This window comes from Biomphalaria glabrata, chromosome 13 (assembly GCF_947242115.1).
Source record: "Biomphalaria glabrata chromosome 13, xgBioGlab47.1, whole genome shotgun sequence".
Classification (NCBI taxonomy): domain Eukaryota; kingdom Metazoa; phylum Mollusca; class Gastropoda; family Planorbidae; genus Biomphalaria; species Biomphalaria glabrata.
In genome coordinates, this window is record NC_074723.1 from 7,462,319 (window position 1) to 7,525,012 (window position 62,694).

At 36.6% G+C, this 62,694-nt stretch overlaps 1 protein-coding gene across 1 annotated transcript; it reads left to right on the forward strand.

Moving 5' to 3' along the window:
* The first annotated feature begins 533 nt into the window (after positions 1 to 533).
* On the forward strand, positions 534 to 42,837 carry LOC106059333 (neuralized-like protein 4). Its single transcript, XM_056008255.1, has 27 exons — positions 534 to 719; positions 2,381 to 2,572; positions 3,279 to 3,450; positions 4,520 to 4,800; positions 5,314 to 5,437; positions 5,778 to 5,866; positions 7,338 to 7,635; positions 8,346 to 8,439; positions 12,275 to 12,542; positions 13,216 to 13,378; positions 13,672 to 13,914; positions 14,242 to 14,320; positions 14,768 to 14,937; positions 15,075 to 15,218; positions 16,251 to 16,390; positions 17,175 to 17,387; positions 19,007 to 19,105; positions 20,407 to 20,529; positions 21,043 to 21,213; positions 21,321 to 21,479; positions 22,017 to 22,196; positions 24,130 to 24,211; positions 24,637 to 24,741; positions 25,108 to 25,243; positions 25,931 to 26,046; positions 26,405 to 26,552; positions 38,004 to 42,837. Exons 1-27 carry the CDS (start codon positions 540 to 542, stop codon positions 38,206 to 38,208), a joined length of 4,374 nt encoding a protein of 1,457 aa, XP_055864230.1. The 5' UTR covers positions 534 to 539; the 3' UTR covers positions 38,209 to 42,837.
* The last annotated feature ends 19,857 nt before the right edge of the window (positions 42,838 to 62,694 follow it).

Sequence of the window (62,694 nt, forward strand, 5' to 3'; positions counted from 1 at the left end):
AATATTAGTCTAAAGTCTAATGTGTGGAATACATGCAACATGATCACTTATTTACATAACAACATGAAGAGCAAGATAACTTGGCAGTGGCCTAACACTTAATGCAAAAAAAAAATTTGGACACTTATTTGGTGGCCCTCTTCAAGTGGGGGCCCAGGGAAATCTTCAAATTTGGAGTCCCACCCTAGCTACGCCAATACAACTTCTCTTATTAAAGCCCGACCCTCCACTCCAGTATTTTTCACCTCCCGGAATGATTCTCTTATTGTCAGTCATATACTGATGTAGGTCAGTGCAGACAATTTTTGATTGTCGTAAGGCTATATCTAATAATCTCTTGTTCTTTCTTTTTCCTTTTTTATGCAAAAAAAAGTTGTTTTGTTGCAAAACACACAATTTGGCTTGTGAATTTAATGGTTTATAGATCTAGATCTAGAGTCTACAAATTATATGATAAAAAATAGCATCAGCAGTAATAAAAATTATTTTGTTTACGACAAACACTGCATTTGCATTATGAACTTAAAATAAAAACAAACATGGCGACGTCGTTGCCTTTACCGACGTTTCATATCAGGACTGGTTCACTGGTTGGATTAAGTAATAATAACAGGACAGCTCAAAGAAACCATCCAACCCAAGAATTTAATAATGGAGTTGTCCTAAGCTCCGAGCCTTTGCGAGATAACCAGTTGTTCGAAGTTAGAATAGACAAAAAGGTAGCAATCTAGATCTAAAAAAAAATCTAAATCTGAGACGTCTGACTCTCTGAGTACTCTGCTGAGTCTCACTAGTCTCAGTCTGAGAGTCTCAGACTCAGTCTAGACTCCTAGACTTTATGTAGTTTATAATTTATTAGTTTATAGTTTATACTATAAATAATAGATCTAGTTATAAATAAATAATAATATTATATCTCTAGTAATCATTAATGTTATTAAACTTAGTGAAGCTAGTCAACTTAGACTGACTTAGTAGACTAAAAGTTAGACAAAGATAAAGGCACATTCTTTGTTCCATTTGCTAGGACAAATGTGTAAAAATGCTCCTTCTTCCCTAGTGTTATTAGAGAATGGAATAGGTTGCCTGAATCAGTCAGGAAAACCAATGACTTGGGCAGAATTAAGTTATTGATTAACATGCATGACTAGATTGACCTAGGAACATGCATAAGATGTAATCATCTTTTTTTGAAGTAACAGAGACTGTATTTTATAAGATAAGGTAAGCATGCCACTGGAATATCTGCAGCGATTTTTGACAAACCAAGCTGCAGAGGTCAACTCTATAATAATTCTGCAATCCGTAAAGACACATAAGGCTCTCTAAAAATAAGTAACACTGTCAGGTTCTATTTTACTAACACTTTAATATAGATAATAATAATAATAATAATCATCTTTATTATCCGTAAGAAAATTAGTCTTACAATTTGTGCATTACACCAAACAAAAAACATTATAACTATAAGAAACCAAAATGTACATTCACACTTTGTTCATGTCAATATTTTTCCTGCTTCCTTCTTTCTGACATCACTTCCTTTCCATACCTACATTTGCACCATTCTAAATTTGCACCACTCTGCACACTGACCATAACAATTATTCAATTATTAAGTACAACACATTGACTGCTTGAACTTAACAGGTATTTAGGCTGCTGATGCTGAGGTCAGATTTTTGTTTTTATCCTGGACCATTTACTTACCTTTTTCTCATCTTCAACATACAATTGGGACACCCTTATTAAAATATAACTGAAATTAGCCTCTCATGTGCAAATGTCAAGGTGGTCAAAGATAAGTTATTGAAACTCTGGAGAAACTGACTCGTATTAATTAGTGAAAGTTTTTTAACCAGATCTGAAGCAGGTGGATTATTAATGGATTATTAGTGGCTTTGCAGTTTTTAAAGTTTCTATCTTGGGTTTCGGAGAAAAGTATCAACAGTAATAAATGTCATGCTAATTTGAAGCGAAAAATGTGAATTTTTGTTCCCAGAATGAAAACTTGTCTTTATAATGTTTCTATTAACATTGACCTTTAAATGAACTATTTAGGAAATGAAAGAGATTTCAGCAAGTTGTTGCATTTTTTCTGATGCCTCCAAACTTCATATAAGGAACTTTTTGAGCTTTTAAGTTTCATCAAAAAATATTAGCTAGATGGTCCAAATAATCTATATCGCTCTAGAATAATATGACTTCTAATTATTATTGAAATTTTTATCTTCTTATTTAATAAATTACTAATAATTATGTTCCTATTCTCTTAAAAATTCTTGAGGTATTTAATTGTTCTGAACCCGATTCTCTGCAACATCAAAATCAGCCTATTACCTGATGTGTGAAGTTATCTTTTTCTTTTAAATATTTGTAGGTGAATTCCTGGAGTGGCTCTATTGAGATTGGAGTCACAATATGTGAACCTAGCAACATGAATTTTCCATTTAGTGCTACAGGCTTTCGTGATGGCACCTGGGTAATGTCTGGAATGTCTATACTTTGTGATGGTCACTCATTAGTAGAAGATTATGGCTGTGATCTAGACCAACTTTCAGAAGGTGATAAGGTAGGCAATATTTCCAATAAAAGCTTCTATTTAGTAAATTGCAACGTTTCTAACTATTCAGGCTCTCTGCAAACTGCTCCACACAACACCTTCAACTTAAAGAACTTGACAACTCAGGGCTCCAAAATAACGTAACAGTTAAATGTCCAATAAATGACAGCCAATACTGTACAATCGGCAACATGTAACACTGACTGTACAGAAACTTCTCCGTTAACAACTATACTACTGTATCAAATCTATACTCGTCTATCCGTCTTTTCCTGGACTTGTACTCAATTCTTTGTTCCTGACCAAACTCACATTGTGCTGGATCTTGACTCTGACTTTGACTCCTAATTGTGAGGTAACATGAAGTGACACCTTCGCTCTTATATAAGGTCCCTATAGACCTTCTATAACCCGTTGGAACATGGCTTGACCATTCTGGTTGATTACATAACTACATTCGACATTGACTTGCTTGAGTACTATTCACAACACAGATCCTTACTGAGCTGTCATGGCTGACCGCCGCAACTTATCACGGTTGACCGCTCGTCAATGGCTTGGGGCGATTTGTGTGGGCTGTGTACACACATACCAATACCCTCTATCTGTGTCACCACCAGGTTTATAACAATATATACATAGAGTTAAATTAATATGCAGTCTAGTAACTAGGTCCTACTAGTAAATTCATCAGGTGATTAACATATTTATACAGGTAGGAGTGATGAGAACTTCTGAAGGAGAACTACACTTTTATGTCAATGGAATGGATCAAGGGGTAGCAGCCACTGGCATTCCATCAACTGTTTTTGCTGTTGTTGATTTGTATGGAAAGTGTGCTCAAGTATCAATATCTGAACCTACACCAATGACTACTAGAGAAAATAGTGAGACACTTTATTTTTTGTCATACTTGATTGTTTTGAAGTGATTTTTTTTGTTCTCTTACTAAACTTTCTGGTAAAAAGTTTGTACATGTTATGTCTCCCACACCCAATTTTGGATCAAGTTAAAATTTTGCACAATTATTTCTTGTACCTGTCAAAACAAGAATCAATAAAAAAAAACAACAATTAGTTAATTAACTATTTATAATTAATTATTTTGTTTGGTATCGAACAAGGGAGGAGGCTTGAACCCTAAGTGAACAAGTTTTTTTATGCATTTAAAAAGCAATCACAGTAACATTTACCCTCATACCACCTAGATTTATTATTGTTAGTCTAGATCTATTCCAAATTTAAGTACATGGTTGATCCAAATTAATTGATACAGTTACACTTAATGTAAGCTTTTTTTTTTTTTAAATATTTTTATGTTTTTCTTTGTTTTTTTGTTTTAATTCTAATGTCTTTAGAGTCACATTTGAACAATATTTTAATTAATGCTATTAATAGGAGCTAAATATTTTTTTTGCTTGTTACTACCTTTTGTTACAGAGTTGTTTAAAATTTACCCTAGATGTTATCACAAAAGTTTCTGATTTAAATTTTTTTTTACCAAAACTTTTGACTTTCTCCTAGAATATGTATTACTACACATCAACATCCTTACAGTAGCAGTTAATATCTTGCTCATAGTCTCACAAACTCTCTTTCAGCATTATCACAGTCAACACCAGTCGACTGTAAATCTGTGCTGAATGGTTCTCTATATGACTGGTTCTCTGTCTCTTTGTGACATTTTTTGTGGGTATGCAGTTGATCGACTTTTCCACCTAAACTGTTTCTTTTGTCGAAAAAGTCAACAATGTACAGTTGGTCACAGTGCTGCATTAGAATCTTTTCCTAATATAGTTAGAGTGAATGATTTCTTAAAACTTTTTCATTTTCCTCTATGATGGCACTGAAAATATTTTTTTCCAATTAATATTGTTAAGTTTCTAACAAAATATTAGCATCCCTGCAAATGATTTAAATTAAAAGTATAATGATGTGTACATTGTCTCCTCTACAGCTGTGTTAAATACAAATAATGACTTCACCAATGATATAGCCCACGACTTCCTGGCTGAAATATCTAACCAGATAGTTAATGACTTAGCCATAGAGCAGGAGACTAGTGTCTCGGAAGAAGATGGACTCCCACGCGACTGTTTGCGGTTTCATGAAAAATGTGGCAACCTTGTGAAGCTCAGCAACAACAGAAGATCTGCAGAAAGAAGGAGGCCATTGGATGAGTTTAACAATGGGGTTGTCATGACCAGCAGACCTTTGAAAGACAATGAAGTTTTTGAAGTAAAAGGATTTATTTGTCAATAGTAGTGCTTAGTATAGAAGTTATAAAGTTGCGCTCAAATACAATATTGCCACAGTAAATGCAGGAAGTGGCTAAAAAGTGTTACACTTGCAATGTAGTGTGGTGTGAAGCTTGGGCAATGTAAAAGGCTCTGTTAATAGTAATGACGTTAGTGGAAGAAAGAAAGCTAAGTTTGTTGACATGAAGATATTAATATTCTGTACATCTTTAAATGGGATTAAAATTCTTTCATATTATTAATTAATTATTAATAAGGAAAACCAGAGATTTCAGAGGAGCAACTTTTTTTGTCAGTTATAATTGTTCTCTAAAGCAAAAATTTTCTAACAGAAAGTTTCTCAAGATCTTTGTTTAATATTTATGTAATCAATCATTGAATCTGTTTTCTGAAGAAAAGAAAGAGCTATCTTATGAAGAAATGATCAGGCAATATTACAAGAACTATCAGAAAAATTGAAAGCTATAAATTTTTCTTTATTGACCTATTTCAGATCCTCCTTGACAGACTTGTGGATAAATGGTCCGGCTCTATTGAGGTGGGCATCACAACACACAATCCAAATACTTTAGACTTTCCTGCTACAATGACCAATATGAGAAATGCGAATTCTAGTCGTAAGTATGATCTTATCTTCTAATTTGCAGTTGATCCTTTAAAGAAGATAACTGTGTCTTCAATGCTTAGAGTTATTATCTTTTAATGAATTAAAGATTATTTCAATAATGTTTTAAACGGGTCAGTAATGATCATATTGATGAGGTTGAGATGTACATTTTTCTATAAAGGACATCAAATGTAGTTTTTATTTTCATTTCTTTTTTCAAAGTTCTCATTTTAGTTGTAGAAAAAGGGAGAGAAGGGAGGCAAAATATTTCCCTCACATGATTCATCTAGACAAGATTCCAGACGTTACAATTCTTATTTGATTACTGATCACCTATGATTTTTTGTCAGGTACAATTATGATGAGTGGCTGTGGCATATTGACCAATGGTAAAGGCACAAGACGAGAGTATGGACAATTTAACTTGGATGAACTAAGTGTAAGTCTGTATTCTTGAACAAAGATGTTCAGTTTACATTACCTGATCATAGATGTTCAGTTTACATTACCTGATCAAAGATGTTCAGTTTACATTACCTGATCAAAGATGTTCAGTTTACATTACCTGATCATAGATGTTCAGTTTACATTACCTGATCATAGATGTTCAGTTTACATTACCTGATCAAAGATGTTCAGTTTACATTACCATATCATAGATGTTCAGTTTACATTACCTGATAAAGATGTTCAGTTTACATTACCTGATCACAGATGTTCAGTTTACATTACCTGATCAAAGATGTTCAGTTTACATTACCTGATCAAAGATGTTCAGTTTACATTACCTGATCAAAGATGTTCAGTTTACATTACCATATCATAGATGTTCAGTTTACATTACCTGATCATAGATGTTCAGTTTACATTACCTGATCAAAGATGTTCAGTTTACATTACCATATCATAGATGTTCAGTTTACATTACCTGATCAAAGATGTTCAGTTTACATTACCTGATCATAGATGTTCAGTTTACATTACCTGATCAAAGATGTTCAGTTTACATTACCATATCATAGATGTTCAGTTTACATTACCTGATCAAAGATGTTCAGTTTACATTACCTGATCAAAGATGTTCAGTTTACATTACCTGATCATAGATGTTCAGTTAACATTACCTGATCATAGATGTTCAGTTTACATTACCTGATCAAAGATGTTCAGTTTACATTACCTGATCAAAGATGTTCAGTTTACATTACCTGATCAAAGATGTTCAGTTTACATTACCTGATCAAAGATGTTCAGTTTACATTACCTGATCAAAGATGTTCAGTTTACATTATAAAATTGTTCAGTATACATTGTTTCCATGTCAGCCTATGTGTTTCTCTGTCAGCCTTTCACATCCTGTTGTCAATCATCATTAGATTAATGTGAAATTCTTATAACTTGATATGCCAAAACACATTTCTAAGGTGATCTCCAACTGAGAGATTATTTTAATGTGGTTCTCAAGTCTCAAAACATTGTAAATGTGTCAAAGTAACTTAACTGCTTTGGTATTATTTACTGCAATTTTTTAGTGTGCCTAATATTAACAACACAGACATTCGTGTAATCTGTTTTATAGAAACAATAAATGAAAGCCCATAGAATGATTTCAAATGAAAAAAAAAATGATACAGAGCTATGCTTAATTTCTGAAAGAGATTTTTTAAAAATTAATTTGACAAAAACAAATAAATATCATGCAATTTTTATAATCTAGTTATATCTAGACAGTGGTCTTTGAATTACATCTTGGCATAAAAAACATTTTATATTAATTTCTAATAAGTATCTCATTTTGAATAGTTAATTCAGTAGGTTTTTTAAGATATTCTACATTATTATGTAGCTAGTTATCAGCTTTACAGATTTCCTTACTTAGGCCATCGTAACGTCATTTTCTTATCTCACAGGAAGGGGACAGAATCGGGTTGGTTCGAAAACCCAATGGCCACCTTCATTATTTTATCAATGGTTTGGACCAAGGAATGGCTTCAGCCAATGCACCATCACCAGTTTGGGGCGTCGTTGATCTCTATGGTATGGCTGTAAAAGTGACGATTGTTGACAGCAACACCGCAGAACCTGAGCTTCCTATTCCCAGCCTTATGGCCCCGCTGCAGGCTGCAGAACACAGCCTTGTCAATACACTCCGACAGTTTTTAGATTCATGCGATGGAAGTGAGCGAGTGGATTCCAGAGTCATTACAGGTTTGTTTTTTCCACTAGTCATTGTTGAATGGTCTCAGAATAACATTTTAAAGCAACTCTCAGCATCTAAACTTTCAGGTCCAACTGTAATTCACATATTATTCCTGTATGAGAACATCACTGACATTTTTTATTCCATTTCTGAAATTCAAATATAAAACTAACTAATGACAAATATTCTTCAGTTGTTTCTGATGCCCAAGTTTGGAATTTATAATGATGCAGTTTTCCCTCAACATTATCTATATACATAATTCTGGTTCTCAATTTAGTGCACTTGATCATCATCTTGCAATGTTAAGAAATGCCTCGTTATCAATAACCTTTACCTCATGTTGTTGTCCTCCGTCAAATATTGCTTAACACACATGCATATTCTTATAGCTGCTTAGCATTCAAGGTCCTCTAAAAAATTTAATAAGACTTTAAAAAAATGTCTGCTATCTTGAATGTCCCAAATGTCATACTATTTCATCTTCTCTTAAACTTGTCATCATTTCCTGTCTAATCCTAGAGGTTTGAAATCCAAGATTTCTACTCAGGAAATTAGAGATTTCTACTATTTCTTAGTTGTATTAAAATAAATCCTAGAGATGTACAACTTATTTTGGTTAAAGGCTAATATGAAAGCTTGAGACTTTGGCAAGTGATGATTAACTTACTTGATAACAATGTAAACAAAAATAACCTGAGAGTGTTTCTATTGACAGAGACAACTGAAGATGTGGAGAAGTTGTTGTTTAGTCCTCTGTGTGGTGTACATGCTGCTGTCATCAATGGGAATAGGTCAGCTCATAGACCTAAGTAAGTGTTTGCACAGTCTCAGTTGTATCAGTTACATTCACAGATTAAAAAATGTATGTACAATAAGAATTAAATGAGGTAATAGTGATTTTCTATTTTTAGAACAATGCAAACATAATTTTAATCAGACTGCTAAATGTCCACCTAAATCATTTGAAGTATTTAAATAGTCTATCAATATTTCATGAGAACAGTTCCAGTGGACTCAATATCTGAACCAGACGTGAAGGCCAGGAATTGGTCAGGTTGTCAGATACTATTTGAGACGCATGCCATTAGGAAGCATTTTATAGGTAGTGGAGTGCTTACATCCATTACAACAGGAGAAGGGCAAAGGCGAGTAACTGGTGTCTTAACCAGTAAGCTTCGGGCAGGAGGGGCATGTTCGCCATGGCTAGCTATCCATCTAGGACAGGGGTCGGCAACCTTTTGAGTCGGAAGAGCCAAAAATGACAATTTACAAAATTTCGAAGTTTTTAAAGAGCCACAAAGTTTTTTTTTGCCAGCTATAAATAGTTCTCACACAATGAATTTTTTAAAATGAAAAAAAAAACTAATTCATATAAGTAGTGTTTTTCACAACAAATTAGATAAGATATATATGGCATTATTAGATAATTATTTTTTAATTCGGTAACAACTAAATAAGTTAGACATTTACTTGCAACACTAACATGTACTTCAATAACAAACAATTGAAGAAACAAATTCAATGGGAGCGATGGCTTTGGTTTTAGAAAGGAATACATTTTGGCTCATAACTTGTTGCTTTTAGTTTCAAACACGGCCCCTATTTTCATTTGTTAGTGGGCTTCTTACTTTACTTTTAATTATATTCATGCAAGAGAACAAAGGCTTGCACGAATATGTCGATTCATAGATAGTCATCACTCCCAATGCCAACTTCTTCACCTCACTGTAGCAATCTGGAAGGTTATTCCATGTGCCGAATTAACTCGTGGCATTCCTTAGAAAGCTGTCCACTTTTGTTGCGTTACGTACATACATTTCTGGACCTCAAACACTTCCAACTTGCTTTTCAACTCTGTAAATTTTCCACCAACAAAGCTTTTTAAATCGATCAATTGCATTTCTAGAGATCCAGTATCAATTCCAAATGGATCAATGTGGATTTCGTAACTATTTGTGTTGAGAAGGTGTACTAGGAATGCTAGAATAGTTTTATAGGTTTTGAGTTGCTCAAATCTATCAAGAAATTCATCTTTGATTTTTGTTATAACTGTGCTGAAGTAATTTGTGTCTAAAGTGGTGCTGATTTTATCGCTTTAGACATTCAAAATGAAATAATTGACGGCTCTGATTATCTTCGGCTAAAAGAATTAATTGTCCTTCAAAACAAACCAATTCTTCGACCAAAACATAGGCTGGGTTTCCCTTTCCTTGCAGCTTTAGATTCAGCTCATTTAATTACTCTGTTAAATCAACAATAAAGTAAAAGTTTTGCAACTATATGTCGTTCTCTAATTCGGTGTGATCAATGTCTTTTTCATTTAGAAATAAATGTATTTATTTCATTCAAGCACAAAGCTACGTTTCAACACCTTACCTTTGGAAAGTCATAGCACTTTTTGGGAAGAAGGAAGTCGGAATATTGAGTCTCCATTTTGTTTAAGTGGTAGAGTGCTTTGGACAAGATGCTGTTAACAATTATTTATTACCAAATTCATGACCTCACCTATTTCGGTCGGAATTTGTTTGCGCTCACAGCGCTTCTTGGTGCATTATTCAGTGAAACGTAAGAATTTCTTGGTTTATTTTGCTCCGACGAATCGTTGTTGGCCCTTTTTTCCTGTCATACTTCTGGCTCTTTGTTGCTATTTAAATGATTTTATCTAAATCGATCTTATTGTCTTCAAGGTATTTTCGCTTAACTTTCGCTCTATCGTCCCCTCTAGTTTGTCATGAGAGCGGTAGAAATCCTAGAAGTTCTTCTTTTGGACTTTGGGAAGACATATACCTGACAAAATGGGCAACTTGTGCCGTGTCTTTATGTTGCAAGAATAATCTATAGCAAGTGATAAGTGTTTTTGAAATCACGAAACAGTTCTTCAGATGCACGTAGGAAGCAGTCTTTGACATACTCATCTGTAGATGGTATGCCTTTTTGTGCAATTTCTAGTGGTACCGCAAAGTTTGCCAGACTAGCATTACTTGTAGATTGTTTCTACCTTTGAGGAGATCATTCGCTTCTAATCATTTACTTGAAACAACAAACTATACGTCACAGCCAAAGCATGTGGTTAAGATGCCAATTCGTCTTGCGTCAAAACGAATTAAAACCATTTGACGACGGCGTCATTCGAGAGCTTCTGACGGACTGACAGCAGTGACGACGCGTGCAATGGGGGAGGGGTGTGGCGAAAAGCGAGTACAAGTGGCTGAGAGATTGAATCGGCGCCTAATCTTTGTTAAAAGATTCAAAACTATTTTCAAAAAAATGTTTCCTTAAAATAAATAATATTTGCGCATGGAACCAAAGAGCCGCAGCTTTACATTCAAAGAGCCGCATGTGGCTCGCGAGCCGCAGGTTGCCGACCCCGGATCTAGGAGAAGGAATACTCTGAATTCAAACCTCTGTTGCCTTGCAGCTATACTCAATCATTGGAAACGCTTTAGGAGTCAACCCTGAGGAAAAATCAGGAGCTGGTGACTAAGGCAGTTTGCAGCACCCAGTGCTACATCCTGTCAGAACCTGCGACGTCGCTGACCCCAAACTGTATCGGCACTTCTGTTCTTTTGGATACATCAGCTGCGTGGAAAGGGGAGAACTGATGTGTGGGCAACATCATTCCGACCACAGCTAATGCCCAGACAGTCATCTCATTTCCATGAGATGATCCATAGTCGCTTTGCGACTGAAGGAAGCCATAAAATATTTCAAAATACAGTTAGTTTAAATTAAAAACTTAGATTTATAAAGATATAGTTTGCAAAGGAGCAAGTAAGTAAAACAATCTAGTAATTATTATTCAATTATGGATCTAACTGCAGAATTAGAGAGGAGGATCCAAGCTATGCTATAAAAGGATTCTAGATATCTCCTATAAAGACCAATCTCAAATGAAAATTGAAACAGGATCACAACAATGATTGGGCCTCATGATGTCTTTCTAACCATTATCAGAAAATGAAAGCTTAGACTGTATGGCCATATTATAAGATCCATATGGCTTGCAAAAATCTTTATGTAGGGAACAGGTTCAGGGAAAGTGAGAGGCAAAAGACAGAAGTTATGGGAAGAAAATATCAATAAAAGGACATGCCTGTCATTGAAAGAAACTCTACTTCTGGCAAAGAGAGCAGTGGGAGAGGTGGTCAATAGATCATGTGTGGTGTCCAAAATGTCAGACTAAGGGACAACTGAATGTGTTGAATGTCTTCTTGACTTATTCCTGTTTTAAATAGATGTTTCCTAATGTAAAGGAAGGGATTTGAAAGGGAGATAATATTGGCCTTTGTATTTCAATAAAAGATCTACTTTGTTCATAGCCTTTAATTGTTCATAGCCTTTTATTTCCTCTTCATCCAGTTTGCTATCTCAAATGACTGTCACATTTGTTTCTTAAAAAGCTGTTTACAAATGGTTAGTAATGATCATGAAAATGAGGCTAAGATTTATAATTTCCTGTATAGCACATCACTGAGACATTTGTTTTTATTTTCATTTTCATTATATTTGTAGAAAAAAGAACCAAACACAACAGAATTCATGGAAAAGTTAAACAAAAAGATCCATAATGATGACATATTCAGATTGGAGCTATAAATCATTATATATCATAATAATGTCATTAAACCTTTGCCTTTTTTCCAGTGCCACTGAAGACTTCAACAACGGAGTCATTTTAACCAACCGCATGCTACGTCCAAATGAGATTTTTGAAGTTCGGTTGGATAAACTAGTGGACAAGTGGGCAGGCTCCATAGAAATTGGCCTGACCACTCATAAACCTACCGAACTAGACTTTCCTTCAACCATGACCAACATTAGATCGGGGACATGGATGATGACTGGCAATGGAGTCATGCACAATGGTTCTACTATCATTGAGGATTACGGCCAGAATCTGGATCGTCTAAAGGTAGTCAAAACAGATAAAAGAATTATAAAATTTGTACAAAAATTTTTGAAATTTATGGTTCATTCCATAACTATCTTTTTCTGTGATGTTTTAAATTTGAAAAAATGATTTGCATTGAAAACTTACAAAAAAAAAGTAAGCCATCTCATTTCATTCTCTTTTAGTTACATAATTTGATTAGCTCAGTCCTTTTTTTTTTATTTAGATTCAAACCTTATGTCTCAAAGCTCAAAACCCAGTTAGATTTATTTTCAGAGTTTCAAAATGATATCTTAATATCAGACATTGTTTATTTGGAAATGTTGAAAACTAAATATTATATTATCTTAAGTAAGTAATAAGTAAAATTCCCCTTTCAGACCATGTGGTCTATAGGGCAAATGGCTGCCTGGTCATGTAGTATGCATGCTGGACTGTCATTCGGTTGTCTCAATGATTCCGGCTTCATACCCTGCCCACTGCCATCCCCCGTCGTCCTGCAGGAGGTTTGGGCTAGGATGTAGATTATCTTCAACTCTGAAGGAACATCCAAAATATGTCAAACATTTTATAAACAAAACAGATGATGTATAGGTCACGGTTAAATCTACTCTTAGTGATAGTTTTTAATTTTGTCCTCTTTCACTATCTTAATCTCAATTCTATTAGCTGATCTTGTTTTTTGGTCCCATAGGTTGGTGACCGTGTAGGCGTAGTTAGAAAAAGTGATGGCACTGTTCACTTCTTTGTGAATGGAGTGGACCAAGGAGCCTCTGCTAGTAATGTTCCTGCTAATGTCTATGGAGTTATTGACCTGTATGGCATGGCTGCTCAGGCCACCATTGTGGACTTGTCAGGTTGTTGTTTTTTTTAACTTATGCACCAACACAAACTTACACTTAGCCTCAGAAACTGGTGAACTGCAGAGCTTAAAACTATGAAACAAATCAAATTAATTTAAACATTAACATATGATGTCATTTACTTTACATATGAATATCTGTTTTCAAAGACATAAAAGATTAATCCAATTGGTAATTAAAAAAAAAACTAATAATATAGGAATTGATTTATATGTTAAGATATTAACAAATCAGTTTGATTTTCTTCATAGAGAAATGTCATGAACATTTTAAAATGATTTTCACAGATACACTGACTTCTCCTGACACAGATTCCAGTGTATTCACAGATCCTGATCAGTTAAAGTTCCATCACCTGCATGGGCACAACGCTACAGTCCTCCACAATGGTTTGACTGCTTCAAGACCCAATGCTACTGGTGAATTCAATGATGCAATAGTCATGAGCAACCGGCCACTTCGAGATGGGGAACTGTTTGAGGTGGTAATTGAGAAAATGGTGGACAGGTGGTCAGGCTCACTAGAAGCAGGTAGTTACTACTTACCTGGCAACTTCTTTTCTTTAAATAAATGTATCTTTTAATTCCATGTAAAATATGTTATTCCATTTTGGGGGTTTATTTATAAAAAAAAAAAAAAAAAACTTTTAAAAAAGAGTCTGCAATTAATCTCCAACTATCATTGAAAATATTTTTAAAAAGTAATAGCTACTGTTAATAATTTTAAGAGAGGAGTCATTAATTCAGTGTTTACAGTAAAGGAGTTGTGTATTTGAATACTTATGTTACAACATAATTAAATTAGAACATCTAAATGGAAATACTTAAAGACAGTCTCTATTTAAATCTCATGCTCAGGTGTGACATTGGTGAAACCAGAGGAGATTGACTTCCCAAACACCATGACAGATATAGAACATGACACATGGATGCTGAGGTAGCTTATTCTACACACTGTTAACATAATTACTGTTCATTTCCTGAGTCATATACAAAAAAAAAAACAACAAAGTTAAAAAAAAAATGAATTAATGACTGTTGAGAAATAGCAACTTTTATAAGAAGTTTTAACAAAATATATATGACTAAATTCAAAAAGATAAATCTGACCATCGTAAAATATTACCACAGACGTGCTTTTTAAAATATTTGACTTAATTTTAGTAGCAAAATCTTTGAAAGGAATTATTGATACTGTTAGAAAGTATTAATAGTTTTAAAAATGTATTTTCATAAATGTTCTGCATGACATTTGCCAATTACTGCTACACTAAATATATTTTATTTAGCAATCCATTCTATTTGATTTAAAATGATTGAACAGGTAAACATTTTATTTTGTTTTTAGTTGAAAAAATTCCAATGTATCAATGTTTTTTAACAGTGGTTCAGCAATAATGCAGGATGGTGCAACTATCAGAAATGGTTATCCACTGGATTTAGATTCTTTGACTGTGGGATCAAGAATCGGCATGATGAGATGTTCTGATGGGACACTGCATTATTACCTGGATGGAGTAGATCAAGGTGTAGCCAGTACTGACATCGCTCCAGGTAGTAACATATTTCTTGATTCATTCAATGTTGGAATATCATACTTGTTCTTTACTAGATATATGACTTAATAATAACACTAACAATGAGTTTTGGAAATGTCAATCGTTCTCAACACTACATATTATCACTTGCAGGTGTTTATGCTGTTATAGACCTGTATGGTCAGTGTGCCCAAGTGAGTATGTCCTCTGGTACTGTGGTTTTACCACAGACTGAAATTGTACAGCATTCTAGTGTTCAAACAGAACAAGTGTCCACTCCTTCAGTAGCTAACACAGGTCAGTTTAGTTTTTGTAATCTGCTTTCATTGTTGTTTTTTTCTTAGTCAACTGTTTATACAAGAAATACATTTAATGGGGAAAGATTGTCTCTAGAGACATAAAATGCCACATGGCCAGGATTTAGTTTACTCTGTCAGACTGTATCAGCACCACATGTTGACTAGGAAAAGATCAGGACTTCACAAGACATCTGTCTGTAGTCACTCGAGAAACTTCCCTATGTGTGTCTCTTCTCTATTGTGGATTTGTTAATGTTGTTTTTAATTTAAAATGAAGAGTCCTTTTTGACACAACAACCAATAAGAATTAATAAAGCAGTCTTAGTCTTATACAAGTGAGCTTTAGCAACTGTGATTTATGTTTTGTAAATTTAAGTTTGAATTCATCAACTTATTCAACATTCCAGCTGTGGGGATGTGTTAAAAAATTTCCTGTAAGTTTATTTCTATGTCACTCTAGATATTTTGTTAATACACTGTGTAATTCAACATCTTATTGTTCAATAGTATTAGTTTCATTGTCGCATAACACTACTATTGACAATAGTTTGGTGCTACATAAACCCCTACATATCACAATGAAAAAAATCTCTGATTTATAAACTCTAAATTGTGTAATAGATTCTATTAAATTACTAATAATAATATTCATAGTGAAGTATTATCTAAAGTTTAAGGAAGAGTGTATTATTTAACTATACAAAACGAAATGCAAACCTACTATGTCAGAATTGCTTGTTTGACATTTGCTTTTTAATGCCTAAAAATAAAAGAGAAATTTATCTCAGCAAGTTAAAAGCCAGTGTGAAAAATACAAATGTATTTAAGAGTGTAAGGTACAAAAAGAATAATTTCTGCATTGAAATTCTTGTTATGTAAAAAAGAAACAAATTTGGGTACATGCTTTCATTTTAGTTTAGGACTAATGCTGAGAGTTCTTCTGTAAATAACAATCAAAGTAAAAAATGTCTTGTTATCTTGTTTTTAAGCTTCCATCATTTTTCTAAATTTTGTTTTTTATTGCCGCTAGATGTGACTCACAGGTTTAGCAAATGTTGTGGTAAAAATATCAACTTGACCAACTACTACTGGGCAGCTAATCGTGTTCAAAGCTATAACCATGGAATCATTTTCAGTTCAGAGCCTCTCAAATATGATGAGAGTTTTGAGGTAGGCTTCATATCAGACTGCCGTTGATGTGTTTATTTATTTTTAAATTTATACTGTTGAGTTTGTTGTAAGAGTTTACAAAGATATATCCAGTATTTGTTAGTTACTAATTAAACACTTATACTAGAAAGCCTATATATAGTTCGTCCATCGTGGTTCGATGATTAGCCCTTTGTCATCCAGAGGGCTGAGGGCTTTGCACTGGGGATATATGCCTCCCTCATGTGGCTGGTGAGACCTTATGTTCAGCTGCACACTGGGCAGGTTATTCCAGCTTGAGCTAGTGTCGTGGGCCTTGCTTTTCTTCTCTGACGTTTTTCTTCTGCCAGCATGGTTCTCTTTTTCTCAGCAACCTGTGCGCCAGTTTTCACAGCCCGACGCCATGATGCTCTGTCATGTGCCTCTGTCTCCCAGGTGGCTGGGTCTATGCTGAACGCCTTCAGAGAAAAGCCTTTATAATGAAATATGTACAATTATGAACTTTGCCTGTTATCTTAATTTGAATTTGATTTGCTCACTTTTATGAAAAATCTAAAATTTTCAATTTCTTGCCAAAGACAAACATTTGATCTTCTTATTAACATATGTATATGAACCTTGATGACTTTTTTTTGTGTGTGTATTTTTCATATTTTTTTTCATGTTTGTGATTGTCATCTTGTTGACTTTTGTAATTGTCATATGATTGACATTTCTTCATGGTTTCTTACATTTGTTTTTCCTTTTTTTTATGCTTGTAATAAAATGGAATGTTTTTTTATAATATTTTTTGTTTAATTTTCAGGTGGAAGTTACTGAAGTGTCCAACCAGTGGTCAGGGTCTCTTAAAATTGGATTGACCACTATGGCTATCTCTGATACCACACCAACTGACAACCTGCCGTCCACAGCTGATGAAATCAGTCCCAAGGTCACTTGGGTTGTGTCAGGGTCAGAGGTCAAGAAGTGTGGGGTGGTCATCAAAGATAATTATGCTCCTTCATTGTACAGGTTGCAGGTTGGTGTTTTTTTTTCTTTTTGCTGAATAAAACATTTCTTAAGGCAATCACTCAAGTTTCAGTTCATAGATTTTCAAATGCATATTATAGGTTATTGGAAGGAGAAAAGTTCTGTAACTATACATAAATGACTTAATTAGCTCCCTTATTTAACTTTATCCTGCTGCTTTTAAAAGACTTGTATCATGGGGAAATGAAGCAGAGGATCTCTAGCCAATGTAGAGCAGGGGTTCTCAACCTGTGGGTCGTGACCAACCTTGGGGGTCGAATGACTAATCGCCATGGGTTGCCCCCGTAAATTTGGATTTTTTGTCTATTCATCATTGGAAGTTTTTTTTTGTTGTTATTTTGTCCATTCTAACATGCTGTAACAAGCTTATCTGAACTGTACTTCGTATTCAAACTATTTCCTATCCCGTTCTGTTTGAGATTGTGTTCTTCCATTTCCAAGAACAAATCTTTGCGAAATAAAGTTTTCCAGCTTGTTAGTTATGAAGTCCTAATTCAGAAGCAGACTTGATGCAGAAGATGACATTCATTGTGCTACTGAATTTCTGATCTTATATAGAACAGAAGTAAGCTCAACCTTCGCACTATTATTGGTATGTTAGTAAATGCTGTCGAAACACTATTTCAGTAATAATGTAGTTTACTGTATCAAAGACTGTTCTCCATACTTCGCCATATTTGTCAAATTGTCACTTAAGTCTTCAACATGTATATTGTGAATATGCAATAGAAAAGTAAATAAATGCAAGTCTGAATAGTTACCTTTTGTTTATTTAATTATAAGCTCAAATTTATTTATCTGTAAATGAAAAAAAAATTATGGTTTGGGGTCGACTCCTAGTTGGAAATTATATTAGGGGGTCATGGAACTAAAAAGGTTGAGAACCGCTGATCTAGAGGATTGATGAAATATAAAACTATGTTTTTCTAACACTGCTTTCCATCCATCATTTCATTTTTTTTTCTTGGCCATCTTCTCGCTTCTATCTGGCAGTGAATGCTGTCTAGGCTGGTTGAGTGGTTGACATTTTTTCTTGGTGTCTAAAATCCTTAATTAGAAAAGCACCAATCCTCATCCTGATGCAACTGTCTCAAATTTAGTTTTCTTTTCTTTTATAGCTTATGGTATTATTTCAAAATTGGCTATTTCCTATCCCAATAAAAACAAAGGTTTTTATCAAAGCTTATTTGCTCCTTACTTTTGTCACGGCTAATGTTTTACACAGCATTGGGAGCATTCTTGTCTTCAATAATCAACTTTTAATTCATCAATTGTATTTTTTAAATTATAGTTATTCATAAGTACACACAAAAAAATATACTTATTACGAATGTTTAAAAACTGTTTGCTTGTTAAGTATAAAAATGTAGACAAATAAATGCAAAAGAATAAAGTCAACTTTAATGTTTGTTTGAAAACAATAATTTGCTAAAATTTAAAGAGATTTCTAATTCACTATTTCTGTTCCCGCTAGAAATAACAGGATTCTAGAGCTGTTTCATCTATCTACCTTTTGACTTGCAACAATGTAGCCACCTGCATGTTGCTTATTTAAGAAAGTAGATCAGTTTTAAACCTGTAATTGAATGAAGTGCTACCTTGTTTCAGATTGGTGATAGAGTTGCTGTATGTAGATATTCAGATGGAACAATGCATATCTTGCTGAATGGGGATGATTTGGGGGAGGCTGCGAGTGGGATTCCAAAGGTAACATTCTGTTAATTTAAAAAAAAAATAGCTATAACTACTATATAGCTCTCTCATCTTGTCTTACTAGTGACAGTTAGTATTTATTGTTTCTTACCTAATGATTTAAATTGTATCTTAAGACTTAACTGTTAGATATAACATCCTGCACAAGCTGATCACTGTAGCTCAGTTTAGGACTTCTTATCTTATAAAATACAGACATTATTCCAAAAAGATGATTATGTCCTACGTGTGCCCCTATGTTAATCTAGTCATGCATGTTAGTCATGAATTTAACTCTGCCAAGTCACTGGTTTTCCTGGCTGACTCAGGCAACCCATAATTGCTCCCCTTGTGTATGAAAATATAGCAAAAAAAATGTGTTCAGTATAATTTATCTAAGGTCCTATCAATCTTCAATAGGATAGAAAACTAAATCAAAGACTATAACAATTTTTAGATTTGTGACAAAAAAACAATTTTAGGCTTTAAGTACAGATATGAGTAAAGATCCTCTTTCAGACCTTGTGAACTATGAGGCAGATCATGTAAAGGTCATCTGTTTCTGTGGCCCACGGTTAACAAGTGTGTCATGTGGCCATCCCAACGACCAACCACCTTTACCTTCCCCAATTTATGTCAGGTACCCATTAGAGCTGGGTGGACTTAGAGGTGCCCTAAAGTTCCTGAAAGAAAAAATCCCAGTCTTCACCAGGATTCAAACCCGGGACCCCCAGTTTGGAAGCCAAGCACTAGATCACCCAGCCACCACGCCCCAGTACACATATAAGTGATAGTTTTTTAGTTTGTTCAGCTATTCCATATCCTACATCATATTGGGCAGATAAAATGTAACATTTACACTGTACAGTATAATTAAATTGTAGTTGTTTTTTAAATTGTTTTTGTATAAAGAATCTTTAATGCTTAGCATACTCTCTGGGCTATGATCTCTTTTTGTGGACTAGTGGACAAGGGGTACCTGGGAAAAGGTTTCTGTGCCGCTCAGATGGGATTCAAATTTGAGCCCCTTGATAGGTAGCGAAGCAGATTTTGGCACTCCACCACACATCCCACACATTAGTTGATACAAAAGTTTCCCTATTAAACATTTTCATATGGATGCTTATGTTTTGGGATGACCTTTTTTTTATTGCTTATGTATACATTTTTGGATAAACAAGTATATGAGCTAGATTCAGGATTTAATTACTCTTGTAATCTGACAATTAATTGCTTCTAAATGCAACACAAGGACTAATTATCTTCCCATCTGTTTAATTGTATCCCAATACATTGTCTTTTCTGTTTTCCTGTAGAATGTGTTTGCTGTGATAGATCTTCATGGTTGTGTGGAAGGTGTAGTCATCACCAGTAAAGCCATTGTGGACACTTCCAGTATTGTGCTTTCACCTGCTTATGACATTGAACAGTCACTTCAGGTGAAACTTTCATTTTTTTAGTGTTTCATTTCCCATGAATCATAATGATTAGTTTTATTAAGAGGTAGTTACTCTTTGGTCTCCAAGTCTGAAATTTATGGATGACAGACGTATTGTATCTGACTACATAGATCCATTTACATCTGATGCTGACAAAGCTATTGTCCGCAAGGGGTTTATTTAAATTCAGTTTCATGTTCAATGAATATATTTTATACAAACTCTAGTATCTCAGACATGTGCAATTATTATGATTTCTTTGTCTAGAGAATATGAATTTTTGAATATTCACAAATAATGATTGTGAAAACCAAACTTTACTACAGTGTTACAATTTTAAAAACATTTCATTCAGCATATAAAAGTGAAGAGCATTTATTAAAAAAAACACAAAACATTAAAAAATGGAACACTTTCTTAGGCTGTAACTAATACACAGTTAGACATATTAGTTATTATCTATTTCTGATTAAGTAGAAAGGATTTGTCGCTCATTTATTCCTTTACTTTCAGGACAGAGACCAAGACAGTGACACGTCTGCCCATCTCTCCACTTGCTTCCATAGCAACCATGGTAAAAATATTTTGCTCAGAGATGGCTGCAAGATGGCAGAAAGACTAGCCAGTTTCAACCATGGTATAGTGGTGGGAAACAAACCTTTGAAAAAAAGAAAACTATTTCAGGTTTTTAGAATTTTTAAAATCCTTTTAGTTGAAATCTGTTCGTGACTTTGTTTCAGTGTGCTGAGTTAAAGGGCTTAAAAAAGTGATTATTGTCTTTTTGGTTCTAGGTTCGACTTGGCAAGTTAAGTACTAAGTGGAGTTCATCAATCATGATTGGAGTGATAGGCATACCAGTAGATAAATACACTTTTCCAGCATCTGCAATCGCCGTTAGGAAACCTTGTGTAATGATACGAGGGGAATCCGTCTTCATGTCAGGAATCAAAGTGAGTGCCTTTTAGTTTTGTTACTATTTCTTTGTTTTTTTTTTTATTTATTTAATGGAGCCATGACTATCAGCCAAGAGGTAAAGAGGACAGCCATCAGCTAGAAACAAAAGGATATTTTTAAAAAAAACAACAACAAAGGGCAAAAGCAGGCAACTCCTTAACAGATCCAGCCTACCCATGGCTTTTAAATTATAAATCAAATATTGGACTTCTTAGTCATCTTTAAGTTCATTGGAAATGAAATATCGCTCATCTTGGACGATTAAGGGGGGGCTATTATTATAACTATACTATAATAATTAAGGCTCATAATTATATAAGAAGTACTCTACTCTATTGCCCTTATTTAAACTACCATAACTAGTAGCATTTTTCTTTTTCATCTGTTCATTTAACTTGTAGTAGAGCACAAGCCCTTCCTAATTGTCCTGATTATCTTTTAGTGTCAATCCTTTCTATAAGAAACAATGTATTTCTTTTGTGTTTCCAGCTGCACAAATCCCAACCCTCTAGATTTTTGTTTTATTTTTAAAGATAAAAGATCACTATGGACCAAACCTTGACACACTGACAGAGAACAGCCGTGTAGGTGTTCTAGTAGATGAGGACTCCTACCTGCATATAATGGTCAACGGTATAGACTATGGTGTAGCAGCTAGAGATATACCACGTCCATGTTGGCCAATAGTAGATCTTTATGGTCAGTGTGAACAGGTGAGGAATCTGAAAGTTTCATTGAGTTTTTATTTTTTTATTTTATTCGTTGTAATGATAACATCTTTTAAGTTTCCTGAACAAATAAGTATTTTAAAAAAAATATTGTGATATACATTTCTTTACCTTATTGTTCCCTATGTTTGTGGACTATATTGGCTCCAGTTCTTTGTTTCCTATCATGTAAAGTGTCTAACCAAGTGTCAGTTCCAACTGTTCCACAGCCTTATTTTCTTACCTGCTTCTCATCCCTTTTTTTTTTCCTGAGATTGTACACTGGGATGAGGTTTTCACAAGTCCTAGTGACCTTACTGTACACTGGGAGGAGGTTTTCACAAGTCCAAGTGATCTCACTGTACACTGGGAGGAGGTTTTCACAAGTCCAAGTGATCTCACTGTACACTGGGATGAGGTTTTCACAAGTCCTAGTGATCTCACTGTACACTGGGAGGAGGTTTTCACAAGTCCAAGTGATCTCACTGTACACTGGGATGAGGTTTTCACAAGTCCTAGTGATCTCACTGTACACTGGGAGGAGGTTTTCACAAGTCCAAGTGACCTTACTGTACACTGGGAGGAGGTTTTCACAAGTCCAAGTGATCTCGCTGTACACTGGGATGAGGTTTTCACAAGTCTTAGTGATCTTGCTGTACACTGGGAGGAGGTTTTCACAAGTCTTAGTGATCTTGCTGTACACTGGGAGGAGGTTTTCACAAGTCCTAGTGATCTTGCTGTACACTGGGAGGAGGTTTTCACAAGTCTTAGTGATCTTGCTGTACACTGGGAGGAGGTTTTCACAAGTCCAAGTGATCTCACTGTACACTGGGAGGAGGTTTTCACAAGTCCTAGTGATCTTGCTGTACACTGGGATGAGGTTTTCACAAGTCCTAGTGATCTTGCTGTACACTGGGATGAGGTTTTCACAAGTCCTATTGATCTTGCTGTACACTGGGAGGAGGTTTTCACAAGTTCTAGTGACCTTACTGTACACTGGGATGAGGTTTTCACAAGTCCTAGTGATCTTACTGTACACTGGGAGGAGGTTTTCACAAGTCCTAGTGATCTTGCTGTACACTGGGATGAGGTTTTCACAAGTCCTAGTGATCTTGCTGTACACTGGGAGGAGGTTTTCACAAGTCCTAGTGATCTTGCTGTACACTGGGAGGAGGTTTTCACAAGTCCTAGTGATCTTGCTGTACACTGGGAGGAGGTTTTCACAAGTCCAAGTGATCTTACTGTACACTGGGAGGAGGTTTTCACAAGTCCAAGTGACCTTACTGTACACTTGGAGGAGGTTTTCACAAGTCTTAGTGATCTTACTGTACACTGGGAGGAGGTTTTCACAAGTCCAAGTGATCTTACTGTACACTGGGAGGAGGTTTTCACAAGTCCAAGTGATCTTACTGTACACTGGGATGAGGTTTTTACAAGTCCAAGTGATCTTGCTGTACACTGGGATGAGGTTTTCACAAGTCCAAGTGATCTTACTGTACACTGGGAGGAGGTTTTCACAAGTCCAAGTGATCTTACTGTACACTGGGAGGAGGTTTTCACAAGTCCAAGTGATCTTACTGTACACTGGGAGGAGGTTTTCACAAGTCCTAGTGATCTTACAATACACTATACAAGTCTTTATGATCTTATAATATACATGATTTAAGGTCCTCACAAGTCCTAATAATCTTGTACCACCTGAGGCTACATTTGTAACAGCTAGGAAGATTTCATGAAGCCCACTTTTGTTACATACTTCATTAAACTGTATTAGCTGTGCACAGACATTCATTTTTTTGATACTTAGAGGCAACATGTTAATGAAAATTCTTATTCTATAATCGAACTAAACTTGCCTAAAACTGTTTAAAATACTGTACACAAAAAATATCACTAAAAAAAATCACCTTGAAAATACTGTTCTTTTTTTTTTGAACAGATAATGATAGTGCCAGAAGAGTATGAAAATATGTCAGCGGCTGGCATCAAGGAAGAATGTGAGAAGGCTGATATTGAAAACAGTCAGTTTACTTGAGTCAATTCCTAGCATAGCTTTTACATAAGATACATTGTTATATTGCTCTTAATAAAGATGAAATAGTGTTACAGTAGAAAGTATTTATTATTTTCAATATGAATCTTACCAATAAACTCTTTCAAATCTTCCTCCTCTCCCAGAAACAAACTAGAACTAGTCTGCTTTTGTTCCATGTAAGAAATGTGATGTCTAAAAATCATTGCTTATTGAAAGTTTCCATTCTCTTTTGATAGAAAAAGAAGAGCATTTTATAAATGTCTTGGATTGTAAAAGAACATTCATTTGACTTAATTAACTATGACTTTTCAGGATTATTGTCACTGTAGTGTAATAGATGTACAATGTATATTTGTCATCATTTGTAAAGATATTTAAAACTTGAGTTTAAAATATGAGTTTCTGTTTCAGAAGGAAAAGAGAAAGCCACCGTTGGAATAGATACCAGCTTGACTCTAAGAAACTGTGAATATTTTAACCTCTGCAATAGATTGAAGAGTTCGCTGGGATTGCCAGGTAAAATGTTTAACACTTAAAATGTCTGGTAGGATGAAATAGTATTTTTGTTTTTATATAGAAATGTGCATGTGTTGGCCTTATTAGTTGTTGAATAACTATAGTTCATCTATTAGAGCACTTTTTCTTGTGACTCTAGAGCCCTATCAGGAGAGGCATTCCCATAATTTTGTGCTAAGATGATATGTTTATCTTCTCAGTTCTTATTCTTATGTATAATTCCCCCCCCCCCCCCCCACCACTTCAATAATTTTTTTAAACAAAAAATTCATATGTCTCTCATATAATTAGCTCATTCATTCCAAGTGATGTTTGTGGTTTTTGAGAATATTCGCCTCTTAAGCTCTTGACCTTTTTCCTCTGCAGATGGCTACTTTGATGGTCAGAGCTATTGCTTTTGCTCCGCCTGTCATAAAGCCAGAGGGGATGAGACACACATCAGACGCGGGGATCCACCAAAGGATATTGTTCTTCCTTTGGGCTGGTGCAGATATGTGCTGAGGTAATGAGTTTTAACTATGCTCGTTGTGACCGTCATTTTATTATATATATATATATATATATACATAGGTCATTTCCATTTTTCTTTTGATTTGGAGTTTGTATCAATAGTACATTAACATTATTAAACATTGTCAGATAGACAACGAAATTTGTGATGTTTATGTAATGCAAGAAAAGAGCGGAGTACATAGTTTGATAGTTTCAGTTGTTTCATAATACAATTTATAGTCAATGAATGTCTGATGTTTATAGACAAGGGATGTGTGATGTTTATAGTCAATGAATGTATGATGTTTAAAGTCAATGAATGTATGATGTTTATAGTCAATGAATGTATGATGTTTATAGTCAATGAATGTATGATGTTTATAGAAGTGTGATATTTATCTAAATCAAAGAAAAAAGAAGACTACATACATTACAATTGTTTAAATAAGATATGTAACTCAATATTTATTTGCCTAGGTCATTATCTAGATTGAAAAAAAACAACAGCTAAAAACTGCATACATTTTTTGGTATATTACACACAAAATTCACCAGGATTTAAACAATTGTCAAACCTTATTTGAAATAGATCTGAGTTCTAACTATTAACTATTACAATGATTGGAAAAGCTTTTGAAGGATGACTTAATATGTATTTAGATTAAAGCTTTAAAGACAAAACTGTTCTACTTTTCAGAGCACCAAACAGAACCCATAGTTTAAACGTATCAGAGAAATGGCATCTTGCCTATCATGGTGTAGCAATGTCAGATGTGAGGAGAATCCTAGACACCTTTGACTTGCTGCCTTCAGGTAGTACATGCATTTTATCTTCTTATCCAATACTGCCATCAATCCATGCTAGTTAATTATTGAGTAGTAGGGCTGTTGAGCACATAGGTGAAACAAAATTCTCCTTTGATTGTCTAGTCCATATTTTTTGTTTTAGACACATTTATGGACTTGGATTTAAAATTTAATGTTTTTTTTTTTTTGTTCCCTATTGTTATGAAACAAGATAAATTTTTAAGTCTTCAATAATTATTGCCATTTGTTATGTTATGGTCTAGATAGTATTGCTGTGCCAGGAACCATAAATATTACACTGTCTGCGTGTGTAATTTTTTTTTAATTGTTATTATTTATTTAGTACTACTTCATTGTCCTCTAGATGATGGTAGAACTGCAGCCAGTATACTGTTACCATGTCCTCTGCCCTACACTGAGAAATCCAAGCCAGAGAATTTGAGTGGCAAGCAAATTCACCTGTCGCCGACAATTCGCCATGCAGGTGCAACACAATTTTCACCAAAACACAGGTGTGTGCAATTTGGGTTTAGTTATTTCATGAGTTTCAGAATATCTCAACTACACCGTCTGTCAATTATTGCCTGCTGATTCATCTTAAAACAATTCTGTGTACAAGTTTATGTCTTTTGGCATTAAAAAAAAATGCAGAATGTTTAATCAATTAATTAAAGCATGTATCAAAGCATTGTATGCTTACGGCAGTAACTATATGTTGCTGCTCTCATTCTCATTAACCATAACTAATGAAAAATAATATAATAATAGCAATAATAATAATAATCTTTATTGTCCGCAAGGGAATTTGTCTTACAATTTGTGCATTACACCAAACAAAACATTATAACTATAAAAAAAAACAAAATGTACATTCACACCAGACTCAGTCATAATTAACATGTGAAAAGTTTATATCAGATTGTTTCTATTGAATTATTTGATTGCCAGGAGAACAAGAGTTTTTGTGTCTGTTTGTCTTTGCTGTAGCTTTACAAGTTCTTTTGGATAATGACTGTCCATCATTATGATTATTTGTACTTAGCACCAGTACTAGATCATAAGTTAACTTGCATTACAGTTTCCTTCTATTGCCCCTGCTGTTTCCACTAGGCATCTATTTAAGAGAGTAGTAAGACCAGAGTTCTTGGAAATAAAATATACCTGGAAACTGATAGGGGAGAAATTGTGAGGCGAATCTTTGTTTATAGATTAGATAAGAACAGGGGTTTTAACATATCAAATGGCTTCTGGAACAATGTAAAGAATATTTGTGCCAGGTTTTATCAAGAGTGGTCATATAGTGATTTGTATAAACACTATATAGACAGGCATACAGCTTCATATATCACAATGCACATATGCATATCAATTAGAATTTATAAATAAAAATATGCCTTAATTCTAATGGAAAATAACCAGGTATTGCCATTGCACTTTTACATTGACACTATCTCAGACATACACATTGTCTTACAATTCAACTGTTTCTAATTTAATAATATAGTTTAACAATTTCTAATGACTACAGTCAAAGTTCATGGTCAAATAAAAATAAACAGACATCACTCACACACAATCTGTCCAAACAAAATAAATTATAAGAACTTTGTAATTGTTCACCTTTTTTATAATGTTCTTGAACTCAAGAAGCAGTTCTCTCTCTACTTTACATGAAATCATTCATATTGCTCTCAGACATTAAATCAGTCAGCCATTGCCATGAAATCATTCCTATTGCAGTCAGCCATTGTCATGAAATCCTTCCTATTGCAGTCAGCCATTGTCATGAAATCATTCCTATTGCAGTCAGCCATTGTCATGAAATCATTCCTATTGCAGTCAGCCATTGTCATGAAATCATTCCTATTGCAGTCAGCCATTGTCATGAAATCATTCCTATTGCAGTCAGCCATTGTCATGAAATCATTCCTATTGCAGTCAGCCATTGTCATGAAATCATTCCTATTGCAGTCAGTCATTGTCATGAAATCATTCCTATTGCAGTCAGCCATTGTCAGGAAATCATTCCTATTGCAGTCAGTCATTGTCATGAAATCATTCCTATTGCAGTCAGTCATTGTCATGAAATCATTCCTATTGCAGTCAGCCATTGTCAGGAAATCATTCCTATTGCAGTCAGTCATTGTCATGAAATCATTCCTATTGCAGCAGGAAATCATTCCTATTGCAGTCAGCCATTGTCATGAAATCATTCCTATTGCAGTCAGCCATTGTCATGGGGGGACAGTGCCCGCCGACCTCCTCGTGGTGTCCTCTGGTAACTGGAGTAAGTCCACCCTTTGCTCTCAGGGTGGTCTGAAAAAGGCTAACGTTGCGGGAGCCCCAACTTTCCTAGCAGGCTCTCATGCTCTCCTGGTGCAGAGTTCTGCTGGTGAGGTCTGGGTAATGCTAAGATCTGATCAACATAACCCCTGCACACTCGTATTGTGTAGGGATTTGTGTCTCTCGTGGTTCTAGCTAATGCTGAACTGATCAGCCGCCGCCCTGGAGACTAGTGGAGGGTCAAGCCATCAAAATTTGTGGGCCCTAAACTGGTGGCTTTAAAAAAAAGTCTCCTGCCTCACTCCACTTTCGTGGATTAAACCCTGCCCATACGAGCGAGTGGTTGAGTTAACTGATCTTTCGATCGATTCATAGTTCAATGTTCATGTCTGGACTGTTCTTCACTGCTCGCTCTAAGGGGCAACCCAAATCTCCTCCCCCTGGAGGAACCCATACAACAATGTCGAGTAAATTTACAAAGAAAAGCGGGTCTGAGCAGACCCTAACAGGCTCCGCTGGCCAGGTAAAGGGCATTAGGCCTGGCATCGAAAAATGTGCTACTAATCGCCTCGCAACGTTGGTACATAGGGAGAACGGGCCACGTTGTGAAAAAAGAGCTACCGTTCTTCCCAACACACAAACCCTGATAACATCCTTTTTCCCCCAAACAAACACTACAATTAAAAAACCAAAAGTCTCAGAAAAAATTAACCCAACACCAACACCTCATACTGGGAAAGTAAGTATCCCCCACACTAATTTAGCTGGAAAGATAAAGCAACATGATCCCCAAATTTCCAAATCTGATGCTAAAACTTTCAAAGTCCTTCAATGTAACGTCCGAGGACTTATTCCAAAGACACTTGAAATAACTAACCTGCTCCACAAAGAGTGTGTGGATGTTGCCTTACTACAAGAATGTCTGATAGGTGAAAAAAGAAGTGTCTCAATACCCGGGTACTCTGTTTTCCGCTGCTCCTGTGGGGATTGCCGAGGCCTGGTTACATTGGTGGCTAATGCTCTGGTCGCCAAGAAAGTGTCCACAGACTTGAGTCAGGGGAGGACAGACACTTTGGTATTAGAAATTTGGAAAAATAATAGACGCTTCAAGTGCATCAATGTTTATAATCCACCAAAACAAGAACTGGCTTTAGATGTCAGAGAAACAATAACTGTAGACACTATCATAGCTGGAGATCTAAATGCCCATTCACCTTCCTGGGGCTATGATGACACTGATCAGTCTGGTAAAAAAGTTCATGACCTGTGCAATTCTACTAACCTTTTTCTTTTGCAAAATAAACACTCTCCTCCTACTCTTCTGCATGCTAGCAATGGTTCACTATCACGACCAGATCTTTCTTTAGTCTCTGCTAACTTGGAATCTGTCATAACTTATCAAGTACTAGGCGATATTGGTAGTGACCACCTTCCAATATTACTGACTGCCACTCTTTCTAAAATGAACACCAAGTCCACTAAAGAACCACGAAAGTGGTGCTATATTAAGGCTAATTGGAAAGGATACGAGACAGCTGTCGACAATGCCCTTGAAAAAATCAATGTAGAGTCTAGCTCTGTCGACCTTGTGTACCGTCAAATAACAGCAGCTATCCTGGGCATGGCTAAAAAGTTTATTCCTCGAACTTACCCTTGTAAAAAATTCAAAAACTTTTGGACGGCTGAAATCAACAAACTTGTTATGGCTCGGAGAAGGGCATACAAAAAGGTCCAAAAGAACCCAAACAATCCAACACTCAGGCAGAAATACAACAGACTCAGCCTACTAGTCAAAACGTCTGTTAACAGGGAAAAACGAGAACGTTGGACCAACACCTGTGCAAGGTTAAACCTAAGGGATAGCTCTAAGGCTTGGAGTCTTCTGAGAAATCTCGAAAATGCTGGGCGTACGAAAACAGCAACCCCATTATCTTCACCGAGTGGGGTAACCATTTCATCGAAAAAGAAAATTGCCACCTTGTTGAAAAAATATTTTGCCAAGATCAACAAGGCTGCCAAGAAGTCCCCAATGTCCAAAGCCATTGATAAATCTCGCAAAGCTGATGAAAAAAAAAGACCGAAAGGAACCACAGACCGAAAGTGCTGAGGGAACGATGAACTCCCCCTTCTCGATAGGCGAGCTTAATGCTGCCATAAGGAAATGCCAGCTTAAAAAGGCTCCCGGGCCGGATGGTATTACCCCCGAAATGCTTAAACATGTAGGGGGGAAAGGAAGGGCCGTGCTCTTGGCATTCGTAAATAGAACCTGGGCAGATGGTCATCTGCCCAGGGCCTGGAAACGTGCCACCATTATTCCTATACCAAAAAAGGGAAAAGATGCTTCCACTGCTGAGGGCTACAGGCCCATCTCACTCACATCTTGTGTGGGAAAGATGGCTGAAAAAATGGTAAATGAGCGTCTGGTTTGGTACCTTGAGAGTGCCCGTCTTATAGCTCCAGAACAGGCTGGTTTCAGGGCTGGAATGTCCGCTATAGACCAAGTCAACATCTTTGTGCAGAGCGTAGCAGATGGATTCCAAATGACCGAAAGCACATACGCAGTCTTCATTGACTTAAAACAGGCATATGATAAAGTATGGCGGCCTGGTTTGCTTCATAAGATAATAGCCGTGGGGGTGCGGGGATGGATATATTACTGGATTAGAGACTTCCTACAAGAGCGTACAATAAGAACAAGGATGTACGGAGAAGTCTCAGGGGAAATGACCCTCGAGCACGGCCTCCCCCAGGGCTCCGTCCTGTCATGCGCCCTTTTCACGGCCTTCATAAATGACCTACCGGCTCAGCTAAAATGCCAAAAGCTGCTATATGCTGATGATATTGTCCTTTGGAAATCCGGAAGGAGCGCATCCTCTATACAAAAAGTGCTACAGGAGGACCTCCATACGCTCTGCTCATACACACAAAAATGGAGGCTAGAAATAAACACCTCCAAGACGGTCTATTCTCTGTTCACGCTCGGGACTGGCATTCTCAGGCAACCTTTCCAGCTCTCCCTCAACGGAGTGGCTCTCAGCATGGAAAAGCTACCCAAGTACCTTGGTGTAACTTTAGATCGCAAACTAAAAATGTGTGAGCACATCCAGGATGTTGTAAGAAAGGCCTCAGGGAAACTTTGCATTGTGCGGAAGCTGGCATCCACGAAGTGGGGAGCCCGAGCAGACATGCTCCGATCCCTGTATTTAGGAGCAGTCCGATCACAGATAGACTACAGCCTACCTGTGCAAATTTATGGCTCTAGGACTGCTCTTGAACAACTTGATAAAATACAGTCCCAAGCACTAAGATTTGTCTGTGGAACCTTTAGGACAAGTCCAGTGAATGCGGCTGAAATAATGGCTAATATAGCTCCACTAACCCTTAGGAGGGAAAGGTCAGTACTGACCTGCTATGAGCGGTATAAAAGGCTGGATGAATACCTCCCAGCTAGAAAACTAGTGGATGGTTGGAGATGCAGAAGACGTATCCAGATGCAGTCTTTTATGCATCATGCCACTAGACTATCTGATGAAGCTGGCCTCTCTACCAACCGACAAAACATTCAACGCTTTCATCCCCTTCCCCCTTGGTGTCGCCCAACAACCCCAGACATACGCTTGAAATTAGTAGACCCTAATGCCACTCAGCAAAGCCGTTCATCTAACGACCCTCAAATCCTAGCTCTGGAGACCATTAATACCTTCAAGCCCAGTGCTGTTTTTGCATACACTGATGGATCGGCATCAATATATTCTGGAAGAGCAGGCTATGGAGCCTACATCGACTTTCTTGGCTCTCACACAGTCAAAATCTTTGGACCATGTGGTAGTGTTTGCAGTTTTGATGCGGAGACCATGGCAGTCTGTGAAGCCTTAAAAGTCATTGACTCTCAACTCGGCGAGGGACATTTGAGGGCAACACAGATTGTTGTGGTCACTGACTCAAAATCTGTACTACATGCTTTGCAAAGCCCCGGACCATGGCCCCCCAATATCAACACTGTCATCATGGCTTCACATAACATCAAACAACGCTATGGCACCCCTGTAATAATGCAGTGGATACCGAGTCACATAGGTGTGACTGGCAACACAATCGCAGACTCTTTGGCCCACCAGGGAGGGCAAATTCCACCCACTGATCAGGCTGTAAGCTTTCATCAAGCCCTGTCTATAATACAAAAAACAGAAATGGAAAAGTGGTTTGAGTGCTGGGACAAGTCCCAAAAAGCCCGTGGAGTCTAGGAGCGCATGAGGCGCCCTGACCGCACTTCCCCGTGGTGGAGGCTGTCCAGGCCTGAGCAAGCTATTATAGCACAGTGCAGGACAGGCCACTGTCCTGTTGGCTCATATTTCTCGCGGCTATGGCCAAATTTCGATTCACGGTGCCCTCGCTGCGGGGAAGAAGAGGAAACCGTGCCTCATATTCTGTTTGACTGCCCCAGACTTGCTGATCTCCGTCTCGACAGGTCTGGGAAACCCAAAATTCTCGACCTGTATGGCGACATCCTTCCTATTGCAGTCGATCACTTCCCAATCATCATTACTAACAATCTCCCTTCATTGGGACGACCTCAGCGGTGGAAACTGAATAAGGCCGATTGGGAACAATTCCAAAAAAGATGCTCTGAGGATATCACAGAAAATATCCTCCATGAACAGAACCCAGCTGATACCTTTGCTAGCAAGCTACTAAGTATAGCCAGGAAAGTTGTACCCCTAACCTCTGCAAATCCAAAACGGCCTAGCAAACCATGGTTTGATACAGCTTGCAAAAGTGCTATTGGTGATAGGAAAAAACGACTGGCTGCATTTATAAAGAATCCTTCCCAGGAAAACCTAAAGCTATTCAGGATAGCTAGAGCAAAGGCTAGACAAACCATACGGTCAGCCAAAAGGAATTCCTGGAGAAGTTTTGTCGGCAGTCTGGATGCCAAAACTTCTGCTAGAGCGGTTTGGAAGGCAGTAAGGCGAATCAAAGGGAAAGAATCAAATGCAATAGGGCATTTGAAAAACCAAGGACGAACTGTCACGTCCCACAGAGAAATAGCTGACTGCCTTGCATCCTCAATAGCAGAAAAATCATCCACTGCACACTACACGCCAGAGTTCCAAAAAGTCAAAACCAGGGAGGAAAGACACCCCATTGATTTCAGGTCAGAGAACAATGAAGACTACAACAAACCGTTCTCGCTTGAGGAACTGAGGGAATCGCTGGACAAGTCACATGACACAGCGCCTGGAGAAGACGAAATCCATTACCAGTTCCTCAAGCACCTTCCCGAACCCTCATTGGCAGTCCTGCTAGGGGTCTATAACTGTGTGTGGCAAACAGGCGCTTTCCCAAACAGTTGGAGGAAAGCCACAGTTATACCGATACCTAAACCGGGAAGAGACGGCTCTGACCCAGCTAACTATCGACCAATAGCACTAACAAGCTGCATCTGCAAAACCATGGAAAGAATGATTAACAGTAGGCTGGTCTGGTACCTGGAAAGGAATAAAGTGATCTCAAACTACCAGTGCGGATTCCGGCAGGGGCGGACAACAACTGACCACCTGGTAAGGCTGGAAGCTTATATTAGAAATGCATTACTCAGAAGAGAACATCTAGTAGCTGTATTCTTCGATATAGAAAAGGCCTATGACACAACCTGGAAACATGGCATTCTACGTGACCTGGCGCTTATGGGGCTTAAGGGACACCTCCCCCGTTTTGTGGAGGAGTTCCTGAAAGATCGAAAATTTCAGGTCCGAGTGGGCAACTCCGCTTCTGACACTCATGACCAGGAAATGGGTGTACCCCAGGGCAGCATTCTGTCAGTCACCCTGTTCAACATTAAAATAAATAGCATCATAAATGCGCTGTCCCCTGGCATAGAGTGCTCTTTGTATGTTGATGACTTTGTCATTCTTACTTATGGGAAAAACATGAACACCTTAGAAAGGAAATTACAGTTATGTTTAAACAAAATTCAGGGTTGGACAAACTATAATGGTTTCAAATTCTCAGACTCCAAAACAGTTAGTATGCATTTTTGTAATCTAAGGGGACTCCACCCAGACCCTGAACTATTTATACACAAAAAGAAGATCCCTGTCGTGAAAACTACAAAATTTTTAGGCCTCACCTTAGATTCCAAATTTAATTTTCTCCCCCACATTAAGGAACTTAAGAAGAAATGCCAAAAGTCATTAAACATACTAAGAGTACTCTGCCATACGGACTGGGGAGCTGACAGAGATACCTTGCTGCTGCTCTATCGGAGTCTAATTCGATCCAAGCTAGACTACGGATCCATAATATATGGAGCAGCAAGGAAGTCGTACCTAAAAATACTGGAACCAATACAAAATGCTGCCCTGCGTCTCTGTCTCGGCGCGTTTCGTACATCACCTATCCCAAGTCTCCATGTGGAGGCTGGAGAACTCCCCATGGATATAAGAATGAAAAAGCTTGCAGTGCAGTATATAGTCAAGCTAAAATCCAACCCCACGAACCCTGCTTTTGACTCCATATTTAACCCCACAGAGGTAGAATTATACAATCGAAGGCCTAACGTCATACAGCCGTTGGGCCTTCGAATGAGAGAACCCATCCAAAATTTAACCCCACCCATTGACCAAATCTCTAAAATAGAAACCCCTCAGAATCCTCCTTGGCTAATGAATAAACCCAAATTAAATTTATCCCTCCTTAATTTCAAAAAAGAAAATACAGACCCAAGCATACTACAAGTCCACTTTAGGGAACTGCAGGAGAGCTACGGAGATTGTGGCACCATCTACACAGACGGATCCAAAATGGAGGGAAGCCGTGTGCCTGCTCCTTTCGGAACAAAACAATCTCCCGTAGACTCCCCGATGGCTGCTCCATCTTTACGGCCGAATTGCACGCAATATTGCTTGCACTTATGGCCGTAAAAGCATCAGAAAGGAGTAAATTTATAATCTGCTCCGACTCCAAATCTGCATTGCAAGCTTTGGGGCGGATGAAGACTGACATCCCATTGGTACATAAGAGCCTGAAGCTGTTGGACCAAATAACAGCCGACCGTAGGGATGTCACCTTCATCTGGGTCCCCTCCCATGTTGGCATTGAGGGAAACGAAGCCGCAGACAGAGAAGCAAAGAGAGCCCTAAATCATGCGGTGTCAGGAACCCAAATTCCCTACTCGGACCTGAGACAAAGTATTGCCTCTGCCACCTATCGAGAGTGGCAGAACCGATGGGAGGCTGAGACTCACAGTAAACTCAGGCAGATTGTGGCGGATGTCAGGTGGCGGCCCACATCTAAGGGTCTGACAAGGCGTGGTAGCACAACCATGTCCAGACTTAGGATTGGCCACACCTACATCACGCACTCTTTTGTACTGAAGAGAGAGGAGCCCCCACTTTGCGAGTACTGTGACTCTCGCCTCACCGTGGAACATATCCTCGTTGATTGCCCCAGATACCAGGATGTCAGGGCGAAATATTTTAGACCCACTAATCTAAAAACACTATTTAATAATGTCGACCCTGGGAAGGTACTGGGCTTTATTCGGGAAGTGGGGCTATCTACGAAGATCTGATTTCTGAATTTGTGAACATGCACTATTTACATTAGATTTTTACCAAATATTTAAATTTTTACTACCTTTACTATTTTAACTGTGAATAGACCCTGATTTTAATTATATGACTGTATAGAATCTGGCCCTTGATGTTTAGAGAGAGAGTGGTCCTTGAGGGACTGCAGGCACGACATGGCCTAAATTGTGCCGATGTGCCTCAAATCAAAATCAAACCTATTGCAGTCAGTCATTGTCATGAAATCATTCCTATTGCAGTCAGTCATTGTCATGAAATCATTCCTATTGCAGTCAGTCATTGTCAGGAAATCATTCCTATTGCAGTCAGTCATTGTCAGGAAATCATTCCTATTGCAGCCAGTCATTGTCAGGAAATCATTCCATGCCATAGCCATTATATTATTGCTACTTTACTTATTAAATTTCTGATTTTACTAATGATGTTACAAGTCATTGTCATGAAATCATTCCTATTGCAGTCAGCCATTAAGGGGCTAACTGAGAATATTGAAGATTAAGAACTTACAAATTTGTTTTCAAATTCCACAATCAATACTTTTACTTTTCAGGTATTTTACGAAAATCATTTTCTGCAAGAATTTTAATTAGACACAATTAACATTAACACAATCAAAATATGTTATGTAATATTTGCAGGAGATGTCCCAATTTCACCATCTCTGGCATAGATAATCAATTTTTTTCTACTCACACAATACAATCTATGAAACCCACACCTAAATCACATTAAATCAATTACCATGACTTAACTCATTAATAATATTAACAGACTCAATTTAAAAAAATATAACGATCATTGTCAATTCGTTCAATTTTTTGGTCTTCTGATTTAATTCTTGAAACGTATTTATTATGTGTCAATACTAAAAAAAAATGGATGAAATGAAATAATTATTAGGCCAGAAAAATCTTGCTTTAGAAACTAAACAAATCTGTGTTGATGCTAATTCTATAAACAAAAGAACTAATAAATACCTGAAAGAATACAAACATTGGCAAACACAAACTTAAACTTCTTTTTTCACCTTGTTTTTACTCAAGTTTCTACATATCAAACTCATTGGATATAAAAAAAAATTGTTTTCAATGTTCCATTGTAATCTAAAGTTGAAAAATGTTTATAAATAATGTGTCGATCAATGGAATGAATGCTTAACGTATTTGATTTGCATTACCAGCACATATATAGAGGACAGAGAGAAATAACTGGAACATTTTCTTTTGTTATATACCACATCTACATTCCTTTTCATCTGTACATTTTTTTTTTATGACAGCTTTAACTATAGAGGAATAATTAAATCCTTTTTACCATCAATAATGGGAAATACATATTCATAGGTCTGACATATTAATAACAAACACACATTCTGATGTCTGTCAGATATTATCTTATACAGTAGTTTCTGATCGAAATATATCTTAAACTTACACCCTCCCATTCTGACAGAGAGAGAGAGAAGAAACTGTAATGATAAATTTAAATGGCTCCAAACCAGTAAAAACAGTAAACTCAGATGCCTCAAGGAATAAGTCTGAGGAAAACTTCTGTTTCTAATTTACAAACATCTACCTAACTGCATTAGTTTAGAAACTTGCAGACGACTGCATAATATATAGAACAAAAAAAGCAAGACAAGATACAGAAATTTTACAAAGAGAATGAGATGAATTACAGAAATGAGAATCAAATTGGAGCATGTCTTTCCACCCAGAAAAAGTTAAGTTATTAAGACTAGCAAAAAACTAAAACAAATGAGAGGTTTGTAACATCATTAGTAAAATCAGAAATTTAATAAGTAAAGTAGCAATAATATAATGGCAATGGCATGGAATGGGTTGCCTGAATCAACCAAGAAAAGCATGACTTAGAAGACTTTAAGTAACTAATTAACACACATGACCAGATGAACATGTGGATACACATATTTTGTAATGGTGCTCTCATTTGATGCAACATCTGTTATTTATAAGCTAAAACAAAGATATTTCCCTGGACTATAGTAGACTAACACACTATCTGCCGCTAGTTATAATAGTATAGATCTATTCCTAATAACTCATCCAATGTTTTCTGTTTGAACAGATTTACAGATAGCAAAACTAAAAAGAGTTATGAGGGTCGAGCAGCATTCCAGGTGTGGGTGAAACCAGGCTCCTACAAAGTCAGTCCGCAGGTTGATGAGGACAAAGCCCAGGTAGACCCCTACTTTAAAAACTCTGAGATTGACTGGGTGACTAAAGAAAGGGGCTCCACACTACTACAGGCTCTGTTGCTGCGGGTGGAATAAGTGTCATACATATCATGTCTCCTGTAATAAGTCAGAATGTATTGATGTGCTATGTTCTTAATGAGGTTACTTTTTTAGTAGTTTAGTATTTGATACTTTGAGAGAAAATGCTTTGCACTTATTTTGAGATGTCTCAACTTTGTCAGATAGAGCGGCTCAGTAAGTTCATTTTATGATAGGCATGTATCCTTCAAAGGTTATATCAAAATATTGTCACAAAAGAAACAAATTTTAAAAAATAAGAGGAACAATTGTTTGGTCTCATTTGTTCTTTTCTTCTTATTTCACATAGATATTTATAGTGAATTTTTAGTTTATTTCCTTTATGCATTTCCTTTACAATCAGATTTCTTGATAGTGTCAATGAATTTTGTCCTCTCTTGATGAATTTTCTTCCTAAGAAGAAACAATTTTCCTCGTGTAAATAAATAATAAATCATTCAATTTGAAAATAAAAGCAATATAAGAATGGCCCTTAGCATAGTTGAGGTCACATGATCAGTGGACATTGAAAGTTGATATTCAATTTGTTGTTTACTTTTTGTGTTAATGTTCCAGTCAAACACAATCTATAATGTGCAGTATTAAGAGTTTTTTTTAATGAAGGACGAGAAGTCTGTACATAAAACATTGTAAGTTAGTAATGAAATTCTAACTGATAGTTCTAGCATTGATATTTAAAACTGTACAGAAATGTTGTTGAATTTAACAGTATGTTAGTCCCACTAAATATAAAGTACCATGGGATTGAATTTAAAAGGATTAAGTTGTTGTTTAGTTCAGAAGTATTTACTGTTTATTAAGTTGGTGAAAATGTGTAGCATCTTGAGATTCAGGTAGTTAAGTTTAGGCCAATGGCTATGTTGGTCAGCATGACCATGAAGCGTTTTTAATTTCCCCCGTCAAATTTTAAGTAACAGATCAACTGAAAGGACTTAAGGACAGTATTCTGACTGTCAGTATTACATCTATGTATTTTACTTCTATGTTTCAATTCCTGTTTCAGTCTAGTTTGGTTTAATCTAATGATTATAAATATCCATTCCTGTTAGTTTGGTTTTAATCATGGCGATAACTTAAACAGAATCTCTTCTTTCATTGGCACTTTTTTTTTTATTGTGTTTACTATTGTGTGTATGTGTGTGCTTACATTGGCTTCTTCTCATTTGGCCCAGTACAGAATCAAGATATTTGTAGTTACATTGGTATTACAGTGGTGGTATTATGTGTCCATATTATTATAGCTTTTATATAGCGCTACTTTCATGCTTATAGCATGCTCAGAGCGCTTTGGTCCAATCTCGTTTGTGGACCAGTGGGGGGGAGGGGGTATCTAGGAGTTGGTTTTCTGTGCTGCCTTTAGGCGCTCAGTAAACACAACTCTGCCCGAGTCGGGTGTCGAACCTCGAGCCCCCTTCTAGGTAGCGCACTTAGCCTCTCGACCACGCTTCCCACCGTACCATGGGATTGAATTTTTATGCTAATGGCAGACAAGTGATGTTTTTACTTTTTTTTTGCTACTCAATCTTTTTATGTTTGAAGAATGTTATGGTATATATAATAATAAGGCTTGTCTTCGAGTACAAAGATCAGTGAGGAATGCAGTATTTCCAGTGGCTGCGCAGTCCCAACTGTGACCTACACATTTTGCCACACCCAGGGCAAGCATAACCATTGTCCACAGGTGGTCTAGTTAGATTTTCTTTTCGCCATCTCCGTCTGTCCTCGGCAGCAGATTTTCTTTTGGTCTCAAATGTGTATCCCGCTGCCTTCGTGAGTGACCTCCAGCTGTCTCGTTCTGAGGCCACATGCAACCAGATGCTCTCTTCTATATCAGCTAAGGCAAGTTGGTATATATGAATAATGTTGAATTCATCAATGCCCTGTCTGAAAGAAAAGGTTATTAAAAAAAATGTTATCACCTTCTAATTTTATCTTATAAATTACTATTTTACCCCACTATAAAAAAAAATTACAATAATTATATAATTAAAGAGATGTGTGTGTGTGTGGTGGTTATAACTTTTTGTCGATTAAACAAATGAAAAAATTTGTTGTCCATTTATCAAATCAGGTGAATTTTAACTAGAGTGCTTTTATTTTACTACAGAATAGTAATATTTAGATACTTTTATATTATTTTTGTACTTGATTATATAAATATTTTAGTTGACACAGCGGTGAGAAGTGTGTCTTGAATATTCTCATATTGACATTGAAATATAATGTGATAAGTAATTTAAAATATACACTAAGCATTATTGCTCAAATATTTTAACTGATTGGGAAGCTAACCATGTACATCCATATTTAAATCTAGCACTTTTTGTATAAGCATATATTGATTCATTAAATCTGTCTTGTAAAAAGTTTGTAAACTTTGTCTCCCTCACACATTCTCGGATCAAGTACCTATTGATTGGCATAGACAATACATGAAGCAATAAGAAAAATGAATTAAACAATTAGTCAATTAATTATTGATAATTAATTATTTTGTTTTTAACGAATAAGGGAAAATTTTCCTTCATTATTCACAGATATGGCTAAATATTTAGGGTTTTGGATAATTGTATGTGTTATATCTCCCATATCCATTCTCGGCTCAAGTTGAAACTTAAACATTTATTGTACCTAACAAAACATCAATCAATTAAAAATTAGCCAATTAGTCCATTTATTATTGGTAATTAATTTGTTTGATATCAAATAAGCTTCTACATTATTGAGGGATAAATTGTAAGTGCAGAGTTCCCTTAGATAAGCTTTGTATTTAACAAAAGGATTTTAAAAAAATATTTTGCTTTTTTTCTAAGTGTTTTGGATTTAAACACATTGTTTTCAAATTATTTTATTGGCAAATTTAAATGTTAATGCCCTTTTGATATTCAAGTGAACAACTTAAAAAACTTTCTAATTTCAGTAACATTTCTTTGGTTGTTGACACCATTCGAAGCTGCATAAATATTTAATATCACTTCCATTTTCTTTGGCAAAAATGTAATCACAGGGTCTTGTCCTTGGGGGGTTGGAAAAAATATTTGCTCCATTTCACTACTGCAGTTCTCCAACTGAGCTATTTCTGATTTTAAGCTGTCAGGGAAATGTTTGTTTTCCATTTGGTTCAGTGGAACACTAATACTAGGAATGTCTTGGAGTAGTTATCTCTCTTTGTAATATTTGAAGTTGTGTTTTGACAAGTGATAATTAAATACATTTTATGCTTGGTAATTTGAAAGAAAATGGGTATCGTCATTTGAATGTTTTGTTCAGACATGAAGTCATGTATTACTTTAATGTTTTCACCTGATAACTCCTGAGTAGTATTTGGTGTTTTATTGACAAGTCATGATTTCAGGAGAGACGGTGTCATCTGATACACGTGATGGCATAGATGAAATGTCTGTATTCAAACATAGTAAATGATGTTGACTTAGTTATTATTTTGTACATTTTTGTTTTCTGTTGAGTTAGTTCTAATAGTGTACATATATTTATTTATTCATTTTTTTTTTTTTTTGTTGTTGCCATTTTGATTCTGAAATTTTATAGTGTTTTGTTTTGTTTGTTTGTACATATTATGTGATGCCATGTTATTTATTTTGTGCCACTGTTTTTGTTGATTACACTTTTGGACAGAGAGCATCTTCATTTCAAATGGGAAACTGATCTCTTGATTAAAGAGAGTGTTTGTTTAGTACTTCAAACATATTTGGTTCACATTGAATTATTTATTTCAACCAATTGTATATATTTCTCAAATGTACAAAAGTATTTAACAGAATAACAGAAAGTCTGTATGTGGTTTTAAACGCAGTAAAAAAGAAACGTTTGTTTTGTAGTTTGGTATTGTAGGCTGAGAGAATTATAGATTTATTTACTTTGTGCAGGGAGATTGTATAGTCTAATTACACCTAGAGCTAGGGACTGAGCCAACATGAGAAACATTAGTTCTTGTTGCCTGTAGTTTTCCCTTTTTTTATATACTTCCTATCCAGAAACCTCTGCTCACAAACTCCAGGCAGATTGATTTTTTTACCTTATCCACCTGATATAGCTGTTTAACCAAAAAGGTATCTGAAACATTTCCTATTGGTTGCAAAAAAATAAAGGATAAACTCAAGGCATGGAAGTTTCCTTAGTATTTTTCATAAGATACCATTCTTAAACATTGGTTACATCATGCATGAGTTTGTGTTTGCTTGTTTGATTAGAAATGCATGGAAGTATGCCTGGTTTAGTTGGACATGTATGTTTAAGACCTACACAGTTTAGGTCTAGTATATGTTGTAAAAACCTTTCTATTGTTTTGGTTGCTATCATGATGTGAGTATTCAATTTCATAATGCTTGTTGTTTTTTTTTAAATTAAGCTACTTAGTATAAACTTTTTCTTGATAAGCATTGTATCTTTTTATTTTTAAATGATTTCTCTTGGTTGATACTTATCATCAATGTGACTTGATCAATGTATCACCAAGAAAGTAAATAGGTACTTGTACATTACCAGGTGATAAGTTTTAATTAATTTTTTTTAAAATGAAAACTTCATTAAGTGCAGAGAACTCTTGCCTGTGTATTGTTTTGAACACTGTTTCACTATCATGGGAATAAACCATTGACCATGTGACTTTACCTCTGAATTGTTTCTGGTTGTTTTTTGTCTTTATTTAGAACAAAAATACAAACAAACAAGGTAGCAAACATTACAATCGTTAACTTAGAAATACAGAAACACAACTGAATACATTGATCAAGAAGATACATGCACTTTTCTAATTCCATCTGCTAAGATTTGTCAGTAGAAGTGGATCGGCCACATCATGGTTTCATCATAATCTATTCAGGGGACACAACCAAACTTATCTTCACAACACATATATACAGGCCACATCATGGTTTCATCATAATCTATTCAGGTGACACAACCAAACTGTCTTCACAACACATATATACTGGCCACATCATGGTTTCATCATAATCTATTCAGGTAACACAACCAAACTTATCTTCACAACACATATATACTGGCCACATCATGGTTTCATCATAATCTATTCAGGGGACACAACCAAACTTATCTTCACAACACATATATACTGGCCACATCATGGTTTCATCATAATCTATTCAGGTAACACAACCAAACTTATCTTCACAACACATATATACTGGCCACATCATGGTTTCATCATAATCTATTCAGGTGACACAACCAAATTGTCTTCACAACACATATATACTGGCCACATCATGGTTTCATCATAATCTATTCAGGTAACACAACCAAACAGTCTTCACAACACATATATACTGGCCACATCATGGTTTCATCATAATCTATTCAGGTAACACAACCAAACAGTCTTCACAACACATATATACTGGCCACATCATGGTTTCATCATAATGTATTCAGGTGACACAACCAAACAGTCTTCACAACACATATATACTGGCCACATCATGGTTTCATCATAATGTATTCAGGTAACACAACCAAACAGTCTTCACAACACATATATACTGGCCACATCATGGTTTCATCATAATGTATTCAGGTAACACAACCAAACAGTCTTCACAACACATATATACTGGCCACATCATGGTTTCATCATAATCTATTCAGGGGACACAACCAAACTAATCTTCACAACACATATATACTGGCCACATCATGGTTTCATCCTAATCTATTCAGGTGACACAACCAAACTGTCTTCACAACACATATATACTGGCCACATCATGGTTTCATCATAATCTATTCAGGGGACACAACCAAACTTATCTTCACAACACATATATACTGGCCACATCATGGTTTCATCATAATCTATTCAGGGGACACAACCAAACTGTCTTCACAACACATATATACTGGCCACATCATGGTTTCATCATAATCTATTCAGGTAACACAACCAAACTTATCTTCACAACACATATATACTGGCCACATCATGGTTTCATCATAATCTATTCAGGGGACACAACCAAACTTATCTTCACAACACATATATACTGGCCACATCATGGTTTCATCATAATCTATTCAGGTAACACAACCAAACTTATCTTCACAACACATATATACTGGTCACATCATGGTTTCATCATAATCTATTCAGGTAACACAACCAAACTTATCTTCACAACACATATATACTGGCCACATCATGGTTTCATCATAATCTATTCAGGTAACACAACCAAACTTATCTTCACAACACATATATACTGGCCACATCATGGTTTCATCATAATCTATTCAGGTGACACAACCAAACTGTCTTCACAACACATATATACTGGCCACATCATGGTTTCATCATAATCTATTCAGGTGACACAACCAAACTGTCTTCACAACACATATATACTGGCCACATCATGGTTTCATCATAATCTATTCAGGTAACACAACCAAACAGTCTTCACAACACATATATACTGGCCACATCATGGTTTCATCATAATCTATTCAGGGGACACAACCAAACTTATCTTCACAACACATATATACTGGCCACATCATGGTTTCATCATAATCTATTCAGGGGACACAACCAAACTTATCTTCACAACACATATATACTGGCCACATCATGGTTTCATCATAATCTATTCAGGTAACACAACCAAACTTATCTTCACAACACATATATACTGGCCACATCATGGTTTCATCATAATCTATTCAGGTGACACAACCAAACTGTCTTCACAACACATATATACTGGCCACATCATGGTTTCATCATAATCTATTCAGGTGACACAACCAAACTGTCTTCACAACACATATATACTGGCCACATCATGGTTTCATCATAATCTATTCAGGTAACACAACCAAACAGTCTTCACAACACATATATACTGGCCACATCATGGTTTCATCATAATCTATTCAGGGGACACAACCAAACTTATCTTCACAACACATATATACTGGCCACATCATGGTTTCATCATAATCTATTCAGGGGACACAACCAAACTTATCTTCACAACACATATATACTGGCCACATCATGGTTTCATCATAATCTATTCAGGTAACACAACCAAACTTATCTTCACAACACATATATACTGGCCACATCATGGTTTCATCATAATCTATTCAGGGGACACAACCAAACTTATCTTTACAACACATATATACTGGCCACATCATGGTTTCATCATAATCTATTCAGGGGACACAACCAAACCTATCTTCACAACACATATATACTGGCCACATCATGGTTTCATCATAATCTATTCAGGGGACACAACCAAACTGTAGAAGTGGATCGGCCACATCATGGTTTCATCATAATCTATTCAGGGGACACAACCAAACTTATCTTCACAACACATATAGTTACAACGGAAATACGTACATGCATGGAACAGGTTGCCTGAATCAGTCAATGACTTACTAGAGATTGTCTCAAATTAACATGCGTAGGGAAACGCGTAGGAAGTAATTCTCTATTTTTTTTGATTGCTCAACCATTTGAAAGGCTTCATGCACCACGGCTCCGTACTGGGATTGATCCCTCACAGTACGGTTTAGGTATCTGGCAGTGTTCTGTAGGGTTCGCTTGTCTCCGTACAAGACGAGACCCTCGCATGCACGAGTTCTGTTTCAAAACTAGTCGTATCTTTGATTGTGTTTCGGGAAAGTTCTCAAACGTCCAAAACAGAAAAGACGAGTGGTGGCAGCTAGACAGAAAAGGCCAAGCAATCTTGGCACAACTCCACAATAGATCTAGGCACTGGCTAGCCAGTTGCCTCGATGGGTGATAATCAATGCGTCACTCATTTCTTGGGGACAAAGAAAAATAGGTTACACTGTATACGAAAGTTGTTTAAGGAATTTCGCGATCACAATAAATCTCGCAATTAGAGCAGCAGACGAACCTATTTAGAAATCCTGAGTGCAAACTAGATAATATAGATCTTAACTTGTTGAAGTAAGCTAAATATTGTCAGGCAATTATATACACAAACTTTACTTTGTCTCTAGAAAAAAAAATGTTCAAATAGCTTTTATTTTCGGCGTACAATAAAGCAAACTCCTGTAATTAGATTTACCAAACCATGGGCGTAACCAGGTCCCCCCCCCCATCCAATGGAATTTAATGACTGATTTTTTATTTAATTTTGTTTGTTTTATTTTAATGTTAAACCATCATTTGCCCCAGCGCAGCCTTAGGGGCTTTGAGTTTAATATCCCCCTCCATGGGGTTTTGAGGTTATAACCCCCTTCTTCTATAAAACAAAAAATAATACAAACGATGGTCACCAAATTCCATGAGCGTACCCAAAGGAGATTTTGAGTTTCAAACACCTCTCTGAATTTTTTAAAATGATAAATCCCCCTCTTCAATAGGACTAAAGCATACAACAGTCACCAGATACTATGAGCGTAGCCAATAGTTTTCTTTGGTGTGTTAAAATACCCGCTCCAGAGGGCTTTAAATTAACACCGCCTCCAGAGGGTTTTGAGTTTAAAACCCCTTCGGCGGGGTTTGAATCTAAAAACCACATCTTCTATATAAAATTAATGCAAACTACAGACACAAAATTCAATGAGCGTAGCCAAGAGTTTAACCCCTCCCGAGGGCTTTAAGTTTACCCCCCCCCCCTTCAGATGGTTTTGAGTTTAAACCCCCCACAGATAGCTTTCAGGTTAAAAAAATCTTCTTCAATATAATTCTATAACAAACTACAGTCACCAAAATTCAATGAGCGTAGCTAAGGGGGTTTTGAGTTTGTTCAAAAAAAAAACCTACAGAGATTTTTTAGTTTAAAACTTCCAATCAGATGTTTACGATAAAACTTAGCTTTTTGATATAAAATCTAAAGTAAACTACAGTCATCGAATTTCATGAGTGTAGCAAAGAGAGGTTACAAATTTGTACCAGTCGCTGGGCTCCATTAATTAAGTACAGTGAATAGCGGGTTTGGTTTTTGAACTAAATTTTTTAAATATCAGAATAATGCAATGTAGATACCTTAAAATATGCATTTTTTGGGGGTTTTAAATACCAGAAATAGTGCTTGGCGGCGGGGCTGGGGGATCTCACAGCACTCCGCCAGACCTGACAAGGGGTGGGGTTTCTAGTCTTTCCAATAATTCCAGGAATAACCTATACTATGGTACAATAAAGGTCTTCCGAAAGAATGAAGAGTCAGAATGAAAAAAAAAATTACACAATGCCCAGCCCCGAAAAGAAATCCTGGCTACGCCCATGTACCAAACGATTTGATTAAATTGAAAGACAAAAAACTTTCTCGAATGATATTTAATATTGCATCTATTTATTTATTTAATAGTTTTTAATAGGTAATAATAGTGCCAGAGAAAGAGTATTAGCTTATGAAAAAACATTAATAAAAAATAATAATGATAATAAATCACATCATCATTTGAAAGGCGATTTGCTTTACAATTTTTGGGTATTTTCATAGAGCTATTCAAACAAAAATATTTCAGTTATTTGCGTGAACACATTTATGTTGGTAGTAATTGAAGATTCTCAAAACGTTTAAATATGGAATCGAACTTTTATTGAACTTTGGAAATTCTTTTTTTTTTCCCTTGCCATATTTGCACCCCCCCCCCCCAAAAAAAAAAAAATTCGAACTACTTACGTGTGTGACGTGAGAAATCCCTCCGCGAGCTGGCACACACTTCAAAGAGAAATTTAGAAAATTGTACGTACATTGAACAAAAAAACAATAATAACGTAATAACATGCTTGACAGACACATTTAAAAAAAATAACTCAAACTCTTCTTCTCTTATCTAGCTGCCGTTTGGTCAATAACGTTCAATGTTGTGTCGTCTTTTCAATTTCATAATGTTTGGGTCTGCATCGTAATCTAAGAAAATTATGGCCTATTTCTGGCAATTCTGAGAAAATTCTAAATAATTATATGACAACAGTTCAGCGGAATTCTATAAATGTTAACACTGCACTAGTCAAAACTTTGAATGGGGTTGCACTTTTTAGAAGGCCGCGTCCTTTTTGTAGAGTGAACTTAATGTGATGGCATCCAGTGCAATGTAAGCAGACATCTAGATGAATGATATTTGAACTGACGACTTGATCTACACCTGTCATCTCATCTCTGTCTGTGTTCCCTTCTAGGGCAAAGGCCACCAACCAGCTTCCTCCAGGCGTCTCGGTTTTGTGCGAGTCTCTCCAACTGTCTCCACGTCTTGCCCATCTACTTGGCATCTGCTTCCAAATCGCGGCGCCATGTATTCCTGAGCCGTCCCCTCTACACCTGTACGCTCCGAAACAAAAATTTGCACCAATCTCAATTACAGCAATTTTTTTTTTAAAGAATTTTTTAAACGTATTTTATTAACAATGTGTTAAATGTATAGACTAGCTATATAAAAAAAAAATCAACGAATTCTTGACAAAATCAAAACCCAAAGGGGGACCCCTTTTACATAGTCAAAACTTGCTCAAGTACCGTTAAGTGAAGAGCTACATAAATGATTAGTATATAAATGAGTTCGTCAATGAATAGTAAGTAATAGACATATAAAACAGCATTGAGTGGCGAGTTGATTTAAATTTATCCGATCGGATAAACTGACTTTTAGCGAAGAAGTTATTTTAATTTTAATTGTACCATTATACAATTTTCTTATTTCTGCTGACCCCTTAGGGTCGCCTCGTGGACTCGTGGAGGTTTGCGGACCACAGTTTGAGAACCACTGATATAGATGACCGCACAAAATAATTGTGTAAAACAACTAACTAGACAAGTGTTTATGTGGGAAGACATATTAGGAACCCCGTTTATTGCGTTAGCACAAGCAGTGTTGCACTGACTAGGGCTACATAAATAGCATAAAAAGGCCTACCAATATGTTACAAAGATCTAATCAGTTTTATATTTGAACGTTAAAAAATCTAGAGTACAAAAAAATATGTTTAAGCTAAAAAAAAATCAAACATCACAATTTGTTTTCACTATGTAAGTCTACTTTTGTTTTGTTGTTTTCCAACCATTATTGTTTTTCAATTAAAACAACTAGATTTAATTTCATCTTTTAAATGTCAGTGTGAAGTTAATAATTTTAATTTCCTTATTCTAGTTCACAATTTTGTTAGAAAAAAAAAGAAGAAAGATCAATGAAGTGAAAATGTATAAATAGAAATAAATATATATCAAGAGTATATATATATATATATATATATATATATATATATATATATATATATATATAAAGAGAGAGAGAGAGAGAGAGAGAGGGGGGGGGGGATAGACAGACAGACAGACGGACGGACGGAAAACAGACAGACAGACATATAGATAGATAGATAGATAGATAGATAGATAGATAGATAGATAGATAGATAGATAGATATTTTAATTAAATGATTGATTGACTGACTGACTGACTGACTTGCATTTTATTATATTTCCCCATTTATATATTTTTTTTCTTCTAAGTAGAAAGTCATCACTCTAGTTTGAAAGTAGTAACTAATCGATCATCTCTGATCTGTACGATGGCCACCAGTGACAGCCCTTATTTCATGGGTTTCCTAGACACATCCTCGCTTAAGGAAGTTCTCCTTTTCAAAATCTTGAAATGTTACATCAATCCGATTTTCTCTCTTCTTGGTTTAGCGACCAACGGGCTAAGCGTGGTGATGATTTGCCACAGCGGCTTGAACAGGCCGTCCAACATTCTTCTCTTTAGCTTGGTGGTGGCGGACAGTATGTCTATGCTGCAGACCATTAACATTCCGCAAGTGTTGACTTACTTTGACCCTCAGAAGAGTTATCCAAGGCTGAACGGATGGCAGTACAGCTACGGAACGTCCTACTTTCTGTACTGTTTGCGCTGTTCGATAGAGTTCGTTTCCTGCTGGGGCTGCTACGTCAACTCGTCTATTCCTGTCATCATAACATCGGAACGCCTTTGTGCTATTTTCTGGCCATTGAAGTTCAACAAAATTTTCCCCAATCGATCTGCGGTCATCGGCGTCACCTTTTGCTTTGTTTTTTGGTTCCCAATCAACGTGTACGACCAGGCCATGTTCAAGTTTCAGTTCTTCAACGTATCCGAGAGCGTCTCCATGGGCGTTTTCGCGACCTCAGAGTACCTCAGACAGAACATCGAAGTGTATAAGCTGATGATGTCCTATGTGTTTGAGGCGATCTCAATTTGGGTGCCCCTCTCGCTGGTCAGCGTAGGGTGCCTGGTCATCGGGATTAAAATTAAAATGACGATGTCCCACCGCAGGGCGCTCACGGCGTCTAGGGCGTACACAAGATGGTCTCCGAAGACGACGCGAACCCTACTCGCCACCTGCCTGGTTTTTTCTGTCACTCGTATTGCCTACTCCATTATCGTCTACGCCTTTGAGTTGGATTTCGTCCACATGAATGAACATTTCATTTATTATGAGGTGATTAACTTTATCTACATGATCAACAACTCCGCCAACTTCTTTGTCTATGTGATGTTTAGCAATAAATTTAGGGTGATCTTCATTGACATATTTAGGAAAAAAATGTAGGAAACTAAGCTTTAAATAATATCACTTATCGCAATGTATTGGAGATTTTCCTACATGACGTAAAAACCTATAAATAGGAAAAGCTTTTTGGTGTAGGCCTGTCCGGTGTACAAAGTAAAGGAAGCGTTGATCAATTATGTGTTGATGTTTTTTAAAGTATATGATAATTGTTGTGTACTTATGGTGAAATTTGCATACTTATTCATTGGCGAAGACAATGCAAGAATCAATTTAAGAAAAAGCCATTTAGTCAGTTAATTACGAGATGGCTGTAGTTTTTCCTTGATACCAACAAGGGAAATGAATCCTTTTGTATTCACAGATATGGCTGAGGTTTTCTCCTGCACCCATTCCTGGTTCAAGCTGAAACTTTAAACAATTATTGTACCTAATAAAATACGAATCAATCAGAAAACGAAGCAATTAGTCAATTAATGATTGGTAATTAATTTTTTTTTTTTTTCGAAACAGGAAAATAGATTTTAGGTCATTGAGAGCTATTGTTGTAAGCATGGTCCTCTTTCCCTTAGACTAGTTTGTTATTTTAAATAGTATTTTTATAATTTGCTTGTTTTTTTTTAATCTTCTTCCGTTTGTAGCATACAATATTTCCAACATTGAGAGAGCATTAGACTTTCATTCTATGATTTAAAACTCATTTAAAATCAAAAGGGGCAACTAACTAGCGGTACTAAAGGAAATTAGATACGGAGATCAACAGCTCAGCATTGTGATGTACAATTTAAAGCTCAATGAGGTAGTTCCGAATCTCTGACTTACTTTATAAAAAGTCACGTGACTGTGGTCAGTAATACATGGCAGTAATGGCAATAGCTTCCTATGATAAGGTGTAGATCTAGATTTAGTGCTAGCCTAGATCTAGTAGACCTACTAAATAATCATAAAAATTAGTGAATTATTGTAACATATTTTTTATTACTTAAAGATGTCTAGATCTAGACTATTTTCCTGTTTAAATTACATTGAAATCAATGAGGTCATGAATGTAAACAACACACCCACGTGACTGAGAAGAGATCCGGAACTACCTCATTATTTTTGTATTTCGTTAGTAACAGTTAAGTTCTATCAAGCGTCCTTAGTTTATCATACAAATCTACAAGTCAACCACTTAGACAACTTAAAAATGCTTTTTTTCCCCCATTACTTCAAATTGTATTTAAAATTACTAATCGTAGAGTGAAGCTTTAAAGGTAAGAACAATCCTTCTGTTGTTTTTTTTAAATATCTACCCGTAGAGGCAGGGCCGGATTTAAATAACTGGATGAAGATTAAATTTAAAATATCAATGCTTACCTCATTTTCTTCTTTTATTTTATCTTTAGGTTGCATATATTTTAAAGATTGTTTTATTAAGCGGACACCATGCGTTATAGAAGGCCTCTACACCTTGCGATTTATAGTGGAGATGATATTAAAGATCATCTGTTTCTGTGGCCCACGGTTAACGAGCAGGGTGTCATGTGGCCAGCATAACGACCAACCGCTTTCCCTAACTAAAGTCAGATGCCCATTAGAGTTGGGTAGACTCAGGGGCGCCCTAAAAATCCCTAAATTCAAAATCACACTCTTCACCGAGATTCGAACTCAGGACCTTAGGCTCGGAAGCCAAGCGCCTAACCACTCAGCCACCACGCCCCCAGATCTAAATTCGGGGCCACCAAATTCACTTTACCTAGGGCCTCCGATTATCCAAGCCGGTCCTGGTTGGTCCTATAGTCTTGCTGTTTCTCGTATAGCAAACTCTTCTTGGTTCTTAAGGTTGAGGTCTTCTTTCTCAAACTCTCCTAGCAATCCTTTAGTTTTAAATCTAACGTGATCAATATAGGAGACCGTTAAGTATTCCAAATATGTGACCAACTTCATTATTATATATATATGCATACTGTGTGGGCTTTCGTTTCTACATTGTTTTAGCTCCTAGAGTTTAAGGATTACAGCTCTAGAGAAAAAAATGGTGTTACAAATTTGCATAAGCTAGGCTCGGAAATGTCTCGGACTGAAAGATTGCTTTCATCCAGTTCAGCCTTATCATTGACTTGTACTCTCAAGAGACCTGGTCTAGACTAATCAATAATGATATTTTGATGATGTGGGAGATGCGCATCAGTTACTCTCTCTGGCTTGCAAGAACAATCTTCTTAGTAAGTTATAGGGTCCTGGAGATGTCACATCTGTTGTCATGCTCTGTACAGGCTAGGGTAGTCTAAAGCTTAAATCATTTACAGACTTTTTTTTTTTTTACACATATTTAGTGGGCTACATTTATTATATGTAACGCTAATCTCTTTTCAATAATGTTATGTTTAACATAAATTATTGGACACTCAAGTGGGAGCCCGGAAGATTTTCAAATTTGGACCCCCCTCATCCCACCTTAGCTACGCTACTGGTAAAAACATTCATCTTCAGAACATAGTGTCTTGCCATGGCAGAAAGAAGCTCAGAACATGAGCCTTGAGAAAAAAACAAAACAAAGACAAAAAAAAGCGTCATATAAATAATAAATGAACATAAACAAAATAATTTAAAACTTGCCAACAATTCTTCATATTTCCATGGGGGAAAATGCAAAAGAAGTTATCGTTTTATAAAATATGTTTATATAACAAAATAGCAGCCGTTGTCATATCAACAAAATTTTTAAGACTTTCTAGACATAAGATCTGTCTATAATAGCATTAAATTTTAAGCATATACAATTCAAAGTGAATCCCAGGCCTTTATTTTCTATGCGCAGAGTTTCATAATTTTGTTTACAAAGCTAATATTAACGCATATCGTCTGTCTGTCTGTCTGTCGATCGGGTAAAAAAATGACATGTTTTATATTACATATTTTTTTTTTTAGTTTCAGTTCAGTAAATGTTGTGAATGCAGTCTCAAATTTGTTCTCCTGATTTTCTGTTTCTGTTAATAAAAAGTAGATTGTAGATAAGTGCAGATGTCTTCTGTTCAAACCCATTGAAAAATATGCGATCCTATTAAATAAGTTTGTTTCTAGGCATTATAATTCCATCCTCGAGTAGTAAATGAGGCCATCTCTAGATTTGATATAAATGAGCTCATTTTTAGATATACAAATGAGGTCATTGCTTGATTTGATGTAAATGAGGTCATTTCTAGATTTGATATAAATAAGGTAGTTTCTAGACTGGTTAATCCTAACAACGACTTTAGTAAAAAAGATATTTTCTATATTTTACTTTTGCCTCGCCTAGTAAATGAAGTAGTTTCTAGACTTTACTAACCCTGCCTCGCCTATTAAAAAATGTAATTTCTAGATTTGATTACACCAGCCACAGTAAGGATACCACATTTGGAATTATTTGTACCAAGTTGGTTGGAATGGATTTCCATTTATGGGGATCAATAATATTCTTCTTTCTTCGTGTTATAATTGATTTAATTTGTTTACAATCAAGCTAGTATAGCACACACTGTGCAAGAAGCTAGTATAACACACTCTGTACAAGCAAGCTAGTATACCACACTCTGTGCAAGAAGCTAGTATAGCACACTCTGTACAAGCAAGCTAGTATACCACACTCTGTGCAAGAAGCTAGTATAGCACACTCTGTACAAGCAAGCTAGTATACCACACTCTGTGCAAGAAGCTAGTATAGCACACTCTGTACAAGCAAGCTAGTATAACACACTCTGTACAAGCAAGCTAGTATACCACACTCTGTGCAAGAAGCTAGTATAACACACTCTGTGCAAGCAAGCTAGTATACCACACTCTGTGCAAGAAGCTAGTATAGCACACTCTGTACAAGCAAGCTAGTATAACACACTCTGTGCAAGCAAGCTACTATAGCACACTCTGTGCAAGCAAGCTAGTATAACACACTCTGTACAAGCAAGCTAGTATAACACACACTGTACAATCAAGCTAGTATAACACACTCTGTGCAATCAAGCTAGTATACCACACTCTGTACAAGCAAGCTAGTATAGCACACTGTACAAGCAAGCTAGTAAAGCACACTCTGTACAAGCAAGCTAGTATAACACACTCTGTGCAAGCAAGCTAGTATAACACACTCTGTACAAGCAAGCTAGTATAACACACTCTATACAAGCAAGCTAGTATAGCACACTCTGTACAAGCAAGCTAGTATAACACACTCTGTGCAAGCAAGCTAGTATAACACACTCTGTGCAAGCAAGCTAGTATAGCACACTCTGTACAAGCAAGCTAGTATAGCACACTCTGTACAAGCAAGCTAGTAAAGCACACTCTGTACAAGCAAGCTAGTAAAGCACACTCTGTGCACTCTAAGCCAATCAAACATTATATAACGTTCAGAACTCATGGGGAAGAGGTTAATGTATTAGAACAATCCTCTCGCGAAACAACTCAGCTCAAAACTTGAACTCGGGTAAATCGATTCATTAGATTAGGCAAGTTCAAAAGAGTTCTATTTACTAACTAATAATAACTTCAACTAATGGAGCATCTAATTGACACTTTCACCTCTAGGAACGAATTTCCCAAAGAAAAAAAAAAGTGTCAATACGTGAGTTTTGTTTCTTTTTTAACTCCACGCAGTTATGCCAGAGGCTAACCAGCATTGTGGACAAACTATAAATGTTAGCTTCGAATTTTATCTGAAAACAAAAACATTGAAGCTGTTTAGAATGAAGGACAAACTCATTAATCAAGGCTCTTGTTCTGAGTTTCTTTCTGCCATGACAAGACACTGTGTTAAAAAATGAATGTTTTTACTAACCTCAAGTTCAGTTTAAAGAAAAAAAGTGTTTACTCTGATATTTAAAACTATTCTAGAAAAGGTAAAAAAAAAAATAGAGCCATGTTTTAATCAGCATATCATCTATGTTGTTTGTTGTAAAATGTTTGACATGTTTTGGATGTTCCTTGAGAGTTGAAGATAATTACTTCCTAGTCCAAACCTCCCTCAGGACGACGGGGGATGGGAGCGGGCAGGGTTTGAACCCTGGACCATCGATAAATCTGAACGACAGTACAGCGCGCAAACCGCACGACCAGGAAGCGTATAATATGACAAATTCTTACAAGCTCAAGAGATTAAGTGAAGCCGTTAAAGATTTACATCTTTGAGGGATAACTACAGATAGCTAGCCGCATTAGTGTGTCCAGAACATGGGATTTTAAAATAATTTATGTATTTACAATAATTTGTTCATGGAAAAAGCTTTTTCGCCCGTGGTACTAATTTTTATTATTTATTTGGCAAATGATCTTTAATTATCGCGTCCTTTGTTCTGTGCATATTATTTCACAATCTCTCCCTATCTTCATCTCTGTATTTTGTTACATTTTGTTACATTTTTCTTTAGGTTTCCTGCATCTTGCAAATAAAATCCCCAATAGAAAAACTGTAATTCAATGAGTAAACTTCTAAATTATATAATTTTGCCGTTCGACATTTTTTTCTTCAAAATATTTTAGATAGTATTTTTTAACCTAACCCGTGACAAAACAATGCTGCTAAGTCAAAAGGCAGACAACAAATATAACGAGGCACTTTAATGAGTGTAATAAATAATAATAAGGCTTGTCTTCGAGTCCAAAGATCAGTGGGGGATGCAGTATCTCCGGTAGCTGCGCAGCCCCAACTGTGACCTACATTGTGACCAGTCATTTGTGGGCTAATTACTGCATTGCCTCCAGCCTGCGCAGAGAATATTTTTAAAGTGATAATTGGCTCGCGCAGACCAATACCACTCTTTAAACTAAATGCAGTTCACAGTAGTACAGAAGTCCTAGACGGCTGTGAACCACAGTTAGCCGTAGGTGTTATATCAGAGTTTCCGTCTCTTAGACTGGCTGCCGACCAAAGCTATAGAGCCCAGTCTGAGACAGGCTGCCGACCAAAGCTATAGAGCCCAGTCTGAGACTGGCTGCCGACCAAAGCTATAGAGCCCAGTCTGAGACTGGCTGCCGACCAAAGCTATAGAGCCCAGTCTGAGGCTGGTTGCCGACCAAAGCTATAGAGCCCAGTCTGAGACTGACTGCCGACCAAAGCTATGGAGCCCAGTCTGAGGCTGACTGCCGACCAAAGCTTTAGAGCCCAGTCTGAGGCTGGCTGCCGACCAAAGCTATGGAGCCCAGTCTGAGGCTGGTTGCCGACCAAAGCTATAGAACCCAGTCTGAGACTGGCTGCCGACCAAAGCTATAGAGCCCAGTCTGAGGCTGGCTGCCGACCAAAACTATAGAGCCCAGTCTGAGGCAGGCTGCCGACCAAAGCTATAGAGCCCAGTCTGAGGCTGGCTGCCGACCAAAACTATAGAGCCCAGTCTGAGGCAGGCTGCCGACCAAAGCTATAGAGCCCAGTCTGAGGCAGGCTGCCGACCAAAGCTATAGAGCCCAGTCTGAGGCAGGCTGCCGACCAAAGCTATAGAGCCCAGTCTGAGGCAGGCTGCCGACCAAAGCTATAGAGCCCAGTCTGAGGCAGGCTGCCGACCAAAGCTATAGAGCCCAGTCTGAGGCTGGCTGCCGACCAAAACTATAGTCAGATAACCAAAACGCTGTTGACCTACACGGGGAATGTTTACATCAGTCCTTTTTATGTACAAAGGCCTGTGTCGCATGTGACGGTTTGATTATATATTAATAAATATAAATATAATATATATTATATATGTTAAAATGTGACTTCTAAAAGTTTTTTACAGTATTTTATAATCCTGTAAACCTTTGTTTATGTTTTTCAAGAGCTAAAATTAATAAGATAAATTTGGATAAATTAAATATTGCAGTCTAGGTCAATTAAATGTCATAGTTTAGATTAGTGTTTCCCAAACTGTGTTCCGTTGGACCTCACGACGACCTGCTAACCACTGTCAAAAAACGCTAGCTTAGACTCTATGGCAATATAGAAAATTATCAGGACTCGCAAAAACCTTTCTTCAAGGAACAATACCAGGAAAAAGAATAAGAGGCGGACAGAGAAAGCGATGGGAAGACAACATAAAAGAATGCACAGGCTTGTTATTGAAAGAAATTATATCCAAGGCAAAAGACAGGAAGGATGAAAGACGGATCTTGTGTAGTGCCCCAACGGTTCAACAAACTAAGGGATAGGTCAGGTGATGTGAGAAAAAATACCGTAGTTTTACAAGAAACAGAAAGAGTTTAAAATTCTATGAATTAATTGTTGTTGCTTTAGGGTTACGTTGCAGCACTTTCTGGAGTGTGGCTCTCAAGGGAAATAAATCTGGTTACACTTATTATAGATGACACTTTTGTGTTAATCACTTAGACTAAGACTAAAACTAAGGCTAAAACTAAAACTAAGGCTAAAACTAAGACTAAAACTAAGACTAAAACTAAGACTAAGACTAAAACTAAAACTAAGACTAAAACTAAGACTAAAACTAAGACTAAAACTAAAACTAAAACTACAACTAAGACTAAAACTAAGACTAAAACTAAAACTAAGACTAAAACTAAAACTAAGACTAAAACTAAGACTAAAACTAAAACTAAGACTAAAACTAAAACTAAAACTAAAACTAAGACTAAAACTAAGACTAAAACTAAGACTAAAACTAAGACTAAAACTAAAACTAAAACTAAGACTAAAACTAAGACTAAAACTAAGACTAAAACTAAGACTAAGACTAAAACTAAGACTAAAACTAAAACTAAGACTAAGACTGAAACTAAGACTAAGACTAAAACTAAGACTAAAACTAAGACTAAGACTAAAACTAAGACTTAAACAAGACTAAGACAAGACTAGGACTAAGACCCAGACAACTTTTATTGATCCTTATGGACATTTGTAGTGATTACAAGTAATACAAGCACATATTTATCATATAAAAAAAAACACAACGGCTACAAATAGCTTTTCGTTGTAGCCTGTGTACAAAATAGCTATGGCTTCAAAAAAATTACTGCAAGTCATTAGCAAACTTCTCTGTTGACAACCAAAGGAATAACTTCTTTATATCTGAGAGTAGTATTTGTGACAAGTCAAAAACTCGCTGTCAGAGTCACTCAATTTTATCACAGCATTAATTATTATTTTTCATCATTTGTCTATTTTATTTTTAATTATTTCCCCATCCTACCTCCAATTTCTTCACCCGCCCCACCTTTCCTCTCTACCAGGCTAGACTTAGTCCACCACCTTGGAGAAAATTAGGCCAGTCCTTTCATTTATCTGCCCTTGACCGGGGCAAAGATAGACACGTTCTCTTTAGTCTTATCCGCGGATGTCCGCCGCGATTGACCCCCCCCCCTTGGGTGGAATGTAGGTCACTCTTCCCCCCACGTCTCTCTTTGATCTAAGAGATTACACGGGTCAATACACCGCGTGGTACTCCAAGGTGTGACGCTTGTCGGACTTCACCCACGTGTAAGCTAATTCTTAGCCTAGGACGTTTCCTGTGTCCGCCCACATTTCCCAGGCACATATAAGTAGATTCAAATCAAGCCAGACCCTTTCACTCCTCTATCGCTGTCGATCGAGTCTGGACTATATCATTTATTCTCCCTCCTAGAGGAATACCTGGTGGTAAGCCGAACTTAATCACAAGTTCCATCTTAATTACTCTGTGTATATTTCCATTGGATTTTATCATGTGTATTTTGCTTAGTTCATTTATATTTAATTAGTGCATTGTGTATTTCTCACTGGCGTAAGTAGAAAACATAAACATGTGCTATGTATATATTTTAGTATTGCATTAATCTATTAATGCTACGTTGCTCAATTGATCATTGATGCAACCATGTATATATTTGTACACCTTATTTTATTTCCTTTATCTCGGTTGATCGCCTTGATGATTTTACTATCGCACTAATACTGTGCTTAGAAAGGAGATATGAATTATCTCCCCTGTAATGAATTATCTCCCCTTTACTCATTTTACTCTAATGAGAGTTGCGCCGCTTGAACGGACACACCATTCAAGCGCGCTCCATTGTTCTCGACCCACGGTCATATGTAAACAATCATCTGGGTCGCTGACCACCGCCCAATTCAACCCCCCCCCTTTTCTTTCTCTATCCACCTGTGTTGTTTATTTGAGATTATTATTTCCCCTTCTATGTACATTTTTATATTAGTATTTCCCCTTTTATGTACATTTATATAATGCTACTATCTGCCATCTATTTTCCAAATCCCATTTGTCATCATCTCCTCATTGTGCTCTAAAGCAATTTCACCAATCTGACGAATGCACCTCAGTCGAGGGCATCGATAAGATGTATGAGAGACATGTCCTAACTTGTCTTTATTTATCCGCAGCCTCCCTCAGGTGTCTGCCTATTTGCCTACTGGCCTATCTATGTGCTTAGTGCTAATCAGCGCTGCACTTGCCTAGTTGCTATCAAGAATCACCTATTGCCTAGTTACTGGATCAACGATCCATTTACCTGCAGTTGTGCTTAGTGCTATTCAGCGCTGCATTTGCCTACTGAGATCTACCCAACTCTACTACTTGGCGCTATCGGCATTGCCCGCCTATTCGACAGCCCACCTGTCAAGCTATTAGGCGCGACGTCCCTATAGAGTCAGATCTGTGCGAGACGTCATAGCTACGCCAACCCTCTGCAACTCACTGGACATATCCTGTTACTCACACTGCCCACGGCAGATCAGCTCTGCCCGCAGCAACCTTGTGCCCACGGTATCCGGCCACCCGCCATACTGTGCCCACTACAGATACTAGAACTTGGGACTGAGACTCCACAAGAGCTATATCGCCGGCGTCCCTCTATCCGCTAGAGCGCCACCTCCAGCTGCAGAACCTCGAGCCAGGACCCAGCCAGCTGCGACATCAACAGGACAACCAGCTAAGTCAGAGGACAAAGTGACATACTCTCTTATTATGTGCAAGAGTGATGATTAAACATAGAATATACTAGAGATAGGTGCAAACCCTCCCCCTTTTTATTATTATATGTATATTTATGTAAATAAATTTCCTTTATTTTAACTTTTGTATCTATCTTTCATTGCTTTGTCTCGTTGCGTGTCTGCTCCCGATTCATATGCTGATAAGTGGGGGTGTGATAGCATTTAAAAATAATCATCCCCTAGACATAAAACGTGCCAAACACACGTCACATTTCCCCACCTGTCACAGTATTACAAGATTATTATCTCTTTTACGGTGCTGATAAAAACAAATTAAAATTTAATTTAAAACTCCTGTCGTTGTAGTTAAAATGTGCATTAGTCATTAATGTGAATCCACTTTAAGAGAACCAGCACCACGGTTTTCTTAGCCCAGCAATGATATTTGAGTGAACTGGTTTCATTTTGCATCAAAAGTCTATTAGACTTCATTATTTAGAACGATAAAAAATGTTGTGCAGAAATGGCTATTTGTTTAGCTGTCATTGTAATTGTTGACTAGTCTTATTGCCACAGCTAAACCAATAATCAAAGTAGCTTCAAAGAATTAGGACTCGGCGAAATATAAATTTCCATGTAAATTATAGTCAAACGCTACCTTAGTTTTATTGGAATGTAGCATAACCTTTCAAAAAGGTTGAGGAGTAAGCACCGTACTAAATACTCGAAAAACAAACTGAAGTTTCCACGTAAGACTTAAGACTCATCAAAATTCCATTGCAAATATGAAACGCAGGGAACTAGTGTTAGTATCACTTCTAGTAACCACTCCTTAAGACGAACACGAACCTCTTGGTTAAAAGATGGCTGGTTGAGTAATATGCGCTCTGGACTGTTAACTCGACGGTCCAGGGTCAAATTCTATTCTACCCATCTCCATCTTCATTCGTCCTGCGGGAGGCCTAGGCTAGGATCTAATACTCTTTCAATTCTGAAAGAAAAAAACGTAAAATAAACACGAAAAGGTTTGAAACATTACCAGATATAAACATTCTTACTGGAAACAGTTTAAAACGTTACCAGATATAAACAACTTTGTTTAACTCTGTCACATCGGCACCTGATAAAGCTGAAGCTCTCATAATTGCATCATTGACGTAACTGTACAATAGACTTTAAAAAACGTAACTAATTTATTTAATTATTTTTTTGCTATTAAATAAAACTGGCGTTCCCTTTATTTGTATGGCCCGACTGCACAGGTTCACAGATCGATATTTGAGCACTACATAATGCTACATAAATGTACTAGATTCAATCAACTTTAACCAATGTTTATGTCGACACGCTTTTATCATTCTGTTGTCAAGTGTTTACATGCTTCGGCAATTTACAACTTTACCAACTTTCGATTTTTTTCATGTTATGTTGTAGTTAGTTTGTAACTTATAAGTACACACTTTTTTCTTTTCCCTGTAAAGCGAACTAGAACTCTGATGTCACTAGATGTCACTACATGTATCCAATGTCAGCTTTTTGCCTTGCTCGCGTCAAGCTGACGAGCAAAGGTCGATAACTCATTAGGTTTAAAAACATTTTCCTAATTAGTTTTTTTTCAAGATTCAGAATATGTAAAATAAACCTTGCCTTGGGCTGATTTTTTTTTCTAGATGAATCTTTCGAGTCTGTAAAATCTGTCATACTTTATTATGAGATCGAAAAATAAATTGCTTGTTGTTAGTTAGTTCTCTGTTGTATGTTCGATTGAAACTCAATTACTGTTGATATAAAATCCATTATTTTCACGTCGGTATTGACATTTCTATACAGAGCTGAAATTAGCCTTGGTCTGTCTTGACCATATAGCACAGTCTTCTTAACAGTGTTATAGCTAGTAAATTTGACAATACTAACTGAAATTAACTTATGTGAGGGGTTAGAATTAATGTCTTCTCGCATGCAATTTCTGTACGAACTTGTAGTGTAATGCATATCAATAAAGTTCACACCCTAAATTGCATCCCTTGATGTATATTTACGTTGCAGGAATAGTGCAGTGCGGTGCTATTGCTTTCATGAACGCGATGTTGGAATGGGAGGATAG

Coding starts and splice junctions, on each gene's coding strand:
- LOC106059333 (XM_056008255.1), top strand. CDS start 540: ATGGCGACGTCGTTGCCTTTACCGACGTTTCATATCAGGACTGGTTCA. Junction 7,636..8,345: donor GGATTCCAGAGTCATTACAG/GTTTGTTTTTTC, acceptor TTCTATTGACAG/AGACAACTGAAGATGTGGAG. Junction 21,214..21,320: donor AAAAAAGAAAACTATTTCAG/GTTTTTAGAATT, acceptor TTTTGGTTCTAG/GTTCGACTTGGCAAGTTAAG.